The sequence below is a fragment of the Sphaerodactylus townsendi genome, linkage group LG06 (genome assembly GCF_021028975.2).
Source record: "Sphaerodactylus townsendi isolate TG3544 linkage group LG06, MPM_Stown_v2.3, whole genome shotgun sequence".
In the NCBI taxonomy this organism is placed as follows: Eukaryota; Metazoa; Chordata; class Lepidosauria; order Squamata; family Sphaerodactylidae; genus Sphaerodactylus; species Sphaerodactylus townsendi.
In genome coordinates, this window is record NC_059430.1 from 130,324,802 (window position 1) to 130,396,070 (window position 71,269).

The 71,269-nt window shown below is 47.7% G+C and overlaps 3 protein-coding genes across 3 annotated transcripts; 1 reads left to right on the top strand and 2 right to left on the bottom strand.

The window, feature by feature from the left end:
* The first annotated feature begins 11,709 nt into the window (after window positions 1–11,709).
* Window positions 11,710–12,756, top strand: LOC125435549 (adenosine receptor A1-like). The gene has a single exon (XM_048501744.1). It carries the CDS (start codon window positions 11,710–11,712, stop codon window positions 12,754–12,756), a length of 1,047 nt encoding a protein of 348 aa, XP_048357701.1.
* A 13,661-nt stretch (window positions 12,757–26,417) lies between these two features.
* On the bottom strand, window positions 26,418–29,619 carry SNRPD2 (small nuclear ribonucleoprotein D2 polypeptide). The gene is made up of 3 exons (XM_048499169.1): window positions 29,493–29,619; window positions 28,255–28,434; window positions 26,418–26,846 (listed from the first exon to the last, which is right to left on the bottom strand). Coding segments are annotated over exons 1-3 (357 nt in total). The 5' UTR covers window positions 29,495–29,619; the 3' UTR covers window positions 26,418–26,671.
* Window positions 29,620–41,426: 11,807 nt separating this feature from the next.
* On the bottom strand, window positions 41,427–42,401 carry LOC125435550 (forkhead box protein G1-like). The gene has a single exon (XM_048501745.1). It carries the CDS (start codon window positions 42,399–42,401, stop codon window positions 41,427–41,429), a length of 975 nt encoding a protein of 324 aa, XP_048357702.1.
* Between the last annotated feature and the right edge of the window lie 28,868 nt (window positions 42,402–71,269).

Consider the following 71,269-nt stretch of genomic DNA (forward strand, 5'->3'; position numbering starts at 1 on the left):
AAGAATCAACATATGCCATAAAAGTTGGAGTGGCTTCCTTTCTATTCTTGCCAATATATTCTTTTTTTATTTATTTATTTTTGCCTGGCAGAGATCTTCTGCTTCTAATCCCTTCATAACAAGCAAGGAAAGAAGTCAGAAGGTAAATCTTTACCTAGTGCTGTACCTGATTTATTTATTTCCTTCCTTTACTGTCTGCTTTTCCCCTCACCATAGGGGCTTACATCATTCTCCTCTCGGTCTCCATCTTATCCTCACAACTAGGCAGTGGTGGGATCCAAAATTTTTAGTAACAGGTTCTCATGGTGGTGGGATTCAAACAGTGGCATAGTGCCAATGGGGCTGGGCGGGGCACGATGGGGGCGTGGCCGGGCATTCTGGGGGTGGGGCATTGCTGGGCGGGGCTGTGGCAAGGAAACGAATGCACGCAGGCGCAGGCTGCCACGCACGCCGGTTGCACCTCCTGCTAGACTGCTTCAAGTTCTGCGCGCTACTGCTGAGAGGAGGGGCGTAACTAAGGCAAGCATCACGTGGCAAAATCACCCATTAGTAACCCCCTCTCGGCACACACAAATAATTAGTAACCTACTCTCGGGAACCTGCGAGAACCTGCTGGATCCCACCTCTGCAACTAGGGCTGCCAGTCTCCGGATGGTAGCAGGAGATCTTCTGGTGGTGAACCTTTGGCACTCCAGATGTTATGGACTACAATTCCCAATTGGCCATGCTGGCAGGGGCTGATGGGAATTGTAGTCCATGACATCTGGAGTGCCAAAGGTTCGCCACCACTGATAAGGAACAGAGACCAGTTCTTGGGACCATCAGGCAGCAGAGACCAGTTCACCTGGAGAAAGTGGGTGATTGGGAAGGTGGAGCGTATGGCATTGTTCCCCACTGAAGCTCCTCTCCTTCCTTCTTTATGCGAAACAGTATAGCAACCCTACTTATAGCAACTCTCTGAAATAGGCTAGGCTGAGAGGGTGTGACAGGCCTAAGGTCATCCACTGAGTATCCACCGAACAGAGTGGGGATCCAAACATGGCCCTGGTCCAACATCCAGCTGCCAGCTGCCTAGCAACGGGCTAGGAGCAGAGGTGGGATCCAGCAGGTTCTCACAGGTTCCCGAGAGTAGGTTACTAATTATTTGTGTGTGCCGAGAGGGGGTTACTAATTGGTGATTTTGCCACGTGATTTTTGCCTTCGTTATGCCCCTCCTCTCAGCAGTAGCGCGCAGAACTTGAAGCAGTCTAGCAGGAGGTGCACCGGTGTGCGTGGCAGCCTGTGCCTGCGTGCATTCGTTTCCCGCCCAAGGCTGCGTCCTTTCCACAGCCCCACCCAGGAATGCCCCACCCCCGGAATGCCCGGCCACGCCCCCATCGTGCCCCGCCACGCCCCATTGGCGCTATGCCACAGTTTGAATCCCACCACCATGGGAACCTGTTACTAACGTTTTGGATCCCACCACTGGCTAGGAGCCGCTGCTGTAAGCCAGCTGCCCACACCACAGACAGGGCAAACATAAGAGGTGGCAAGAACCTGCTTTTCTTATTCCTCCCCTCCTTCGGAGGGTGGTCAGGCCCCTTGCAACTGCTCCTGTGGCCCTTTGGTTAAGATTGCTCCTGGCCTGCGGAAGTGATAACAGCACAGGGATCGCCAGCTATTTTGAGCCCGGGGGCACTTTTGGAATTCTAGCACAAAATGGCCACCATGAGATTTAGAGCTGACAACAAAATGGCTGCCATGAACGGAGGAACCGTACACAAAAAGAAACCCAAGTGCAGGGCCCAGTAATGTTTAAAAATGCGCTGGGAGTGAGGATTGAGAGAATACAACCAACACTGTAGAATCGCTGCCACCAAAACAACATCATTTTCATTTGCGCAGCCCATCGGGTCTCCAGTGACCAATCAAAAGCTCTGATGGGCAGGAGCCCTATTTGGCCCCACCCAGTGGTGGGATCCAAAAAATTTTAGTAACAGGTTCCCATGGTGGTGGGATTCAAACTGTGGCATAGCGCCAATGGGGCTGGGCGGGGCATGGTGGGGGCATGGCCGGGCATTCCTGGGTGGGGCTGTGGCAAGGACGCAGCCGCTGCGCCGGTCCTTGGGCGGGAAACGAATGCACGCAGGCGCAGGCTGCCACGCACGCCGGTGCACCTCCTGCTAGACTGCTTCAAGTTCTGCACACTACTGCTGAGAGGAGGGGCGTAACTAAGGCAAAAATCACGTGGCAAAATCACCCATTAGTAACCCCCTCTCGGCACACACAAATAATTAGTAACCTACTCTTGGGAACCTGTGAGAACCTGCTGGATCCCACCTCTGGCCCCACCTGCTTTCCAACTTTGCGGCCACCACATTAGAGATCCCTGGGCTAGAATATCTTGCAGCTGACTTACGGCGACCCCAGCAAGTGGCTTTCAAGACGAGTGAGAAGCAGAAATGGTTTGCCGTTGCCTTCCTGTCTTCCTTGGTGGTGTCCCTTCCAAGCATTGACCCTGCTTAGCTCCCGAGATCTGACAAGGCTGGGCTATGCTGCGCCACCTTCGCTCCCTGACTTTGTACTACCACTTCGCAAAACATCTCTTGACTTGAAAGATTGTGAGCTGCATTTAAAACCGGCCTCCTCTAGAACGATTTTGTTCCAACCATCCTCCAAGGAGTACACAGCAGTATGTCTGGTTTTTCTTGTGTCCCGTTTTATCCCCACAGCAACCCTGCAGTGTAGGCTAGGATGATGATTGGCTTAAGATGTGCTAGTGAGCTTCGTGGCGTAGTAAAGATTTGAGCCCATTTCTCTGAGATCCTGGTCTTGTAGGCGCAGAAGAAAAAGAAAGTCAGAGCAAGTAGTAGAAAGTCAGAGCAAGTGGAAGAAAGTCAGAGAGAGACAGAGAAAAGGGTTTTGGATTTAACAAAAAGACTATTTCTTCTTTCCCTCCATTATTTTTCCTATAATGGAGAGATGGCAACCATAATGCAGCTGACTTAATCATGCAGGCCTTAAACCTATTCTTTTCTATTGCTAACTTAGCTTAATAGCTCCAAAAATGTCCCATTGTTCACAATTATACAAAATGTGCAAACTAAACTGTTTTTGAGATCCTGCTGTACCCAAAAGATACCTTAAAAGTTGCCCTCTTCCTGAGAACAATAGGAAAAGCCTATGAGAAAGTTCAGGCTCCTTGTCTGAGAAATAGGGCAACTTGAAACATACATGATAAGAGGAACAAGGGTTTTTGGTTCATGTAACGTCAAAGAGTGAAATAATGACATCTTCCAATAAGGATCTTGGACAACCCCAAAGGGCTGTGGGAACAGGGAAAATCTCCACCTTTTGTGTGATTGATTGATGATGTTGGCATTTTGGGGTGTATTCTTTGCTGCCATTTTGATATTGCTTGTCATTAATACTATAAAAGTGAGAACACACCGCCATTTTAAGTGTGGCTCCCCTGATTCTTGTCTTTGCCCGCAGTTGGCCGAATAAAAATCTCTGATTTTATTCTGTATCGGCTTGAGCTTCTTTGAGCTTATTGATTTTAATTCGTTACTCCGTTGTAACAGTCTGACGTTCAAATTGCTCCCCCACCTCAGTACCACCCAGCTCACTCCCCCTTGTTTAGCTTGACGTATCCTGAATTATATATGCTGGTTGCTTCTGCCGTCCCTCTCCTTTCCAACGCAGACAAACATGTTCTGCCCAACCCTCTTGCTTTCATTGTCCTCATCCACAGGGGCACTTTTTATACGCTGCTTATCAGATCTAATTTTTGCAAACCTTAGAAGGAAGGAGCGAGTCACACAGAGACCGGTTGGCTTCGGTTGCACACTGGGGGGTGGGGGGTGGGGGGGTAATACAAGCTTGATTTGAGGCCCCTCCAGAAACCTTTTTGTGCCAGGAGATAGCAAGCTATGGGCACAACAAGAAAGATCTGCAGGTGAGTCATATGTACTTTTAATATGTACTCTTTGACAGACCTCCCCAGTTTCTCTGCAAGGGGAAACAAACACTTTCCCAAAACATACAAGCAGACTGTCGTTGCTACCCGAATCTGTGCTGAATGTTCAAGGCTTGAGTGGCAAACCTGTAAATAACTGAAAATGTGTAGTTTAAGTAAGTTTTGGAAGGACATACTTTAAATCTTTGTTCTATAGGGTCTTTTGATGTATTTTGGCTGTATGCGTACATATGGTTTATTTGGTATTTGTAACAATAATGACTGTAATAATTGATTTGATTTGATACGCAGAGAGGCAAGCAGTAGTGTAGGAGGTTAAGAGCTCGTGTGTCTAATCTGGAGGAACCGGGTTTGATTCCCAGCTCTGCCGCTTGAGTTGTGGAGGCTTATCTGGGGAATTCAGATTAGCCTGTACACTCCCACACGCGCCAGCTGGGTGACCTTGGGCTAGTCACAGCTTCTCGGAGCTCTCTCAGCCCCACCTCCCTCACAGGGTGTTTGTTGTGAGGGGGGAAGGGCAAGGAGATTGTCAGCCCCTTTGAGTCTCCTGCAGGAGAGAAAGGGGGGATATAAATCCAAACTCTTCTTCTTCTTTAAACAATGTATCGTAGTAGTGATTTTATTGTCAGCCATAGGCTATCACAGTTTCAAAAATACATCATAAAATCCTATAAATACACTAAGATAATAACTATACCAAATTTAACAATACAAAACCATAAAATTCACACACTACAGTTTCTCTTTTACATTCTGATCTGTGACTACTTTCCGCCTTAAAATAGCAGCTAAAAGCATAAAAGCAGCTGCTTTAGCATTGACCACAGGGAAAACATCTGCCGAGAGACAACATAACTTGTCCTCCAAGCCACTAATTTCAGATAAAATATCATTCAGGTATTTACCTTGGATGCTGTCATAAAAGGGCAACGTAGGATATGATGGGCTGGGTCTTCTGATCTCTTGGCAGCTTTTGGTACCTACCCATAAGGTATTTGGTAGGAAACGACTGAAAGCAAAGGCTGGTGAATGCCTTTCTTTAAAAAAGATTGGAGAGATCAGTTAGGTAACGGGAATAGATTTTGCTTTTCTTGACGTTAGGATACCAATTTGAAAATTCCATACTAGATTCTCGATGCCACGAATGGAATCCCTGTTGAACAGCTGTTCTTGAATGCTACTAGTAACCTATGATTTGTTTATCTCAATTGATGGTAGTGAGTATAATCTTAAAACGGGAGCTAATACATTCAGCCATTTGTTATCCTTCTCCCAGGACTGTTACCCAAAATGGTGGGACACAACGACCTTCTTTGGTTGGGGAAATTAGCTATAGAGCACAACGTCGCTTAGCGTCGCTTGAGGAGTGTTGGGTAACTTGATAGGTAGATAGGTAGGGAGATAGGTAGGGAGAGAGAGAGAGAGAGGTGGACGGACGGACGGACGGACGGACGGACGGACGGACAGACAGACTATGTATATGGTCTTCAGCTCACCATAAGAAACCAGCAGAGAAAACAGATTTCTTTTTCAGTGGTTTTTATTGGGAAAATAACAAATGGAATAAAATAAGTCTCACAATCATTCAGTTACTGGGGTAAAAACACATGCATGCAAGGGTTCCTAGGATATAATTTAGAGGTGAAAGACAGGTTTGGGATATGGAGAAAGAAGGGATGGGATATCAAAGATTATATTACCATTCTTGTAGTGGATGTCCAGGAAACAGACCTAATGGCTAGGCTCTGGATGATCTGCGCGGATGGAACAATATTACTGACCACAGTTTGAATCCCACCACCATGGGAACCTGTTACTAACATTTTTGGATCCCACCACTGGGAAGCTCTATCCTTAAATTGGTGGGAAAATCCATAACATCTCTGTTTATAAGGCTTCAGGTAAGCTTGTGCTTCAGGGGACTTTGTGTAAATATTTACATCACAGTAGGCACGGACGTACACTATGGGAAGCCTGATGAACATATACTGAGGAACAGTAGCATTAAAAAAATATGGAGGAGAGCTGTCTGCCACCCTCCTAATTAAATATTCCTTGTTGACAAGGTCTATTGGCTTGGCTTACACAGAATAATAATTTTCAAACTGTGTACCAGGGAAGTCTGTCAGAGGCCCCTTCTGCACATGCAAAATAATGCGTTTCAAACCACTTTCACAACTGTTTGCAAGTGGATTTTGCTATTCCACACAGCTTCAAAGAGCACTGAAAGCAGTTTGAAAGTGCATTATTCTGCTGTATTTTGAGAACAGTGGATTCCATAGAAGTATTTCATTAACTAGTGGGACCCCAGCCATGCAGACAATGTACAATGTGACCAGCTACGGCTATAACTTAATGTTCTGCAATTCCAGGAGAACCTACAAATTTGCAGAAAGATCAGATTTGTAAAATATATTACCAATATTATTCTTAGCAAAGCTAAATACTGTGTCAATACTGATGCATGAAGACATTTACTAGGCAGACTATGTGTACAGGATAGTTTGCCATTGCCTTCTACACTTTACCCCCAGCAAGTTCAGTACCCATTTTACCAACCGTGGAAGGATGGAAGGCTGAGGAAACCTTGAGTTGGCTACCTGAAACTGACTTCTGTCGGTATCGGGCTGCCTTTTGAATCTGCGGCCATTTCCACACGGCCACGCCAACACCCCCCGCCCCGGGACCGTTCACACAAATGGTCCCGGTTGCGGTGGGGAAGACGGCGCAGCCTCCACGCAGGCTGAGCCGTCCCCCAAACGCCTTACTGTGTCCTCTGGCCTCCGGCGCATCACACAGGCCAGGGGACACACCCTCCCTGCCCTGCGCGACAGCTCGGAAGTCGCAGGGCAGGGGGGGCGTGTCCCCTGGCCTGTGCGATGCGCCGGAGGACACAGTAAGGCATTTGGGAAAGGGGGGGAATGGCGCCTTCCAGCCGCTGCCGTCCACACAGCAGCAGTTGAAAGCTGCTGTTTCCCAAAAACCTCGCTCAGGGATCGAGGTTGGGAAACAGCGGCTTCGCGCCGCTGGAGGGGGGCGCGGCTGCGATGCAGCTGCACCCCCCATGCAAAGAGCTTCCTAGGGACGGCGTTTTTGCCTCCCTAGGGCGCTGTTATTGGCCCGTGCGGAAAGAGCCTCACAGATGCTAATTTTGTTGAGTTGAAGGTGTTTCAAGTTGCAGCCACAGTGTTTTCAGAATGGCACCCAGCGTGCCAATTGCCCTGGGATGACCTCATCTGGTTGGGGTCATAGTTACTGACTCATGTTCTTTTTCATCAACCCTGCTGTCACCAGGTATTGATATGTCAATGATGGTCACTTTCTTATCCTCAATCACTGTGATGGCTGGTGTATCATGTGCTAACACTTTGTCTGTTTGTATTCAAAAGTCCCACAAAATCTTGACCTTCTCGTTTTACAAGACTTTTCTGGACGATGTTCCCACCAGTTTTTAGCCATCCTGATGTTGTAATTCTTGCATAAATTCTAGTGGATCATCTTGGCCACTGAGTTGTGCCTCTGTTTGCACTCAGTCCAGGCAATCTTTTTGCAGCAGTTGAGTACATGATTTACCTAGGTATTTATAGGCTTCCTCTTGGTTGCATTTAATTAGTTGGCTATCCGATATTTCTATGCCATCACTCTCAGTGATCTTGCCCCTCTTTAGCACCACACGTTTCCAAACTCCATTGAAATGTCTGTGCTGAATATTCGATGTTCACTAGTGACTAGACTTCTGTGTTTGATTTCCTGTAGAGCTTCAAATCATCCATGTACAGCAAATGTGAGATTTTTTTCTGAGTCTTTGGCCATTTGATATCCCAACTTTATTTTCTTTAAAATCATTGTTAGTGGAACCATGCTGATGGTATACAGTAAGGGTGATAGTGCATCACTTTGAAAAAACCCTTGCTTGACATTGTTCCGAAGTTTTCATTTCCAACTGTCAGTTCAGTTTTCCACTGTCTCATCGCTTTTTTAGTGAATACTCGGATGTTTTCACTGACGCCAATTGTCTCCAAACATTTCATGATCCAACTATGGGGCAGTGAGTCGAATACCTTCTTGTAATCGATCCAGACCATATGCAAATTTGTTCTTCGATTCTTGCAGTTCTCCATTATCATTTTGTCTATCAGGAGTTGATCTTTTGTACCCCTGCTCCTTTTTTTGTTCCTTTTTTGCTCCACTGGCAGGATGTTATTGGCTTCCAAGCAGTCCATTATGTTATCCGCAATTATGCTGGCGCAGTTTGAACATTGTGGGCAAACATGTTATTGGACTGTAGTTCACTTTTGGCCGCAACTTTCTTAATCCGGTATGTCTTCGCAGTTATTAGTTATTCATTGGTTTCACCATTTTGCAGGGTTTCACTGAACTGCTTGAGCCAGGTAAACTGGTCAGGTTTTTGAGCCGGAAGCCATGCAGTTGATTGTGTCCAGGTAATGTCCAGGTTTTCATTTTATTGACTCGATTTTTTATCATATCGGTTGTTATTTCCAGTTCTCGCATTTGTTTTTTTGCCAACATCTTTCTCACAATCTTTTATTCACTGTGCCTTCTTGTTGTAATCCTTCTGGTTTTCCCACAGATCTTTCCAAAACTTCAGTTTTGCATTTTTCTCTGGTATTTTGCTTTCGATATTGTTATTTGTGTTCAGGTTTTGGTAGAAATGCTTTTGGTCTGATCAAAATTGCTGATTTTGCCTATACTGAATTATTCTTGCTTCACATCTTTCAATTTTTCCTCACTGTGGGTGTTATTTATTGTTTGGTGATCTCCAGTGCGTCTTCAATTTTTCTAGTGTCTAGCCAGTACCTTCTAATTAGTTCTTTCATGATCTTGCCATTCTTTAATCTTTGTTCCTTCATATTTTTCAGCAGCTGATCTTCGTTTTTTGATCTTCTGTTCCAGTCAGATTTTCTACTTTGGTTTTGATGTTTGATTTACCTTGGGTTTAGGTGTTTCTAAGCCCAGTTCTCATGTGACCACTACAGCCCTACAGTCAGGGGCAGAGCAAAGGGGAACTCCGCCCAGGGTACACGTGCGTCCTGTGCCCCTGCCATGCCCCATCTGCCCATACCCCCCCCCCACGTCCCCGCAGGAGCACGCACCCAGTCCATCATGCACCCACCTGCCCCTTGGCACTACTCCACTGCCTAAAGTACATCAGCTGATTGGTTTGTTTGATGGAGCTTATTTCAATTGTCATCAATGCTTTGTTCCCTTATTATGGGTGTTAGGTCTTTTCTGGGCACAGTTTTCAATGCTGGCAGCCGTTGTCTTTCCTCATTTGATTGTGCATACTTGATTATCTTTTCCTTCAGTTCTTTTTGCCTTTCAGTCAGTTCATCAGTTGTTTCCATGGTGACTTGCTCTGGTGGTTGCACTATTATTCCCTCTCCTGTATTGGCATTTTCATCTGGCAGTTCCACTATTATATCTCCTGATGTTTCTGGAGTATGTACTGTTCTATTTTCTGGTGTTACAGTTAATCTCTTTTTGCAATTTTTGTGGATTTCTTCCAATTCTACCTCTGTAAACACTTTATTTTGTATGAAGAACCATCTTTGATCTGTCAGTCTTTGCTCAGTGATATTCAAATCTGGATATTGTTGTTTCCACAGTTGGTACATTCTCTTCAAGTACAAGGTGACCAGACGTCCCACTTTTGGCGGGACAGTCCCACCTTAAACCAATTTGTCCCACGTCCCGCGGGGTTTTTTAACTATCCCAATTTTTGGAAGGCTGCCGCACTGCCTTCTGGGGCACTACCATTTCCTGCCCTGTCACAGGGCGGGAAACCGGGGAGCACCCCAAAAGGCAGTGCGCTCCTGTGGCCGCGTGTGCGCTCGCGGGTCCCGGTTTAAAAAGGTGAAAATCTGGTCACCTTATTCAAGTGTGCTCTTTTTTCTGGCTCTGACCTGTAGTAACAGGCCATGGTGGCATGATTTTCTTGCTCACTATACTTCTGTCTTTTTGATGGTTGGTCTGCTTGTAGCCCACTTGTTGATGCACGTCGAAGGACCTCAGCATGCAACATAGCCTTTGTTAACCCACGTGACGATCAATGTGGTACAGAATTCTTCTGTATGTGTTTCACCATGTTGTATGGATTGGTGGACATTCGTCTGGCTCGGTTGAGGCCTACCTGGTAGAATATGCTACCTCCAGCACAGCTCTCAATGTCATCGAAGCATGCAGGCCCCTTCCCCATGGCAAGGGGGTGTCCACAAGGGGTACCAGAGGAGCTGGGGAGAAAGAGGAACCAGTAGGAGGGAGAGAAGGAAGGAGAGAAATCAGAGCTGAAGGAAAGCACAATCTGGGGTGTGGGGGAATGTGATTTGAAGATGTTTCAAGTGTATTATTATGTTTTAATCTCTTCAACCAGAAAAAAATTGCCTCCAGAATTTGGGCAACATTTTAAGACATCATGGCAGCCTATAACTGTTCTTGACGTGGTAGCAAAAGACAGGAGCAGGTGCCAGAGGAGAGGAACAAGCAGGAGGGAGAGAAGAGATAAATCAGAGCTGAGGGGAAGCACAGTCTGGGGTGTGGGGGAATGTGATTTCTTTCCTCCTGTGTTCTCAGTTGTCTGTCTCTTTAGCTCCTGGTTCCCTGTGGACTCCTTGAGGCCGATCCCTTCACCTGGTATCCCAAATCTCTTGGTTTTTCCATACCAGGGGAAAGCTCCTCCCCCCTTATTTTTTTTCTCTTGGATTTTTATTAATTTGGTGAAGTTGATCTTCATCTGGTTTTAAACCTCTTCACCAGGGTTTAAGGAGTTGGGAATCAAGCCGAGTTCTCCAAAGTAGAGTCTGGGGTCCTTTCCGCACGGGCCAAATACAGCGCCCTGGGGTTGGCAAGAACGCCGTCCCCAGGGAGCTGTTCGCATGGGGGGCGCAGCTGCTTCACAGCCGCGCCGCCCTCGCTCCTCCCCAGTGGCGCGAAGCCGCCATTTCCCCACCTCGTTCCCTGAACGAGCTTTTTGGGAAACGGCAGCTTCCAGCCACTGCCGTGCGAATGGCAGCGACTGGAAGGCGCCATCCCTCCCCCCTTTGCCCGATTGACCTACCTTCTCTGCAACCGTCCGGCGCATCGCCGAGGCCTGGGGACACGCCCCCCTCTTCTGCGACTCCGGAGCGGTCGCACAGGGCAGGGGGATGTGTCCCCTGGCCTCTGCGACGCGCCGGACAGTCGTAGAGAAGGTAGGTCAATCGGACGACGGCGTTCCGCAGCGCCGTCTTCCTGTTCGTTACCGGGACCGTTCGTGCAAACATGACGCCGTTCGTTACCGACGAACATGACGTTCCTGTTCGTTACCGGGACCGTTCGTACATGACGCCGACCCAACCCCCAGTGTGGTCGTGCAGAAATGGCCTGGGTGACCTTAGGCCAGTCACAGTTCTCTCAGAACTCTCTCCGATCCACCTATCTCACAGAATGCCTTATGTGGGATGGGCAGCAGGGGTGGGGGAGGGATGTGATTGTAAGCCACTTTCAGATACCTTCAGGTAGAGGAAAAACAGGGTATGAAAACATTATTTTCTTCTCTAGACTCATTTAGCTATCAGTTTTGGGTTGTTGTTTTTTAATGCTGACCCATTTAGGCGATTTTGTGCTGCCCTTTTGTTTCACAGCTTTGTGGGAGTTCCCGGATGATTGGAATGATGGACCTGCAACGCACAGAGGCAGGAGAGCCTTAAGAGAAGATTTCTGCTAGCAAAACCGACATGGGCTGATGTCCTCTAATGGACACACTTGACAATGCTTCCTCTACGCCAGGGTGCTCCCGAGCATCGAACACGACGTCTCCAGTTCGGAACATCCCCTACTTTCTGAGTGAGAGTGCCATAGCACTGTTTTCCATCATGGGCAACCTCTTCATCTGCGCGGTTTTCTTGCGGAACAGGAAACTGCGGGCCATCATCACCAACTACTTCCTGGTCTCACTGGCTGTGGCAGACATCTTGGTAGGGGCAGTGGCAATCCCATGTGCCCAATTTACCGATATGGGATTGCCCCGGTACAGGCCACAGCTTTGCCTGTTGATGCTTTGTTCACTGCTCGTGCTCACCCAAGCCTCGGTGTTCGGGCTGTTAGCCATCGCGGTGGAGAGATACATCTCCATTTTGAAGCCTTTCCAGTACAAATCTTGGATGAGTCCCCGCAACTCGCTCTTGGTGATCCTAGCCTGCTGGGCACTGGCTGTTCTCATTGGTCTCTTCCCTATGATGGGCTGGCACAACCCTTTACCAGCCAATGGGCAATGCTTGTTCAACAGCATCATTGAAGACACCTACATGGTCTACTTCAATTTCATGACGTGCATGTTGGTGCCGTTGTCCATCATGATGGTGCTGTACGGCCGCATCTTCCTGGAAGTTCGGCGTCAGATCCGCAAGGTAGCCCAGGGGGAGGTCGATATCAGTGCTCAGCAGCGGCGGCGGATCGTTGTCCGCAAGGAAATGCAGACAGCCACCTCTCTCTTTATCATACTCTTCTGCTTCACCATTTGTTGGCTCCCAGTCCATATTCTCAACACCGTCATGCTTCTCTGCCCAACCTGCTACATCCCCAGTCAGCTCATCATGACGGCTATCATCCTGTCTCATGCCAATTCCGCCATCAACCCGGTCATCTACGTTTTCCGTGTGAGGTCCTTCCGGAAGGCCTTCGAGAAAGCCTTGTCCTCCGTCTGGTACTCCAAGGCCGTGGGCGTCTTCTCTACGTCTGGGATGATACCATCCACTGTGTCAGAAATGCCACTCCGAAATATCTCTCTGCCAGGGACGTGAACGCTATGACTTCCTCAAAACGAAACCGAACGTCTCTTGCCAAGTGAGGAGCTGACGTTTCAGACCTGGTGAATTTGCTGAAGGCTGTGTGCACGCCGTGGATGCAAAATTCTGCACGTGAGGAAATGTGCACATATTTGCAACCATTTATTTTGTGTGACTTAACACAGGAAGCGACCTTATACAGAATGGTTTTTTTTTTAATTTTGTAAACTTTATTGAAATATAATACACACAATGCTTTAAAGTTCTGGACAATGTTGGCTGTTATATGGATTCTATGCCTAATAAAGGTTTATCTATCTATCTATCTAGCTTTAAAGTTCATATTAAAAAAATACAGTAATTAAAGTCATACAAATATTTCACTTCCTGCTAATCATATTAGCTTTCTATCACTTTTACCAACTTATATTACAAATTCACATTTAAGTTTAATTCATACCATATTCATACCAAATTAATGCATTCCCATTTACTACTCCCTAGATGTTTTGCATTATATATATATACACACACACATATACATACATACACACATACACACGCACACACAAACATACACACAAACACACACACACACACACATATTCCTCATCTTAATGCTGAAGATACTTTGAGAGGTATATGAGTTCTTTTCTGTCTTTGGTATATTTCACCAGGTGATTCCATTCTTTAACACAGTTCTCCAAACATTTATTCATTACTAATGTTGATAGTTTATCTGTGGCCGCAAATTTCAATAATTTATTCATCCAATGTTCTGTCTTTGGCATGTCTTCCAATTTCCAATATCTGGCTATCAAAAATTTTGCCGCTGAGATAATATATAATGTCAATTTTTTGTTGTCTGAAAATCATAACCCAAAATATTTTCATGTTTAACATAAACATTCTAAAACTTTTAAAAATCTTTTTACAACTCCACCATATATGATCTAAGTGTAAGGCTGAACACATTCAGACAAAGCTAACTTTTAAAAAGGAACTTTATTGAATTATGTCGCCCTAACTACAGGGTGCTGGAACTGAGGATTCTTGTCCTCAGTTCCAGAATTTATTCTATTTACAAAAACAGGCAGCAACCAATCAGCTTTTCCCCTCCCCCCCCCTCCCCCCAAGCTCCTGGCCTCTCATTGGTTCTGACGCTCCGGTGGGATGTAGCTTCCCAGTTTGTTTTCCCACTCTTTGTAGGAAAAGGTGGGAGCCGGTGCATGCTGGGAGTTGCAGTCCTGACACAAAGGAACCTTTGTTTTGTTTACATCTTTAGCACATATTGGAAACTTCTGTATTGCTTACTCCCTGACCCTTTTAACTGGTGCGTTGAACCTGGGACCTTCAACATGACAAGCAAATGTTTTACCATTGAGCCATAGGTCTTGCCTTAAAACATGGGTGTAATGGGTTGGATTCCAATGTGCCCTTTCACACAATCATAGGCTGATTGAAGAGATAGAAAAAGTGCAGAGAAGGGCAACGAGGATGATTGAGGGACTGGAGCACCTTCCCTATGAAGAGAGGCTGCAGCGTTTGGGACTCTTTAGTTTGGAGAGGAGACATCTGAGGGGGGATATGATGGAAGTCTATACAATTGTGCATGGGGTAGAAAATGTTGACAGAGAGAAATTTTTCTCTCTTTCTCACAATACTAGAACCAGGGGGCATTCATTGAAAATGCTGGGGGAAGAATGAGGACTAATAAAAGGAAACACTTCTTCACACAATGTGCGATTGGTGTTTGGAATATGCTGCCACAGGAGGTGGTGATGGTCACTAACCTGGATAGCTTTAAAAGGGGCTTGGACAGATTTATGGAGGAGAAGTCGCTCTATGGCTCCCAATCTTGATCCTCCTTGATCTGAAGTTGCAAAGGCCTTAGCAGACCAGGTGCTCGGGAGCAGCAGCCGCAGAAGGCCATTGCTTTCACATCCTGCACGTGAGCTCCCCAAGGCACCTGGTGGGCCACTGCGAGTAGCAGAGAGCTGGACTAGATGGACTCTGGTCTGATCCAGCAGGCTCGTTCTTGTGTTCTTATGATTACCCACCATTATAGTGGCACATGGTGGGACAGGAAGCGTGTCAGGGCAAGAAATCTTGACCTAATGCGCTTCCTGTTTCCAGCGTGCCAAGAGAGGAGGCGCATCAGGGCAAGATTTCTTGTCCCAACATGTTTCTTGCTCTGTCCATGCTTCTCGTTTTCTCTGGGGAAATTTATTTATTTATTTATTTATTTTATTATATTTATATACCGCCCTCCCAAAAGGCTCAGGGTGGTGTCCATCAATAATAAAACAATTTGAAACATCATAGTATGTAATTTACATAAAATAATACATAAAATACCAAGACTACAGATGGCTTCAACCCCTCCCTCCCCCCTTTATATACCCACGGGAGGCCAGATGTTCTTATGGCAGAGTTGACATCATCCCAGCTTGCCAAACGCCTGGCGGAACAGGTCTGTTTTACAGGCCCTGCGGAAACTTTGTAAGTCCCGCAGGGCCCTGATCTCACCTGGAAGCCTGTTCCACCAGGTAGGGGCCAGAGCCGTAAAGGCCCTGGCCCTTGTAGAGGCCAGCTGGATCGCCTTGGGGCCAGGGATCACCAGTAGGTCCGCCTCCGATGAACGGAGGGGACTAGAAGGGTGATATAGGGCATTGAGAGCATTTCTGGCACGACTTTTCACACCAGAGCATGGCAAGGCTGGGGGACGCTGGCAGCGGGTAATCGGCCACGGACTTAGGATAGAAAGACTTCTTTGAGCAGAAAAGCACTGTTAGGTTCAGCCCAATGTATTCTGGTTTTGCTGCTCAGGGGTAAAGAAAATTGCTGCCCGTCAGAGCACAGTACTGAGCTAGACGAGCCCTCTGATGATGTCTGTAAGTTACTTGTGCCTGTATTGTCGAAGGCTTTCACGGCCGGAATCACTGGGGTGCTGTGTGGTTTCCGGGCTGTATGGCCGTGTTCTAGCAGCATTCTCTCCTGACGTTTCGCCTGCATCTGTGGCTGGCATCTTCCGAGGATCTGTGGCTGGCATCTTCCGAGGATCCTCTGAAGACGCCAGCCACAGATGCAGGCGAAACGTCAGGAGAGAATGCTGCTAGAACACGGCCATACAGCCCGGAAACCACACAGTACTTGTGCCTGGTTGGAAGAACTACTGTGATCTCTCCAGAGACTATAGCTGGTCATTTTAATGCAGGGATTCCATCACGCCAAGGAATGCAGAAACATTTCTCTTCCTTGTGCTTACGGCGTTCCTCATTTTCCCTAGTGCGGATGCACCAGAGCCAAATATGCTCCACAAGAGGGTGCTATAAGATCTCGTATACTTTTAAGGGTTTCATTTGGTCCATCCTGAAACAGAGAGTGGAGGGAGGGACATCGACACCCCACGTTGCTTCCTGTTAAGTCGTGCTTTGACTCACAAGAGACATTGGCCCCTTCCGCACATGCAGAATAATGCACTTTCAATCCGCTTTCACAATTGTTTACAAGTGAATTTTGCTATTCCACATGGCTGCAAAGTGCACTGAAAGTGGATTGAAAGTGCATTATTTTGCCTGTGTGGAAGGGGCCATTTTCCCAGGGAAAAAGTGGTTCTCCAACTTCCCGGGAAACTTCCCGGTGGACTCTTGCCTTCGGCAGCTGCTGGCCAGGTGCTTGTCCCCGGTCGTATTTGTGAAGTGAATGTGTGATGATTCTTTCTTCCAAACAGATGTACCAGTATGCACGGACAGGCAGGATGCGGGTGTTTGCTGTAATTTGTGAATAGAGCCAGAACGTTCCTACTGAGGAGGATCGGAGGGTGTCTGACAGCCCTGACATCTCTCTCACTAGGAAGGAAACTAAAGTCCAAGAACCAAAAGGAGCAGCAGTGGCGTAGGAGGTTAAGAGCTCGTGTATCTAATCTGGAGGAACCGGGTTTGATTCCCAGCTCTGCTGCCTGAGCTGTGGAGGCTTATCTGGGGAATTCAGATTAGCCTGTACACTCCCACACTCGCCAGCTGGGTGACCATGAGCTAGTCACAGCTTCTAGGAGCTCTCTCAGCCCCACCCACCTCACAGGGTGTTTGTTGTGAGGGGGGAAGGGCAAGGAGACTGTCAGCCCCTTTGAGTCTCCTGCAGGAGAGAAAGAGGGGATATAAATCCACACTCTTCTCCTTCTCCTTCTCCTTCTCCTTCTCCTTCTCCTTCTCCTTCTCCTTCTTCAAAACACCAAGGACAGAGGGGCAGAATTTGCTGACTGCAGTCCAAAAGATCCTCCCAGGCTGGGGCTGTCACTCATGCAGGGCAACTCCAATGTTCATACCCTGTTCAAAACAGCCAGTCGCTTGACCAGAGACCCTTCAACCGGCCTCCTTCTGGATGCAGCCACAGGACAGGGAAGTGAAAGGCAGCTCGTGGCCCCTATCACATCTCACTCACCTGCCCTGGTGAATGAGCTGCGGCCTCCACCTGTGGGTGGGCCCCTCTTTATGTGCGGTGGCAGCAACACTTACGGTCATTTGGGTGAAGAAGAGGAAGAGTTTGGATTTATATCCCCCCCTTTCTCTCCTGCAGGAGACTCAAAGGGGCTGACAATCTCCTTGCCCTTCCCCCCTCACAACAAACACCCTGTGAGGTAGGTGGGGCTGGGAGAGCTCCTAGAAGCTGTGACTAGCCCAAGGTCGCCCAGCTGGCGTGCGTGGGAGTGCCCAGGCTCATCTGAATTCCCCAGATCAGCTTCCACAGCTCAGGCGGCAGAGCGGGGAATCAAACCCGGTTCCTCCAGATTAGATGCATGAGCTCTTAACCTCCTACGCCACTGGTGGCGAATGAATTGTGACTGTTGCAGCCTGGGAGTGGGGGACGTTGACAACTTTGGGCTTTGACAACCTGGGAGTGGGGGACGTTGCCGCCACCTATGGAGGGCTGAGTAGACAGGCCCCGCCCTTCCAGTGGCAGCATCCTTGGTGGGGGCAGGCTGAAATGGCTTCTGCGGAATCCGAATAGACCCGTGGTGGCGAACGCCATCTGTTTTTTAAATGATTATGATCTGTAGCGCTGCATTTTAATTGATAATAATTTTTAGTATTTTTATCTTATGTATCCACTTGTTTGTATTTATGTTGTGAACCGCCCTGAGCCCTCCGGGGGAGGGCGGTATAAAAGTGGAACCAATAAATAAATAAATAAAATAAATAAATAAACCTTTGGCACTCCAGATATTATGAACTACAATTCCCATTAGCCCCTGCCAGCATGGCCAATTGGCCATGCTGGCACGGGCTGATGGGAATTGTAGTCCATAACATCTGGAGTGCCAAAGGTTCACCACCACTGGAATAGGCCTTTCCAAGGCCTCAGAGCCTCAGCAGCTGCCCAAGAGTGCCATGTTAGTTTGCTCTAGACGTGACTGCAACTCATCATAGGGCGCATGAGCAATTGTTGGTGTCTCGTGCTTGGGGTGGTGCTGGTACCGTGTTTCCCCGAATATAAGACAGTGTCTTATATTAATTTTTGCTCCCCAAGATGCGCTATGTCTTATTTTCAGGGGATGTCTTCTTTTTCTGTGTTCTGTTCGTCGGGCATGCTTCCAAACAAAAACTTTGCGACGTCTTACTTTCGGGGGATGCTTTTTATTTAGCACTTCATCAAAACCTCTACTACGTCTTCTTTTCAGGGGATATATTCGGGGAAACAGGGTATCATGTCTGCTCAAACAAAGAAACAGAGCTAACTTTATAACTTCAGATGTGCTCGCGCCCGAACGTGTAAGCAACGGCTATCTCACTGACCAATAGCTAATCAATAGGTCAGGTCGTAAACAGTGTCTTCAGCAATTTGTTTGCATACCAACAGTTAACTCTTGCAAAAATCCCAACAGAATGCACGGCCAGAGCTCACCACTGCTTCCCCAAGACTGAGGGGAGGGGAGGCTTGCCCAGTTGTGCCCAGGAAAAAAAAATGTCACATCCCCTCTTCTGCCACACTGGGGTGTGAGGACGAGGGGCAACAACTCACTTCCCACCCCAGCTAGTTCAGGTCTGGTTCTGTGTTGCTGCCCCCTGAGCTCCCGCGTGAACCGGTTCTGAGGCAGGAGTAGGAACGGACACAGCATAGCCAGTGGTGGGATCCACAAATTTTAGTAACAGGTTCCCATGGTGGTGGGATTCAAACTGTGGTGTAGTGCCAATGGGGCTGGGCAGGGCACGATGGGGGCGTGGCCGGGCATTCCTGGGGCGGGGCATTCCTGGGCAGGGCTGTGGCAAGGACACAGCCACTGTGCTGGTCCTTGGGCGGGAAACAAATGCACGCAGGTGCAGGCTGCCACGCTCACCGGTGCACCTCCTGCTAGACTGCTTCCAGTTTTGCGCGCTACTGCTGAGAGGAGGGGCGTCACTAAGGCAAAAATCACATGGCAAAATCACCCATTAGAAAGCCCCTCTCGGCACACACAAATAATTAGGAACCTACTCTCGGGAACCTGTGAGAACCTGCTGGATCCCACCTCTGAGCATAGCCCAGCTTCACGAGAGAAGCAAAAAGGGACAATCCCTGCCCCAAAGCACTTGGCCACGAAGGAGAACTGTCAGACTGGCCAACGATGAACTCCAGTTTGTTCCCTACAGGCCTGCACCCCAAGCTAGGTCTTGCTCGCCCCTGCAGAGCAGGCAACAGGCTCTGAGACAGTGCTATAGCCAAGTGCCCACGGGTCTAGGATCTGGCCTTATCGCGCTTCCCACTGTCAGCCAGAGCTGCCCTCTTCTGTTCTTCCTGAATTAATCATCAGGGCCCTGCCGTCGCCCCCGTTTCCTGCCTAGAAGTTGCCACCGCTGCAAAAACCTCTGACTTGCGGAAATCTGAGCTGCAGTCTGCACTGAACCTGAGCTGCAGTATTGAGCGGGATCTTCTCGCCTAGATGTGTGTCAGGAGAGGGTGGGGGGCACTCTAGGGACAGAAGAAGAGCCAAGTCCTCCGATGCCTTCACCTTTCACACGCACCCCTGTTCCACAGCAAGATTTGAAATGCTGGAAAAGCCTCGTTGTTGTTTGCAGTCAAGTTGCAGCCAATGTTACCGCGGGGTAACGAGTTAAGAAATTTTAAGCCCAAAAAGCTCAAGCCGACAAAGAATAAAACCAAAGAAATATTTTATTCAGGCCAACAACGGGCAAGTAAGCATCAGAGGAGCCACACTAAAATGGCTGTGGTTTCTTACTTTTATAGGATAAAGACAGGTTACATCAAAATGGCAGAAAAGAATACGCCCCAAAATGCCCTCATCATCAATCAATCATGTAGAAAGGAGGAGATTTTCCCTTTCCCCAAAACATTTGGGGCAGGCTAAAGCCCTTATTGCAAACCTGGGCATTATACGGCCCGCGGGCCACATCTGGCCCGCCGGATGACCCTGACTGGCCCCCCTGCCTTTTGGCCCGACCCTCCACAATATTTTCTGTTTCTTATGCGGCCCCATGGAAAAAATAATTGCCCACCCCTGTCTTATTGGAAGATGTCAGTATTTCATCCTTTGACGTTTGGTGAACTAAGGCCCTGTCTCACCTTATCAGTATTGTTCTTTGTTGCCCTATTTTCCAGACAAAGAGCCTAAACATTTAGCCGTGTTCCTTACTCTGTATCAGAAAAGGGCAACCTCAAGGTACCGTTAGAGACATTGAGACCTCAAAAACAACTTAGTTCACATATTTTGTGGAGTTGAGAACAAGGGGCATTCTTAGGCTGACCAGACGTCCTGCTTTTGTCGGGACCGTCCCGCCTTTAAACAATTTGTCCCGCGTCCCACGGGTTCCTCAAATTGTCCCGATTTTTGGGAGGCTGCCGCACTGCCTTCTGGGGCACAAGGCAGTGCAGCAGCCTCCTGCGCGCCCGGCCGCAGGAGCGCACTGCCTTCTGGGGCTTGCCGTTTGCAGGTTGTTATCAACACATGCGTGGAAGACATTGCGGAAGAGCTCGCGGTGCAAATGGAAAAGTGCTGGGCTCATGAGGAAACAGCTGGGGCATAACATGCCTGCCTTGAATCCCGGGAAGAACAGGGGAGCTGTGGGGAGTCAGAAGCAGGGCAAAAATCGCAGTGGCAGGTAAGCTCCCGGATCTACCACGGGGCATTTTGACCATGAAAAATCAGCCAGAAAACACTGGGGAAAAGCTCCATCTAGCCCAACCCACTAGTTATAAACATTTGGCAAGTGCCAGGAGAGGTGTGCACAGGCCCCAAGGTCCCCCACCCTGGCATAAAGTTAGTTTAAAAAACAAGGAAAAAAAGAACACACAAAGGCTACTGCAACAAAAAAACTTGTAATAAAGAAAGAAGTCAAGGGAACACAAAAGAACATAAGAACGAGCCTGCTGGATCAGACCAGAGTCCATCTAGTCCAGCAATCTGCTACTCGCAGTAGCCCACCAGGTGCCTTTGGGAGCTCACGCGCAGGATGTGAAAGCAATGGCCTTCTGCGGCTGCTGCTCCTGAGCACCTGGTCTGCTAAGGCATTTGCAATCTGAAATCAAGGAGGATCAAGATTTATTTATTTATTTCTTAGGCTTTTATACCGCCCTATCCCCGAAGGGCTCCGGGCGGTGTACAACATGTAGAAATAACAATATAGGATAGCTAAAACATTTAAAAGCAGCGATAAAAACCATAAGAACTAATTCTAATAATTAGAATGGCATCCAGCATTCTATTTTTTAAAATTCCCTCCCCCCAAAAGGGAGGAATGGCGAGTCTCATTGGATGATAGATGGCCCAGATGTCAGGGGCCAAAGGAGGCCAAAGATTGGTAGCCATAGATCAACTTCTCCTCCATAAATCTGTCCAAGCCCCTTTTAAAGCTATCCAGGTTAGTGGCCATCACCACCTCCTGCGGCAGCATATTCCAAACACCAATCACAGGTTGTGTGAAGAAGTGTTTCCTTTTATTAGTCCTAATTCTTCCCCCCAGCATTTTCAATTCCCCCCCAGCATATTCAATGAATGCCCCCTGGTTCTAGTATTGTGAGAAAGAGAGAAAAATGTCTCTCTGTCCACATTTTCTACCCCATGCATAATTTTATAGACTTCAATCCTATCCCCCCTCAGACGTCTCCTCTCCAAACTAAAGAGTCCCAAACGCTGCAGCCTCTCCTCATAAGGAAGGTGCCAAATAGGAATTCAATGTGTTATTTTGTGAGCTTTGGTGCATTGTAGTTTAAATCCCATTAGGCAAACTATGGTTGATATCTGCTCTAAAGCCCAACGTTAAAGGGAAGATAAAATGCTGTATCACATGAACTGTCAATCTAGTTCTGTTTTTAGAAGGGAAGGAATATGTAAGCTGCTTTGAGATTCCTTGTGACTGAGAAAAGCAGGGTATACATCCAAACCAGCAGGCAACACCCTTTCCCAGATGGATGCTCCTAGCATCGAACAATCAGGTCTGAATCCAGAGGTTCTATTTAGCAACCCTGGCTAATAGCTAGCGATTGATTTCTCTTCTATCTGTCCACCCCACCCCCCTTTTAAAATCCACTTGAGCCAGTAATCATCACCCCACCTTGTGAAAAAGGCAAACTCTATGCTGGGGATCATTAGGAAAGGAATTGATAATAAAACTGCAAAGATTGTCATGCCCTTATATAAAGCCGTGGTGCGACCGCACTTGGAGTCCTGTGTTCAGTTCTGGTCGCCACATCTCAAAAAAGGATATCGAAGAGATAGAAAAATTGCAGAGAAGGGCAACGAGGATGATTGAGGGACTGGAGCACCTTCCTTATGAGGAGAGGCTGCAGCGTTTGGGACTCTTTAGTTTGGAGAGGAGACGTCTGAGGGGGGATATGATTGAAGTCTATAAAATTATGCATGGGATAAAAAATGTTGACATAGAGAAATTTTTCTCTCTTTCTCACAATAGTAGAACCAGGGGGCATCCATTGAAAATGCTGGGGGGAAGAACTAGAACTAATAAAAGGAAACATTTTTTCACGCAACATGTGATGGGTGTTTGGAATATGCTGCCACAGGAGGTGGTGATGGCTACTAACCTGGATAGCTTTCAAAGGGGCTTGGACAGATTTATGGAGAAGTCAATTCATCCTCTTTGATCTCAGATTGCAAATGCCTTAGCAGACCAGGTGCTCAGGAGCAGCAGCCGCAGAAGGCCGTTGCTTTCACACCCTGCATGTGAGCTCCCAAAGGCACCTGGTGGGCCACTGCGAGTAGCAGAGAGCTGGACTAGATGGACTCTGGTCTGATCCAGATGGCTTGTTCTTATGTTCTTATGGTAGTGAATTCCAGCTTGCTTAGACTGAAACCAAGTTCTACTTTCACGCCAGGAAAGTTTTTACTCACTTTCTTTATGCCAAACCTAATTTCACAGATGATAAAGAGATCTGTGATGTCAACGATTACTTTTTTCCTGAGTCTAAAAAGACTAAAATTCTCCTGAGCCAGGAAAACTTGCTGGGTTACCTTGGGCCAATCACATGCCTACCTCACAAGCTTGTTGTGAGGATAAAATGGAAGAGAGAATGATGTAAGCCACTTCTGGTTCCTCCCTCCCACCTCCCCGGGGAGAAAGGCCAGCTATACATCAAGTAAATGAATATTTGTCCAAGTCAATGTTTAGTGGCATTTGCTTGAAATCTGAAGCTGGAACCTAGAATATAAAGTGACATATTCATATTTATCCTTTAGAATCTGAAAATACTTTATTTACCCACTCCCCAGCTTACTCTGTCCTCATAAAGATGGCTTTTTAGCGTACCTCAAGAAGTCAGGACTGCTTCTCTGCTAGTAATCTTCTGACAAGCCATCCATCTGTCACCATATAAGATTTCTCCCATTGTGACAGTGGGTTTTGCTGCACCCGGTCAAATGATTGGCCCCTTGAGGGTAATTGATACTTTTAAGTAAATTTGTTTTTAAGTGATGCTGCAGCCCCGCAAGACACGACTGTTAGGATGCACGAGGCGGTAAAAGGTTTGTCTTGTATCAAAGCAACACAAAGTCACTTTCAGAGGCTAGGGACGGTTTGAGTTTCAACTGGGGGTGGAGGGGGAGAAAGACAGCTGGGTCTAAAGAATGAGCTCATGCTGACATAGGGACAGAGGCAGCTGATGGGAGTGTGGGATAGGGAAGCATACAGATACCGAGCGCTGTAGATAGCACTTGAAAAATGGAAGAGCAAAGATTATGGCAGACAGAAGCTGGCCTGGGGGAGATACTAGAAGGCGTTGTTTCAGCTTCCAAAAAAATTAATATTTTATGTTCTATTGTATAGAAGTCAACAAGTGCTAAAAGAAAAGATGAATTCTGGCTTGGGAGAGAGTGGGATTTTAATTCATATCTGTTTGCAGATGTGTACATTATTGTAATTAACAACATTACCAGATGCCATTGTATTTAAAGGTCTTGGAGAAACATGGGGTTAAAGTATTGTCGGAGGCTTTCACGGCCGGAATCACTGGGGTGCTGTGTGGTTTCCGGGCTGTATGGCCATGTTCTAGCAGCATTCTCTCCTGACATTTCGCCTGCATCTGTGGCTGGCATCTTCAGAGGATCTGATAGTAGGAATGGAAAGCAAGTGGAGTATATATACTGTGAGGTCAAAAGGTGAGGCCCTCTGAATAGAGTAGCCTGGTATGTGAGTCACAAAGAAGTCTGTAGCCTCCTTAAAGCAGTCTTGGTTCAGATTTTTATTTTGGCAATTTTGTGCTTCATTAACACTAAAAAAAACTCCCAGGATTACAAGCTGAAACCCTTGTGCTCCCAGTAAAGACCCATGATTGGTCTCATTCGAGACAACGATGAAACCGCATACAGACGGGAGGTTGAACAACTAGCCTCGTGGTGCCACTGGAACAATCTAGAACTGAACACACTTAAAACCGTAGAAATGGTGGTAGATTTCAGGAGAAACCCTCCCATCCTACCTCCTCTCACAATACTAGACAACACAGTATCAACAGTAGAGACCTTTAAATTTCTAGGCTCCATCATATCTCATGACCTAAAATGGACACCTAATATCAAAAATGTCATTAAAAAAGCACAACAAAGAATGTTCTTTCTGCGCCAACTCAGGAAGCTCAAACTGCCCAAGGAGTTGCTGATACAGTTCTACAGAGGAATCATTGAGTCTGTCATCTGCACCTCTATAACTGTGTGGTTTGGTTCTGCAACCCAACAAGATCGACACAGACTTCAGAGAACAATCAGAACTGCAGAAAAAACAATTGCTGCTAACCTGCCTTCCATTGAGGACCTGTATACTGCACGGGTCAAAAAAAGGGCTGTGAAAATATTTACTGACCCCTCGCATCCTGGACATAAACTGTTTCAACTCTTACCCTCTAAACGTCGCTACAGAGTACTGCACACCAAGACAACTAGACATAAGAACAGTTTTTTCCCGAATGCCATCACTCTGCTAAACAAATAATTCCCTCGATAATGTCAAACTATTTATTATATATTTATTATATAATTACTGCACTACTTTTTTCATCATTCCTATTACCCATCTCCTCCCACTTATGACTGTATGACTATAGCCTGTGCTGACATTTTATTTTATTTTAAGATTTTACATTTTATGTTTTCATTACTATTGATTGTTTCCTGATTGCTTACTAGACCTATATGACAATCATTAAGTGCTGTACCTTATGATTCTTGACAAATGTATTTTTCTTTTATGTACATTGAGAGCATATGCACCGGAGACAAATTCCTTGTGTGTCCGATCACACTTGGCCAATAAAGATTCTATTCTATTCTATTCTATTTGCTTGTTTTAGTGTATATACAGCCTCAGGAGCAGCAGTGGCGTAGGAGGCTAAGAGCTCGTGTATCTAATCTGGAGGAACCGGGTTTGATTCCCAGCTCTGCCGCTTGAGTTGTGGAGGCTTATCTGGGGAATTCAGATTAGCCTGTACACTCCTACACACGCCAGCTGGGTGACCTTGGGCTAGTCACAGCTTCTCGGAGCTCTCTCAGCCCCACCCACCTCACAGGGTGTTTGTTGTGAGGGGGGAAGGGCAAGGAGATTGTAAGCCCCTTTGAGTCTCCTACAGAAGAGAAAGGGGGGATATAAATCCAAACTCTTCTTCTTCTTGTTCAGAATTTCTGTTCCAGGAAGGAGAATTTTTTTTAAAATGAACTTCTTCTGCTCTTGAAGTAAATGTGAATAGGGCCGTGGTGGCGAACCTTTGGCACTCCAGATGTTGGCCATGCTGGCAGGGGCTGATGGGAATTGTAGTCCATAACATCTGGAGTGCCAAAGGTTCGCCACCACTGGTATAGGGCACCCATCATTCCCAAGATTCAGACTTGTGATGGGAACTAAGCCAGCCAGCTGAAAACACCTGGTACCAAAGCATAGCTTTGGCCCAGATATGCGTAGACTTTTTGATGAAACCAAGGAAGAAAAATGCCATACTGTGGGGCAACGAAAGGGCATGATCACCAAGAAGAGGACAGCCAGGCCACAATTTCAGTGGGAAACAGAAGACCACAAAGCTAAGACGTGTGTTCCCCTCATATACAGAACTGCTTGCACAGAGAACAGGTTCTAAAGAGTTGGAGGGCACTCAGCCATATTCCAAAAACCATCACCCTGCATGGGCCACCAAGGGCCTCTTCTAGCAGAACAGTCTACACCAGAAAGGATCAAACCAAGAAATTTAACAAAATGTTTATTGCAAAATAAAATGAAATGCACTGAGCCAGTTCTCTGAGGAACAAGAGCGATTCAGTGACCTCACTTCCTCAGGAAACAAAAATGTGAGGGACAAGGACCAGTGACAGAAGGAGCAGCTGACAGGATGATCCAAGGGATAATTTCAACCAGCTATCTGGTTGGTGGTCCCAAAGACAGCATCAATGTGACCATACAGAGGAACCTCCATGCCTTTGTCTGGAATCTCTGACAGCTCATTATTTGCCAGCAATAAGAGGATTCCTCAGCACCACAATGACTGAATCTCCACGCAGGAACATCTTGGAGATGTAGCGATCCTTGTTGACGGGCTTCGATTTCTTCTTGCCTTTCCCGCTCTTCGGCACCTCCGTCCACATCTCCTTGACATTCTCCAACACCATGTTGCAGTGCCTGAAGGGAAGAAATTATTATGTGAAGACGAGATAGCACCCCACTGTTTTTTATTTTCTTTTTTTGCCATTAAGTCACAGCTGATTCACGGTGACCCTGTAGGGTTTTCCAGACAAGAAATGCAGTTCAGCAGTGGTTTGCCATTGTCTGCCTCTGCATCACAACCCTGGTATTGCTTGGTCTCCCATCCAAATACTTGCCAGGGTTGAGGCTGAAAGTGTGACTAGCTCAGCACGTTTTCATGGTAGAGTGGGGATTTGAACCGGCGTTGCCAAGATTCTAGTACGAGACCTTAACCACTACATCACCCTGACTCTCCCATCCCAATATATTCTTCTGCCAAACAATATCCCCATCCACTATGGTAGTGATGGCGAACCTTTTTGAGACCGAGTGCCCAAATGGCAACCCCAAACCCACTTATTTATCGCAAAGTGCCAACACGGCAATTTAACCCAAATACTGAGGTTTCAGTTTAGAAAAAACGGTTGGCTCCGAGGCATGTGTTACTCGGGAGTAAGCTTGGTGGTAGTTGTTGGCTTTGCTTTGAAGCAACCGTGCAACTCTTCCAACGGGTGAATCACGACCCTAGGAGGGTTTACTCAGAAGCAAGCCCCATTGCCAGCAACCAAGCTTACTCCCAGGTAAAGGATTGCGCTTTAGTTCTTTGCATGAAAATCAGTGGGGTTTAACAGCACTTAACAGGGTTACCTACACTGCTTCCCCAAAACTAGGTCTTCGGTTTAATGCTAATAATCGAGCCCAGCGGCCCAGGCCAGCCTAGATGTCGGGGGGGGGGGGCGCAATCCCCCCCCCACATGATGAATTCTGTTTGTGCATGCCCACAGAGAGGGCTCTGAGTGCCACCTCTGGCACCCGTGCCATAGGTTCGCCATCACTGCATTATGGAGAGTCCTTCAACAGATACGGCATGTCCAGAGACAGTACAGCTCTGAATACAAGTGGTAGAAGGCAACATCTGAGGAAGGCCCCAGCCTCTATGTCCAGTCTGTTGGCTCTCCAGAGTAACTGACTGGCTGCTCTGCAAAACAGCATCTGGATGAGATGGACCATAGGTCTGATCCAGCAGGGCACTTATGTTCTTAGGAGAGTAGGAGCTGTGGCTCAGTCGAACATCTTTTTTGCATGCAGAAGGTCCCAAGTTCAATTCCCAGCAGCTCCAGTCAAAAGAAGCAGGCAGCAAATGACCTGAAGGGCCACCACCCTGGGGAGCTGCTGTCAGTCTGTGTAGAAAAATACTGACTTTGTGATGGATGAATATTCTGATTCAGTATGAGGCAGCTTCATGTCTGTGCATGCACATAGGAGTCCACAAGTATTTCAGGTGGCTGGAGTCAATCTTTCGCACTACTGGGCCATGCCAGTGAAAACCACAGGAGACACCTACCTGTCAAAGGCCTTCACACGACCCAGAAGTTTCTTGTTGTTGCGACAGTTGATCAGCACTTGGGTGTTGTTTTTGACAGACTGTGTGAGGACAGAAAGGGGCCCCGTGTTGAACTCTTCCTCTTCCCTCTTCTGCAACTCCTCCGGAGTCATCTCACTCTTGGGCTTATTTAAGAGGCTCCTAAGAGAGGTAAGTGAAACAGCAGCTGTTGAGCATTCTCCTTGCTATGCTTCAGAAATACTGCCAAAGTAGCAAGTGGAAGTTAGCCTACACCAGTGGTGGCGAACCTTTGGCACTCCAGATGTTATGGACTACAATTGACCATGCTGGCAGGGGCTGATGGGAATTGTAGTCCATAACATCTGGAGTGCCAAAGGTTTACCACCATGGGCCTACACTAACTAGAAAACACACCAAAACAAGCTGGCTGCTATTGGGTGTGGATGAGGGTGGGGGTTACACTAAAGGCAACCTCTTCTACCCAAACATGAATTTTCTTAGTACTGTTGAACGCTTCAATGGCCAGAACCAACCAGCTGTGGTGGGCTTTCTGGACTGCGTGGCCATGGTCTGGTAGTTTCTGCTCCTAACATTTTGCCCAAATCTATGGCTGGCATCTTCAGAGGCATGTCACGGTAAGTGGTGTCTCTCTCCTTGGCACTATGCAAATGGAACTCCATCTGGACACATGCAAATGTGTCTCATCTGCGAGGTGGACAAAACATATACCCCACCACAAAATCGCTCCACACTGTGCCACACAGAAAAGCATCTCTTACTGTGACATGCCTCTGAAGATGCCAACCATAGATGCAGGTGAAACGTTAGGAGCGAAAACTACCAGACTATGAACCCACAATAGCCCGTGAAGTCTGGCCACCTTTGACAAGACAATGTTGGTGTTTTTTTCAATATTTCAGCAATGATTGCAGATATCTTAAAAGTAAATCAAATACAAAAAAAAGCAACTATAATTAATGAGGGGGAGGGAACTTGAAGACGTCCACGAAGAGGTCAATAAGGACCAACGAGGGTGAGCAACCCATCACACACAAGGATAATAACAACACCCACCCACAAATTACCCAGGCAGAAGCGGCGTTCACAAAACTACAACCAACAACGCCGTTCTGCAATGTTTGGGCGCGACTACATTAATAGTTACGGTACAACCGGGGTGTCCCTCACTCCCTCCCCATTTAATCCCCCCTCCCTATTTAATTCCCCCCCCTGCTCACATGATGCCGCCCTAAAGCCAAATCGCCAACACGCGTGTACGATTATTTCGTTCACTACGAGCCGCGGTTCCCCTTCACTTCCGCTTCCGGATCATTCGACGAGCGCGTGCGCAGTGCATGCGCTTATCAGGGGCCTCGACCTCCGCTGGGAGTGTTGCCATGGCTACAATTACGGCAGGCGGGAGGAGGCAAAAGACCTTCGAGGGCGTATTCGGCCCTCGCACGCTGTGCGGGGATTGGTTTTGTTGGTATTTAGGTTGATGCCGGTTTAAAAACTTACTGGGGAAGCGGGAGAGAGAAATGCCTGAGCATTTATTACTATTTATTACTACTATTTATTACTATTCCACTTTACAGTGTAACAAAATATTTTTTCTCCACCTTTAAGAAAAAAAACAAAACCCTGGCGAAGTGTTACACATATTGGGAGTGGCAAGAGGACGCATGAAGCCACTTTTAAAAAATCCTAGATCTGACAGTGCATGAAAGAGACAGTAACCATGGTTTCATTTCATTGCACATTTATTTGTAATATGCCACCTTCCTGCCTCTTACCAGAGGGCTTTCCAAACAGTCTTTCAAAACAGCAACAACCAAAGATGAAAATTCAACAATTTGCAAAGTCCTGTCAAAATAGACTCCAGCTGCCATTAGCTGAAAGCTCTCAAAACTAACGTGCTGCAGGATTTGCTAAAAAGCACACGGGGAAAAAATATGCCTCACTTAAAAGTCAGTGTAGCAAAAAAGATGTCCAAGAATGGGCAGCAGCTATTCACTCCCCTGACACAACTGGAAAATGCAGGGAGGCGAATGATAGCGGAGCCAGAAGTGATTTTATTCCATTTCTGGTCTTGTTTTGAATAAAGATGGAACAATGTTTTATTCCTGTATAAATTAGGTAGGAGCAAACTGTATTAGATAGAAAGTAGGAATTATAGCTAACTTTTGTATTTGCGTATGCATGGAACCTCCTTGGCTCAAGGCAGGAATCCACCCCTGCTCCACCTAGGTCCTTTCATTTGTAAAAACCCTGAATGGACGTTGACAAAAGGGACCCCAGAAGAAGCGCCTCAATCTGCCTAATCCCACCAGCAGGCAGATAAGGGTGCCGTCGTCGTTAAGTTTCGTTTCCTGACCCCAAGCACCCAAAGGACTCTTTTGTGTTCTTCCCACCAGTGCCTGGGTCATCGCCTCGCCCTGCCTCTGCCGCGAAATTCAAGAAGGGACTGCCCGCTGGACTCTAATTGGTTCCCATGTACTTGTAGATGTATGATTGGTTGTCATGTATTTTGTGAATGAATGGTTGTAGGCTGTCCTGTATTCTCCCGGATTCCCGGCAGGAGTAAGTGTATTTAAGATGCTGTAAAGCTGCTAGGCAGCGCAGTTGCCGTGGTGCGGAGGTGCTGACACGTAGGTCAGCATCTCAATAAAACCTTTTATTATTTCACTATACTCGCTGTGTTGGGTCCCGTTTCTGTTCCCCTGCGCTGCTGAGAGCTGGTTGGTCTGGAGCTATTAAAAGTTACCAGGCAGCGCGGTAACACTATGTGGAACTTCCATGCTCCGAGGCAGTATACCTCTCTGCCTGCTGCTGCTGCGAGTTAAACCTCAGAAAATGGCTAGTCTTCTATTGAACCACCAGTTAGCAAAAGAGCTACCTTCCTCCTGGGAATTTCTACCAGCAGAAATGGTGTCAGATTTCGGAGGCTTCCTCTCAGGTAAATACACACAGCTTTGTAGCTATGTAGACTACCAATGCTATTAATTGATGACATCTGCCTCTTGCCCTTCTTCCAAAGGCCTAAAGCTAAACTGGGGAATTCATAGACTTTTCACAACAATCCTGTATGGCAGTTTATGCTGAGAAAGAAAGAGTACTACAGGGCTTAGCAGAGGATTCTTTGGAAGTGCTGGGACAGCACTCTGGCTACTGCACCACATCGGCCTCCCCAAACAGGCTGATGCAACTCTGTCATTTTGGCCTGCTGCTGTTTGAGTTGAATTGGAAAATTCAGGAGATTTAAGGGAAAACCTCACTGGCATATAATAGTACTGAGTCCATCATCCAAGTGATAACAGAGTCAGAAGTGATTTTATTCAATTTCTGATCTGGTTTGTAAATGAAGATGGAACTGTGTTTTATTTCTGTATAAGTTAAGTAGGAACAAACTGTATTAGGCCGTTTCCGCACAGAGGTGGAAGCGGCTGGGTCGGTGCATTTCGCGCCGACCTGATGACGCTGGGACCGTTTGCATGAACGGTCCCAGAAAGAGCCGGGATGACGGCACCGCGGAGCGCCATCGCCCGGCCGACCCGGCGCGTCCCCAGCCCTCCGGCACGTTGCTGAGGCCTGGAGACACCCCCCCCCCCGGCCCTGCGCAACTGCTCCAGCATCGCCAGGCATGGTGTCCCCAGACGCCTCGGGCGACTGGCGCCTGGAGGGCCGGATAGGACAAGGTAGGTGGAGGGGGGGCGTGGGGGGCGGAAGCGCCTGGAAGCTGCTGGCGTCCGCACGGCAGCGGCTTCGAGCCGGCATTTCCACAACAAGTGCGCTTCCAAGCGCACTGTGGAAACGCCGGCTTCGGGCCAGGCAGCCGGCGCGAGGGCGGCGCGGCTGCAAAGCAGCTGCGCCCCCTGTGCGAATGGCGGCCTGGGGACGGCGTTTTTGCCGTCCCCAGGCTGCCATTAAACGCCCGTGCGGAAACAGCCTTAGATAGAAAGTAGGAATTATAGCTATCTTTTGTATTTGCGTCTGCATGGAACCTCCTTGGCTCAAGGCAGGAATCCACCCCTGCTCCACCTGGGCACGTCCCTTTCATTTGTAAAAACCCTGAATGGACGTTGACAAAAGGGACCTCGGAAGAAGCGCCTCAATCTGCCTTATTTCACTATACTCGCTGTGTTGGGTCCCGTTTCTGTTCCCCTGCGCTGCCGAGAGCTGGTTGGTCTGGAACTATTAAAAGTTACCAGGCAGCTCGATAACACAAGGACACCCATTTTCTGCTTGGGAACCGATATCTGTGGTCTAGAGATCAGTTCAGGAGATCTCCATGCTTCACCTGGACGTTGGTAATCCTAAAAACCAATAAGGTTCACAGATCATATTGTGGATCATATTTAATGAACATATTTAAGGCTTTAGCTTCTGTAGCTTTTGCTTGCTAAGGAAAGTGCTAAGCAGAACAGTGCAGACACGTGCAGTAAAAGACTGCAAAACTTGCAAGAACTGGACATGTCCAGTACAACTGGAATGTGTATGAACAAATGGATTTAGAATATGTGACCCGATCTGGAATAGCCTGCTTTTTGTTTGTTTCAGTGTATAAAAGACTTGCTTTTGGCAGAGTTCCGCAGAGAAATGCATAGTGGGCACGAGCCCTGTTTTTCTTGCTGGCAAACAGTAAAGTTTAGTTCTGGAACTTTTGATGGTTCATAATCTTAACTTTTTGCTTAACATCATCTTTCTTCCAGCCGTAAATTGTGTTGCTGACTTTTTATACAATTGTGCCCTACTTTTAATCACACAAGTTATATAAAAGTAATTCACAGGGCACCAAGCACTTCAGAAACTTACTTTAGTTCAGGGGTGTAACAAGGCAAACTGGAGCCCTGGGCAAAACCTGAGTTGGATGCCCCCCCTTGGGCGGCCACCCAACCACCACCGGAAAAAATTTTTTGCACCAAACTTGGGGGGTAGCATAAGGACAGTCTCCTGATGATACACTGAAATTTTGGTGCTGCTAGCCTAAAAACTGCACCCCCTGCAGGCCAAAAACTGAAAAGCATTTTTGGTGCCCCCCACAAGGTGATGCCCTGGGCAGCTGCCCACCTTGCCCAATGGGCATTACGCCCCTGCTTTAGTTAGAGAAACGAAAGTGAAGAGGCCATCATCCTGCTTTGCTGAATAAACTTTGGTCTTTTCCGCACAGCCGATTCTCGTATTGTGTGTCTGGGTCTTCCAAGATAGCTCATCAAAAATTAGAAATTAACAAACTGGAAAACCATATTGCTGCTGGAATTGGCAGGAGCTGAAAAGAAGCCCAGGTACGTTGCATCCTGAGCGAACATGACCTAAGGCAAGTTCTGAAAATGGCCGCTGCTATGGAGGTTTTAAGTGGGAGAAAATGGCAGGCACCGGCAAAAATAAAAGTGAGAGCTTCATTGGGTGGGAGTAAACCTTTCATGCTGTTTGTTCGCATAGGGCAAGCAGGAGACGTCTTCAACCCATCTTGGGGGGGGGAAAGATCACTAATTTGGCGTTTTCTGAAAACCTTGGGTTGAGCTGAAATAAAACATCCTAAGGATGTTGAGGGGAAAAACCTGTATGGAGTTGCTCCCCAAAACGCTTTTTTCCTGTCTTCAAGATGATAAGCACGGAGCAAAACTCTTCTGTAGCAAGCAGACAAGGAGGTTCAAAGCGCTGTTGTCTGTGTAACATATTTTATACCTTTGCAGATTTTCCTAGCTCATTGGCTGGGTCAAGAGGACGTACAGGCTGGTCATCTCATACCCTCCACCCTATACCCACCTTACATCTCAATAGCTAAGTCCAAAATACCTTACAATGGTTGCTATAACAACTAAATTCTATTCCGTTTTTATCGGTGTTTTCTGTGCGCTTCTGCCTCCTTATCTCCTTTGCCCTACCCAAGTTTCAGCCTTTTCTGAAAAGTTCAGTATCCCTTTGAGGTGGGCCTCTTCAGTTTTGTTTCTCTATCTAAAGTAAGTTTCTGAAGTGCTTGGTGCCCTGTGAATTACTTTGACATAACTTGTGTGATTAAATATACATTTCCCTTATGGCTTAAAGACATCTATAAGCTAACATCCCTATCAAAGATGTTTTATTTATTCTCTGCAGTAAGGGCCACAGTTTGCATTCTGAGTTCTACTTGTCAAGAGTAAATGATGACTGCTAATGAAAGGTAAAAGGTGACTCGAGGCTTTGAGGGAGGATTTGACCTCCAAAATTTCCTATCCTTAACAACCTCGCTCAGGTCTTGCAAACTGAGGGCTGTAGCTTCAGTCAATCTATCTCATATTGTTAGCACGGGGTAACGTGTTTAATAAGAGTAAGCTAATAAGCTTGAGCCGACAAGGAATAATTAAATAAATAATTTTTATTCCAAACCCACAGAGGGTCTCTTTTAGAATCAGAGGAGTCGCGCTGATTTTACAAAAGTCACAGTTCTTATAGGATAAAGACAGCTGATGCATCATAAATGTTGCAAAGCCAAACCCTGTCAATTCATGACGTTTCAGTATTCTCATCATTGTTAATCATGGCGATACATTGATAAATAGCATTCTTAAGAATATAGTTTCTCACATGGCTTGACTCACTCTTTGCTTTAATTCTGCTGATCAGTTATTTTTCTTTACACACACTTTCTCAGCTCGTTGCTAAGTGAAAGTATCTTTTCTTTGGAATGTGGGAAGAAACAATAGGGGCTGTTTTAGAAAGCAAAGGGCCTTTGCTATCTCTGAGCAATAATTCTTAATACTAAAATGTCTTCAAGAAAACTTGCTTAAGTTACATATAAGTGTACTTCAGTTGAAATGTTGAAATGCTTTATTTCTATTTTCTAATTTCTGGGTCTGTGCTTTAGATGTGTTTTAGTTAAAGACATTATTTTCATGAGCTTTGTCTTTGCACACAAGCATAAGAAGTATCTTTTTCTGGAATGAAGGAACATTGAATGCTTTTTCTTAACAAAGACACTTTTTTAATGATTCTGTGAAATGACTTTAAGCTGTATTTCTGCCAGAATCTTTTTTCTCTCCATTATTTTTCTTGAGAATGTATATCATCAAACCTCCCCCTTACATTGGGAGGTAGACCTCAGGTCCACAAACATACTGGGTAAAGATACTCTCCTAAAAACTCCAAAGAAATCTTGGTTCGAGGAGCTGAAAGAGCTGAGGATGACCCCACTTCAATCAACGGAAGCCCACCCGAACATCAGCATCCCTCTATCAAATGGAAGCCCACCCGAACATCAGCATCCCACTTTCTATTTCTTTCTATCATTCTTTCTTTCTTCTGTGCTTACAATATTGGGTCTTTCCCTTTCCCTGCTGCAGTCCACTTTTCCTAGTATGATTGTCTTTTCTAGTTATTCTTGTCTTCTCGTAATGTGACCAAAGTACCATAGAATCTGAGAAGCATGGAAGACACAACTGGGTTGTGTATATGTTGAAGACCATAAAAGTCAACAGACGCCTGCCAGTGAGAGAGGCACACCAGTCTTGTGTTTAATCAACAGATGCTCTGGTTACCGGCAGCTGCTCACCCATCTCACATGTCCGCCTGCCCAGACGACATCCTTGAAGGATAGGCGCCCGCATCGCTGTGTCTTGTGTGGAACAGAGGTGAGGGACACTTCGTGGTTTGGTGGAAATCCAAGAAAGCTGACATTACATTCACTTGCCGCCCTGACTCCCTGGCCTAGTGGTGTAGTCCTCATGGTGGGTTTACATTAAAAGCACTCTTTTTAAAATAATTACCGTGGGGCCCACAACAGTGTGGATCTGAGAGCAAGTATTTTTTAAAAGGTGTTCTTTAAACAAAAATTGCAGTGTGTTTTGTGATAACAGCCGACAGTTTTCACTGGAGAGAAAGGCAGAGTATAAGAGAAGTAAACAAATAATGCCCACTTTCTTTCCACCCCTTCTGGCAAGGGGGTCAGGTCAGCCAACTGTTATTCCTCTGGATTCCTCTGGCCAACTCTTCTTCTGTTTCTCCTGTCCTCTGCTCTTTATTTATTATTTATTTATGATTGGGTTTTGTATACCGCCCTACCCCCGAAGGGCTCTGGGCGGTGAACAACATAAACCACATATATACAATAACCCTTAAATACATTAAAACAATTTAAAACGCAGCGCTCAGTAACAAACAATGTCCGCAATAACCCTCATTAAAACCCTCCCAAACAATGTCCGCAATCTATCGAATGTATCTAATCTGGAGGAACCGGGTTTGATTCCCAGCTCTGCCGCCTGAGCTGTGGAGGCTTCTCTGGGGAATTCAGATTAGCCTGTGCACTCCCACACACGCCAGCTGGGTGACCTTGGGCTAGTCACAGCTTCTCGGAGCTCTCTCAGCCCCGCCCACCTCACAGGGTGTTTGTTGCGAGGGGGGAAGGGCAACGAGATTGTAAGCCCCTTTGAGTCTCCTGCAGGAGAGAAAGGGGGGATATAAATCCAAACTCTTCTTCTTCTTCTTCTTCTTGCATCTATCGTAGTAATATCAAGTCTTAGATAAAACACAAGCACGACTGCTTGGGGAGCACATTAGAAATATCTTTATTGAGTTCTGGGAGTTTCATTTACACAAGTCAAAGTAACTCATGGCTTGGATTGGAACATTGGAATTTAAGGTACATTTCCACATGCCGGCAGAATTGATTCAAATTCAGCTGTGTTGGCAGAGACTATTGGTCGTACAGTTCCTGGGCGCTGTAGGATTGTGTTTACGGGCTCAGGGTGGCATGCTAGGTGGATAATACTCCTTAAAAATATCACACTAGCAGTTTGGAAATAATATGTTTAAACAACCCCACCCCCCCAATCGGCATGACCTTCCCCATTCAAAATGATCAAGGTGATTGTGAAGATAACATTGTAAAAACTTAAGCAGCATTCTGTCTTAAGAGCATACTTTCCAAACACCCTATCTTGGCTCCCGGCCAACTTTTAAATAAAAAATGCATGCTGGAGTACAAATCAGGATTTTTTAAAGCAATATAACAGGTGCTGCCTTTTCTTGAAGGGGTGACAGAGACAAGCTTATGTCTGGGCTTCAAGTTGAGGAACTTGCTTTTCTCTGAATGAAGGAAAATAAAAAAATTGCAACAAGTACAAATTCATAATAATTATAACAACAAAACCCCCCACACTATGGCAAAAGCACTGCAAAAATTAGATGTTAAAACAGTAGGCTGTTATTAAATGGCTCTCCAGCACCTTGATTCTGACATCAACGGCTTGTTTGATTCGGTGAGGTTGCATGATATCATATGTTCCTGGCCCCTTCCGCACACGCAAAATAATGCGTTTTCAAACCACTTTCACAATGGTTTGTAAGTGAATTTTGCTATTCCGCACAGCTTCAAAGAGCACTGAGAGCAGTTTGAAAGTGCATTATTCTGCATGTGCGGAATGAGCCTCTGAGTGGGGTTTGGCGGTGCTATTCAAGACGTACATGCTCTGAATCAAAATCAACAGAAATCAGTGGGTGCCAACTCTTCATTCATGGTCCAGTTAAGCCAGAGCACTTGGGTTTAAACTAACTTGCCGAAGCACATTTACTTGGAGAAATGCCGCTGGAGGGGCAAAGGATTTTGCAGTCAGATCCTAATGTAGAGATTGGGTGTGCTGATTCCAGAATGTGAATGACAACGGTGAAAAATACAGCTGACGTAACGGAGATTACTTAGGCAAGAGACAATAGCTGAGGTAGTTTGTCATTTGTCTGCCTGTGTCTAGCAATGCTGGACTTCCTTGGTAGTCTCCCATCCAAGGGCTAAAGGGGGCTGTTTCTTTTGAGACCCGATGAAATCACGCTAACCTAGACCAGTGATGGTGAACCTTTTCGAGACCGAGTGCCCAAACAGCAACCCAAAACCCACTTATTTATCGCAAAGTGCCAACACGGCAATTTAACCCGAATCCTGAGGTTTTAGTTTAGAAAGAACGGTTGGCTCCGAGGCGTGTGTTACTCAAGAGTAAGCTTGGTGGTAGTCGGTGGCTTTGCTTTGACGCAACCATGCAACTCTTCGAACGGGTGAATCACGACCCTAGGAGGGTTTACTCCGAAGCAAGCCACATTGCCAGCAACCGAGCTTACTCCCAGGTAAAGGATCACACTTTAGTTCTTTGCATGAAAATCAGTGGGGTTTAGCAGTGCTTAACAGGGTTACCTACACTGCTTCCCCAAAACTACGTCCTAGGTTTAATGCTAATAATCGAGCCCAGTGGCCCAGGCCAGCCTAGATGTGTGTGGGGGGGGGGCAATTCCCCCCCCACGATGAACTCTGTTTGTGTGTGCCCACAGAGAGGGCTCTGAGTGCCACCTCTGGCACCCGTGCCATAGGTTCGCCATCACTGACCTAGACCATCCAGGTCACCCAGCAATTATTTGCTTCCAAAATGCTCGAACTCCAAGGTGTCTGATACAATTGATTGACAAGTTCAGGACACATGAAAGGATAGACACAGCAGAATTGACTGTGTGCAGCTCACTCGGGGAATTATCTTCTGAAAGTTTCTTTGGTGGCTGCTGTAGCTTCACCTTTTTTTTGGTCTGGTTTGGTTTAAAGTTCACCGAAATCTGCTTTATTAATGACTACAATTATTTTAAAAAAATTAAACCTCCATGTTCAGAAGCAGCATACCTTTGATTGCAGGTGTTGTATCCATCCCCTTGCTAGCGAGCTTTCTTGATGGCCCCCACTGAAGGCAGGATCCTTGAGTGGATGGGCCTGAATCAGCAAGGTAATTTGCATATTGTTCTGAAATATCCAGTCCAAAGATGTGCAGTTCCGTGTTCTGAAATGCTCTCTGGACCAGTCCAGCGCGAAAAAGCCACAGTGCTGCGTTCTCACGCCAACCCGGGAGAAAATATGCAATGCTCTTCCTTTGGGGTGCTTTTGGCATTCCTGAGCTTGCAGCATAGCTCCAGGTAACAATGGGCCAGTGATGGCGAACCTTTTCGAGACCGGGTGCCCAAATTGCAACCCAAAACCCACTTATGTATCGCAAAGTGCCAACACAGCAATTTAACCTGAATACTGAGGTTTTAGTTTAGAAAAAAAACGGTTGGCTCTGAGGCATGCGTTACTCGGGAGTAAGCTTGGTGGTAGTCGGTGGCTTTGCTTTGAAGCAACCGTGCAACTCTTCCAACGGGTGAATCATGACCCTAGGAGGGTTTACTCAGAAGCAAGCCCCATTGCCAGCAACCGAGCTTACTCCCAGGTAAAGGATCGTGCTGTAGTTCTTCACATGAAAATCAGTGGGGTTTAACAGCGCTTAACAGGGTTACCTACATTGCTTCCCCAAAACTAGGTCTTAGGTTTAATGCTAATAAACAACCCCAGTGGCCCAGGCCAGCCTAGATGTGGGGGGGTGGGGGCGACTCTGCATGTGCCCACAGAGAGGGCTCTGAGTGCCACCTCTGGCACCTGTGCCATAGGTTCGCCACCACTGCAATAGGCTAAAAAGGAACTCTGAGCTAAGCTGAAATGATCCATGAGTATTCTGAGCCCAGCAACCTGAACTGAAGAAACCGCTCAGCAACGGGCTCGCTCACCTTTATTATCGGCTGAGCAGCCGATCCCCTGTTGAAATGAATACCGGCGTTTTGGCTTGTAAGCATCAATAATGCGAACAAATTAACACCCGCAAAATAACTTTGGAAGCTATGTTCTCAAATTGTCTCAGCCCTATCATGTTTGGCTCCCCCGTCCCAAATGTATTTATGTTTGGCTCCTCCGTCCTAAATATATTTATTTGAAAAACGTAGGATCTCAGCCTTACAGTGCCGACCTTAAAGGAGTCCAGTGGTGGGATCCAAAAATTTTAGTAACAGGTTCCCTCGCCAGCCGCCCCCCTCAGCAAAGGGGGCAGAGGCGTACCTAGGCAAACCTGAGCCCTGGGCAAAACCTGAGTTGGATGCCCCCCCCCCATGGGCAGCCACCCCACCACAACCCCCCCCCCATTTTTTTTGCACCAGGTCATTTCTAAATCATCATCACATTATAGAAAATGCCCCAACTCACAAATCTGAACACAGCAATGGTGAAACACACAGGTTCTTTGATAGAGACTGGTGAGATAAAAGGTACGAAAGGCTGAGAATCAATGAATTGCAGTACCTGAAAGGGATTAACCCAGTTCAGGGAGTGACATTATTAGTCGCAATTGCTATATGGAACCTTAACGTTCAAAGGCAGGATGCCTCTCGGGGAGGCGAGGGTGTGGAGATGGAAAAGCGGACCCAATTAGTAACCCTTTCTCGGCACACACAAATCATTAGTAACCCACTCTCGGGAACTGGTGAGAACCTGCTGGATCCCACCTCTGAAGGAGTCCCATCCCTCTAAGCCTGTCAAAGTCAAAAAGTTAGAAAGGTGTATCTCTGCTTAGCTCTGAACGCTGCATTTAACGAATGAACTGGAGCCTGACCAAAGTTGAACTTTGCCGTTCAGGTGCACAGCGTCTCTTTGGCTCATTTACAACATGAGAAAATGACTTGGATTCCCAATTGAAGACAAAGCAGCAAGTACCGGGCGGTATCCGTGTTCATATGGGCCTTTCCAGGGGTTGCATCTTTGTTTCAAAATGTTAGTAAAAATGCCTTCTCAACGTTCTCAATTTATGGTAGTCCTTCTGGCTAGCATCCTCCGCAGCAGTCCTGTTGCGTCTCATTGAGCCGCAGAGTTCCAGCCATCAGTTGCACAAAGAAGAATTTGGACTGACGTTGGGAAAATAGAAGACTCACATCAGTCTCTTCCAGTTCAATATATTCATAAGACGCATGAGAAGACGGAGGCTCCTGCTGACGCTCCCTGATGGATCCTGAGGTTGGTTATGCCAGAAATTACAGTGGGGAAAAGCCACATGAATTACAGCGGAGGAAACTGTCCACCTCTCTCCTTGAGTTTTTCACAAGAGGCCCCTTCCGCACACGCAAAATAATGCGTTTTCAAACCACTTTCACAACTGTTTGCAAGTGGATCTTGCTATTCCGCACAGCTTCAAAGAGCACTGAAAGCGGTTTGAAAGTGCATCATTCTGCATGTGCGGAAGGAGCCAGAGTCTGTGGGAAGCAATACCGTGCTGACCACAACGCACCCTGTTTGATGCATTGAGGGTTTGAGACTATTCAGAGTTGAAGAGCAACAAACAAGATACTTCTTTCAGTGGAGAGTATCGTCAAGGCAGGGTCGGATTCTGAAAAGCGAAGAAGCGTGGGAACTCTGGAGAGAGCTGTCCGGAGAAAGCCGGGGCCGTGTCTCCGGCGCATTTGGCAGGGAAGCCAGCGAGAGGACTCACGGGCAAGGTGTGATGGTGTCTCTGAGAGAAGATGTAGGTTGCCTGACCAGTCAGGAAGTTGAAAGAGCAGGAGTTGAGGCGCTCGGGCATGGACAAGCTGTAGGGCAAGGCCAACGCCAGATTGGCCGCAGCAGCGCACGGGTTACAAGGGTCATCACTTTCCATCGGCATGTGTGTTCCTGAAGGAGTTACAGCCTGATTGGAGAAAACAGAGGAGAAAGCGCTGGGGTGCGGGCCCAGGTAGGCCGAGGCGGCCCCGTAAAGAGGGCAGAAAGGCCAGTAGAAGGATCCAGCAAGGGTCATCCCAGCCGAAGCGAGTCTGGCTTCCCTCCTGAAGGCCAGCTTGGCCCGGGAAGCCGGCGACCGCCTCCTCAGCTTGCCAGTGGCGCCTCCGATGAACACATCCTCGCTGGAAGGGTCCAGCATCCAGTAGTTGCCTTTGCCGGGGTCGTCGTAGTTCCGGGGCACCTTGACGAAGCATTTGTTGAGGCTCAGGTTGTGGCGGATGGAATTCTGCCACCCTTGCTTGTTCTCCTTGTAATAGGGGAAGTTCCCCACGATGAATTCGTAGATGCCGCTGAGCGTGAGCCGCTTCTCCGGACTCTGCCGGATGGCCATCATAATCAGAGCGTTGTAGCTGAACGGCGGCTTCTCATGTTTCTCTCTCCTTTCCCCGGACAGATCCTCTTTTCTCGGCCTCTGGAGTTTGTCGCCGGCTGCCACGATGCTCCCGTCTTCCCTTGGTGGTGATGACAGAGGTCCCTCAGGAGTTTCGTTTGAGGCCACATCTTGAAGGAGGTTGTTGATGCTGAAGGGAGATTTCAGGACCCAGCTGTTTGTGTTTAACCCTTCCATGGCTGACCAGAGAGGATGGACTCCAGCAGGGTCTTCTTGGATCTACACAACAGGCAACAGTCTTGGACAACCTGTCCAGCAAACCAGCTGGAGGTTTTGCTTAACATTCGGCCAAATTAGCCACTCCCATATCAACTGCCACCATTTCCAACACCGAATTCCCCACATTTTGCCCAATCAAGGTGTCTAGCCCCCTCGGTCTTTAGCCAATCCTGTCTTGACAGCGTTGCTGGCCACACCCTGAATTTCCTCAGTCCCTTTCCAGTAGCAGAATTGACTGGACTCCTCTTGCTTTGATCGCTGCTCACAAGTCTTGTTTGTGTCAGTGTTGGCGTATCCATGAGCCAAAACTGATCCGATAGAATTACATTCCATACACCTCCCCTGAAATCCCTACATCATTCTGATATTAGTTGCCATCTTAACCCAATATTGATTTCTTATGGTCGTTACGGGTTTCTTCTATATTCCCCGACTGTATATATTCTTTTTTTTTGCTCAATCTAAAATACAGTATTAATTTATTGCATTTTAAACAAGCCCTTTCTTCACTTTAACATCTCTTCCAGATTTGACATTTCTTATTTTATTTATTTATACATTCGATTTGTACCCCAACCTTCCCTGACTTTCCCTAACTGAGCTTTTTTAATGAGTAATTAATAGAGGAGTCAACGGAATGGTTTACATCATCAAGGGGGGGGTTATGATCTGGGTTATGATTTATCGATAAAAGAGACCTCAAAAATAAGTGCAACAGTTGTTGAATGGAGTTGAAAAAAATCTAATATTTTAACACAACATCAGTGTCGTTATTTTGGTTCCATCCGGAACACAGAGCTTGGAACAGAACCGAGAAATGGATTACATTTAACTTTTAGGGTCTGTTTTTTTAAAAGTCTGCAAACACAGCAATGGCTGAAAGCTCCAGTTTCCCAAATCCCTGGGGACAGATTGAATTAATTTTGCGAAATAACCCCTCTCTCCTTGCTTCAAAACATACTGAATAATTAATTGGGCGCAATCCGACCAATGTCGAAGTTTGACAGTTTCCCAAGAAATATGGACGTGTATGTTTTAAACGACAATCGTGCTGCTTTTGTTTAACTTCTCTCGACATTTTTATCCTGTCTTGGGGCCCAAACTGGGATTCCTCCCACCCATTCCCAGCCCCGGTAGTGAATAAAAAATTTAAATGTACATTTTAAACAACTAATTTAAAACAGTATCAAAAATGCATAACTGGCAATAACACCGCAGCATCTACAGAATTACTTTCTTTGGAAGTAGGGATAGTAAGTGGATTACTTAAATTCGTTTAAACAGTAAACCTGTCAGGATTCAACAGACTCTCTGATTCTTTTCTGCATCTCTTAAATAGTATTTATCATTTATCTGAGGCATTCAAAGTACTTCACATTGATTCACCCAATCCAATCACTTTCCTGCCAATGCCGATTGACATAGTAGTGGGAGAAAGCGTACATATGGGGAATTGCATCTGAACCTGGAAATGACAGGTGACACTCGAGGACCTCCACCAAATCTCTATGGTCTTTATCACAGAGATTCGGGGGGGGGGGGGGTTCCTAGACCATAGTCCAGAAGTTTATTTATGGTCTTTCAGGTATTCCTTTTATATAATTGCTGCTTTTTAAACATTGTAAGCTGGCTTGAGTTCCACCAACTAGAAAGGTAGCTAATAAATGTCTTAAACAAGTAAGTCACTTCCAAATTCAAAGGCAATTCCTCACCACCACCACTCATTTTCTCCGCTGCAACAATTTGCAGGTCGGACAATCTTATCTTATCTCTATGACAGAGGGCAGGCTGAAATGGCTATCTAATAAATTCACAGCAAAACTGTTCCGTGCTTTTTTGACCCTTTTGTGGATCTCAGAGAGAGGCATTTCTTGGGTTATGTTTTGCTTTGCAGTTTATATTTATTTATCTGTTGTTGGACTCTGACAAAGTTTGTATCAAATAAAAGCTGTGTTTGTGTTGCTGGGCAGTCAGTTCTCCGGTTATCCACAATGAGATGCTAAATTGCAGAAGGGGTGAGTTGATAATTTTTTACAATTATAATGATTTTACATTGCAAGGCAGTACTGCTATGTACAATAAACCTCTTGTGAGATATGCAATAAATATGTACAGTAAATCAATCATGATGTTTGTGGCAGAGACGATATTCGCTCTGGAGACGTCCTTATTCGTGGATCTGTCTCTGTGTGTCACCATCCCTCTTAACTTCAGCATTTGTGTTTTGATAGCTCATGTGAGATATTTCTACATAATTTCAGATTTTAAATCATAGACACACTGTATTTAATATGTTTAATTATTTTTTTATTATTAATTATTTTTTTGCAGGTGAATTTTTACTCACTTTTCTGTTCAGATTTTACATCTAGGTTTAAACCAGAATGGTTAAATAAAAAGTATTAATTTAATTCACTGCTTGGTTTATAGTCAGATTACAGGATATAAAACAGTGCAATCAGACAATTTAAGGCAACCAGTGAACAACGCAACTGGATTAGGATTACACAATTAGACAGCAATATGAACAACAAAGTATTGGCAGGTATGTTATACACAATACAGATGATAAGTCATAGAACAATGTAGTAAAAGCCCTGATATCCAAAATAATAATAGCATTAATCATTCTTTCATAGTATTTATTATTTACAATTGTTACCCTCTGGAATTTAATCATCTACAAAATGTTTGGAATAGGAACATTCTTTTTATGTGTTTCAATACAAACCACTTGAAATCCCTCAGAGTAGATAATTAACTGGAATTCAGTTTCCTAAAACTTGCCCAGAGGAAGCAGTATTTCATTTCTTTTGAAAATACATGTTTTGTTTTAAAAAAATCTTGATTGTTGCTTATCAGAATTCAAAGTCCTTTTACCGCTGTGCTATAGAGAGTGTCTTAACCTACTGCATCTGTGTATGGTTCTCCAGTTGCACAGTGGCAGATAGGAAGGCGCTCCAAAAGGTGATCACTCCTGCACAAAGGATTATCGGCTGCCCTCTCCCCTCCTTGGAAGAACTCTATAATTCCCGAAGCCTAAAGAAAGCCCAAAATATTCTGAGGGACCCGTCTCATCCAGCACACTCTCTTTTTGAACTGTTACCATCCGGCAGACGATACAGGTCTATCAAAACTAGGACAAAGAGGCTTAGAGACAGCTTCTACTCTAGAGCTGTGGCTATGCTGAACTCCGCGGCTTCGTGTTGATGTGTTTGGGGCTGTGTAGGGATGGGTGGAGGAAGGGGAAAGTGAGGATGGGGTATGAGTCTGGAATTGTGTGCATCGAGGAATGCTGCTGTAAATTTCGTTGTGCGTGCACAATGACAATAAATGCTTATGCTTAAGAAGTACCCCTTTTTTTCAAATAGCTTTTAGACTTTCTTCCCCAATCAGTGGAAGTCGATGCTGTTTTCAGATTGTCTGTTGTGCCTCATGCTATCCTATCTACTACTTTAATTTCACAACCTTAATACCATTCTGTTGACAGTGACAGCCAGACAAATAGGACACATTTTTCAACTGCGGAATCTTGTGATGACTGGAAATTGTCGCTGTAATAACCACTTGGCACTCTCTTCTGTCTCTCGGTAACTCTGTCCTTCAGCAGAGAAAATATCCAAACAGTATCCAGTTAGGGTATCCCTTTAATTAAATACATTTCCAAATTTCTTTAATTGGGCAGATAAGACCAGGATCAAAAGAAATCTGCAACTACTTCTGCAGTCTGAACAACAAGAAATAATCTGTCTGTTGTAATCCTCCTAAGTTACTTCCATGTCTGCCTTTTAAAAAATAAGAAATTGTTTGTTATTAGTAAAAGATGCAATTAAAATTAAATTGGTGAGTCTTGTTCCCAGGAACATCTAGTATTTGAAAGGGAAAAACAGAATTGTAGCTATTCAGCTACAGTTCCAAGGCAGAACAAGTCAATAAGTACTTATACATGAGAAGACAATCGAAAGGGAACAGTTACAGAGAGAGAGAAACATGAAATTTTGTATTACTGTAGCTTCTGATCAGTTCTGAAACTGCCTTTAGCATTTCAGTGTTCACAAGAATTTACATTTTACTCACGTTTTAGAGCTTTGAGATTTCTGCTGCAATTGCAACTTGAATGATCTCGAGAAAAAAATATTTTTCCATGAAGATTGTCCCTCTGGCTATTTTTGCACGGCACAAGTATACCAAGTTACAATCAGTATCTTACAATCCGTGCCTATTTTATCTCAGTTTCTCCCTTTGCATGGCTGCCTGTTTCTGTGAAGAAATCAAGTGAAGACAGGGAGGAAATACTCCAGTTTGTTTTGCACGAGCCCGGGTCTTTTGTATTTACACCATAAGCGTATCCGTGCATGCGCAAACATCCCCGGTGTCCTGCATTCTATTGACTGTTGTTTTTGGGCGGCAGCTTGAATGAACATCTCCACCCTGCCTTTTTAATTTGAATTGCTGGTGCCAGAGCCAGGATTGATCTGTGTTTGGCGGTTCAGCTGTGGGGCATTTTGCGTGGAATCTGGATGTTTCGGGTGACTATCCTGGGATTAATCGCCAGTGAGGATGTTGCCTTTGTTACCTGCCAAATGGATTCACCTGGAGCAGGGGTCTGCAACCTGCGGCTCTCCAGATGTTCATGGACTACAAATCCCATCAGCCCCTGCCAGCATGGCCAATTGGGAATTGTAGTCCATGAACATCTGGAGAGCCGCAGGTTGCAGATCCCTGATGGAGGATCTGCAGCTCTAGTGTTTGAGATTGCCTCCTCTGCAGCCTCATTGATCCCAACATGATATTTTACTGTGGTTTTTATTAGGGGCTACAGGTTTCCCTGTGTTTTCCTGCAGTTTCATTGCTGCTTTTCTGATGTTGTGATTTGCTGCTGTTTTCTTTCTTTTTCCCCGTTTAGAACTTTCACTTTCTAATGGTGAGAATTACACCTTGAACAAATGAAGCCCCCTGACACTGAATCAGACCGTGGATCCATTCAGGTCCGCATTATCTTTTCAGGTCTTTCACGTCACCTACTGCCTGGTCCTTTGAACTGTAGATGCTGGGGGTTGAACCTGTGTTAGCCTGCCCTTCATCCCCTGCCTTATGGAGGATGATTTTTCATACAAAACTGTACTGGCAAATGCCAATTCTCATATCTCTCTGTGTGTGTAGCAGAGTGTCCACCTAAAAACAGGCCAAAGGCAAAACCCCACCAAAGCTGCTGTAACACAATGAATCCTGGAGAACTCCCTGATACCAGACTTTACATTTCCTCTTCCTTTTAGAAACCATTTCCTCAACAATTGCATTTCCTCTACCTTTAGATACAATCTCCTTAACAAACAATCCCTTCCTGATTCACTCAAAGCCTCCGCCAAATTTGAATACCTGGGCAGAGTCTTTTAAGATACTCTGCATAAAGCCATTCAGAGCTTCCTTGATATAATCAAGAAACAATTGACTCTATTATCCCAACACTTAGAAACAGTAGATGAGCCTTTGATTAGCTCAAGCCAGGAATCCCAGCAAGGGAAATCCCAACAGGTTCAGGAAAATGAAACTGAAACTTACTAGCTCCCACCCCCACCTGCGCATAAGGGTATAAAAGTACTGGGCACCCTAGCCTCAGCGCTCTTTACTGGCTAAACTTCTCTTGGTATAGTTGGCTTGAGACACAATATATCGTCCATCACCTGGATTTCTGGAATAGGAATCCTTGCCTTCTTCAAGAACTTCTCTGCAGAATTTAGGTAACATAGGTAATTTAGGTAATTAACCTGTTGTGAACCGCCCTGAGCTCTCAGGGGGAGGGCAGTATATAAAACTAATAATAAATAAATAAATAAAAAATATAAGTCCCCTGCTCCCCCTCCTACTCTATCATCCAAACCTATCTTTTCCTTCCCGCTTATATCCATTAGGAACTGTGTGTATGCTTCTTAAGGTCTCACTGTATGATTGTTTGCAACCAAAATTTATATAAAAATATTTAAACTACAATTTGGTCTCTTTTGCATTCTCTGTGGAACGTTTCAAAAGCCAATTCTGGTATAGTTGTCTAAAAGATCCCACCTAGCCTGCCTCTAGCACTGCCAAGCTGAGTTATTTCCCCATTGCTATTTTAAAAATATATTCATACTGTTAAGCTAGGTAACACCTGGGACCTTTTGCGCATCAAGCAGATACTCTACCACTTAGCCACGGGGCTCTCCTCCATCTTGCTTAAAAATATGCTATAAATTGCCTGGAATTATATTTCAATAGTAAGTATTAATGCAATGGAAGCCAATAATAGTGTTGTCAATATCCTTTCACATCCACTTTGTCAAATGCCTAATTGCCCCCTTCTGTCCTCCGCTTGAGTCTTTCAGCTCCCGCCCTTCGGTCTGTTTCCTGCCAGCCCTTTCCTATCTCTCCACACATGACTGCCTCCTCTCTGCCTCCATCTCCGCGTCTCTCAGCATCTGGGCAGCTGTGACAGCTAGTCCTGATTCCCCTTTGGCCTGGATTCATTTCCTTTCCATTGGCTTGGGCCTCCCTTCCCGAGCTGACAGCTCTGCTTCACGCCATCCCAGTACTAAAGACACCCTAATGATGCTTTATCTGTGTTGGTAGAGGAGGGAAGGAGACGGAGTGGTCATGCCAACTGCTCTTGTGTGAGATCTGAGTAATGGCATTATAGAACAGGGGGTCTCCAACTTTTTTGAGCCTGCTGGCACCTTTGAAATTATGGCGCAAGGTGGTGGGTGCCCCCACAAAATGGCTGCTGTGGGATTTTTGGATCCCACCACTGCATGAACAGCTGGAGCATCATAGGTTGGCCACCCCTGGACTAGGATCTGGGAATCCCCCCTCTGCCACCAGAAAAGGGTGTCGTGCAAGGACCAGACTGGGGTTTCTCTCTCCGGTCTCTCTGTATCAGGGGCTTGAAGAAAACACCAAAAAAAAAAATTAAAGACTGGTGACTAAGCAGCCTCACATGCTGAGGATTCCCAGTGGAAACGAGCCACCTTCTTCCCCTTGTAGTTTTTTTCTCTAGACCAAGGCCTCAAGGTGAAAAGCGGCACCACTTGGCTTTTCTCGGAGGCCGGATGGCTTAAAGAGCACGGCTCACATGTGCCATATGCAAGAGGTGATCAGATTCAAGAGCAAGGGCAACCGTCCTGGAGACTCTTGGGAGCTGCAGCTGGCCAGGACTGCGATGTTGGCACAAGAGACACTTCATGTCGCTTGAGAAGCGGTAGCTTAAGGGCAGTCCCCAGGTTTGGTTGCAAAAGATCAAGGCCCAACACAGTGAAGAAATGGGTAGCCTTCTCAGGAAGTAGTAATTGTGATCCTCTCATGTGAACATCAAAACAGCAGTCTTCTGAAGAGGCAATATGAAACAAGGACCAACACCGCAGGACCCTGTCAGATAGTTACTTATAATTTAAACACACAGGAACTGTGAACTTCTTAAGCAAACAAGATATGTGAATAACAGAAAATATATTAGCAGGGTTGTGTTAAAGAGAGGTTTTTGTAAATTTGGTTTTTCATGACACAACACCAGTGGTGGGATCCAAAAATTTTAGTAACAGGTTCCCATGGTGGGTGGGATTCAAACTGTGATGGGAGTGGCAATAGCGCCAATGGGGCTGAAGTGAGGCGGGGACACATGGCAGGGGGCGTGGCCGAGGCATTCCGTGGGCGAAAAAGGGCATTCCCTGCGTGGGGCGGGGCTGTGGCAAGGACACAGCAGCTCGCCGTGTGATCCTTAGTGAGGAAGAGCTTGAGATGCTTGCGCAGAAGCGCGGAAGGCCTGCCGCCGCACGCCGGTGCACCTCCTGCTAGACTGCTTCAAGTTCTGTGCGCTACTGCTGAGAGGAGGGGCGTAAAACTAAGGCAAAAATCACATGGCAAAATCACCCATTAGTAACCCCCTCTCGGCACACACAAAGAATTAGTAACCTACACTCGGGAACCTGTGAGAACCTGCTGGATCCCACCTCTGCTTACCTCATTGCCTCTTCCTTTGGGTCCCATCTCCGATTTGCACCTCACCCCCCCCCCACCCCCCCGGCCCAGGCTTGGCAACAGTACATCTTGCGGGCACAATCCTTTGTCCTTCTGTACTCTTAGGCAAAGAATGTCCTGACATGCTCAGCCTCCTTGGGGGGCGGGGGGTGGGGGCAGGGGAGGTTTGCCGTCTGCCCTGCAGGCTACGGAAAGGTATATTTTTCTCACCACAGCAATGCCCTCTCCTTCTGTTACACCCCAAGGAACCATCACTCATCTCAGCTACTTCGGCTGCATCTGGTTGCTTTTTCTGCTGAAAGGGTTTTCTTTCAACAGTCTCTTTAGCGAAGTAAGAACTGAAGCAGCGGAGCCAATCTGCGGGCTCACTGCCCTCTGGTGAAAATGGATGGGATTTATCCATCAGCCGGTGATTCCATAAATTAGCCAGTTGAGTTATAGCAAATTATGGAATTATGCTGGGAGAAAGGCCCACGACATGGGGCCCTACAAAGGTCCCAGATTTATGGTCCTGTGGCGTTCATTGGTTTTCTGGTCTGGAGTTTTGCCTTTTCCTAGACCGGCTAACATCTAGGTCATTTTAGTACAGTAGACAAGGGCAGTGGTGGGATCCAAAAATTTTAGTAACAGGTTCCCATGGTGGTGGGATTCAAACAGTGGCGTAGCGCCAATGGGGCTGGGCGGGGCACGATGGGGGCGTGGCTGGGCATTCCGGGGGCGGGGCATTCCAGGGCGGGGCTGTGGCAAGCACACAGCCGCTGCGCCGGTCCTTGGGTGGGAAACGAATGCACGCAGGCGCAGGCTGCCACGCACGCTGGTGCACCTCCTGCTAGACTGCTTCAAGTTCTGCGCGCTACTGCTGAGAGGAGGGGCGTCACTAAGGCAAAAATCATGTGGCAAAATCACCAATTAGTGACCCCCTCTCGGCACACACAAATAATGAGTAACCTACTCTCGGGAACCTGTGGGAACTTGCTGGATCCCACCTCTGGACAAGGGGCATATGATCTATAGCAGTGATGGCGAACCTTTTCGAGACCGAGTGCCCAAACTACAACCCCAAACCCACTTATTTATCGCAAAGTGCCAACACGGCAATTTAACCTGAATGCTGAGGTTTTACTTTAGAAAAAACGGTTGACTCTGAGGCATGTGTTACTCGGGAGTAAGCTTGGTGGTAGTCGGTGGCTCTGCTTTGAAGCAACCGTGCAACTCTTCCAACGGGTGAATCATGACCCTAGGAGGGTTTACTCAGAAGCAAGCCCCATTGCTAGCAACCGAGCTTAATCCCAGGTAAAGGATCGCGCTTTAGTACTTCGCATGAAAATCAGTGGGGTTTAACAGCGCTTAATAGGGTTACCTACACTGCTTCCCCAAAACTAGATCTGAAGTTTAATGCTAATAATCTCCCTGAAATAATTACACTAATTACACTGAGGGCCTGGCGGGGGAAGGGGGAGAGGTGTGGGGGAAGAGGGATGCTCCTCTCCCTTTCCTGTCAGTTGGTCGGGGGAAGGGGAAGGGGGAGATGATGGCACGCGTGCCCACAGAGAGGGCTCTGAGTGCCGCCTCTGGCACCCGTGCCATAGGTTCGCCATCACGGATCTAGGTCATTGTAGTACAGTAGACAAGGGGCATATGATCTATAGCTAGCACTCTGTTTCAAAGGGATTACTTGTTTCATACTCTCAGAGAAAGGCAGAATTGCTAAAATATGTCAAATATTTAAAGTTAAAGAAAGAATTCTATTAAGCAGCGGAGGAAACCATACAAAATGGAGATCCTGTTTAGGCAGCTTTACTTTGTAAAGTTCAAACTATGGGCAGTTTGTTTCTTTGAAACACTGAATAACAGCCTTTCTTCCTTAGGGAGCTCGACATAGATAAAACACATCAAATACGTTTATTTATTTATTATTTATTTATTTCTTCAATTTATATACCACCCGATCCCCGAAGAAAGATAAAACCCACAATTTGAAAATCACAGTATTCAGGGCTACTAATAAACCTAACCAAATGCAGTCCTAAATAAAACCATCTTCAATTGCCTCCCAAAGACTGACAGTGGTCGTTTCCCCACTTACTATCTGCTGCGTGCTACTCTCCCCAAGTAGCGCGGGGTCCCGCGGCACTCCCCACTACAGGCGCAGCGACAACGCAGCCGCCCCAACGCTTGTCATTCCTGGCGCTCCTCAAAACGGTGCCTTTTGATGACCGCGCAAAGCGCGAGGTCGTGGGGAAGCCCGGGAGCATGCCAGAAATGACGCGCGCTGAGAGTAGCGCGCAGCAAAGGGTGGTTGAGGTAAGTGGGGAAACGACCAATGATGGGACCAGAGGCACGTTCCTTGGGAGACTGTTCCATAATTGTGGGGCAGCCACTAAAAAGGCCCTAACTTGTGGATCCAGCAAACTAGCTTCTTTGATCAATGAAACAGTCAGGAGGGCCTTTCCTGTGATCTTGAAACCCAGGCAGGGGCTTATGGGAAAAGATGTACCCAGGTCCCAAGCCATATAAGGTCTCCTAAGTTTTTTTTTTTTAAAAATAGCAATAGACCTGCTAGGCCAAAGTCTGACCTTTCCTAAATTAGAACATATTGGAGATTTTTCTGGGACACAATCAGAAGGGTATCAGGTAATTAAGGTCACCAGGTCCACCCTGGCCACCAGTGTGTGTGTGGGGTAGTGTTGCTGGGTCCAGATCGGGAGCAGAGATTTGGGAGCAGAGCCTGGGGAGACCTCAGTGGGGCACAACACCACAAAAAATGCTCCTTCCAAAGCACCCCTTTTCTCCAGGGAGCTGGTCTCAGTCATTTGGAGAGGAGCTTTACTTCTAGGAGATCCCCTGCCCTGCCCCACTCCCTCCCAGGCATCCCTACAGGTACTCAGCGAAAGGAAGCAATATTAACATAACTGTTGGAAGGAGATTTTTCACATTTGCTCACGCTTGAAAAATGTGAATTACCAGAATGCATAAGAAAGCAACGTGCTTGCTTATTACCATCTGGTTTTCAAAAATCCATCATCTGACCACGACGGAGAAGTTTAGTTTTGTTGAATTACATTCAGAGATAATGTTGCTTGGGTATTTATCAGAATGTAGCAGCAGCCTTTGATTCCGTTCCATAAAACTCACAGGCAACAATATGGTTTTTATCAGTGGTGGGATCCAAAAATTTTAGTAACAGGTTCCCATGGTGGTGGGATTCAAACAGTGGCGTATGGCGTAGCCAATGGGAGCTGGAAGCGAAGAGAGCACGACGCTTGACAGGCGTGTGCCAGCGGCGAGCATTCGAAGCGAGGGCATTAATAATTTCTCTGTTACTGTAAAAAACTCTTACTGTAAAAAAAAAGTTCCTAATTTCCAGCTAATATCTTTCTGTCCATAATTTAAACTCATGATAGCAAGTCCTATTGTCTACTGCCAACAGAAACAACGACTTCTCCTCTCATTGACTGCCTGTCAAATTCTTAATACTTTCAAATACTTCATTTTGTTTCTAGAAATCAAAAGAAGGAGACTTTCCTTAAACAAGGAACTTTACCATATTTCTAAAACATGTTTTTAAAACAGCCCAAGAGGGAGAATTATCCCGTTTTCTGCCTTCGCTGACCAGCCACATAGGAAACAACAGGACTTTATGATTTTTGGACCTAATGGAATTTGTAACGGAAAAGCAGACCCAATTAGTAACCCCCTCTCGGCACACACCAATAATTAGTGACCCACTCTCGGGAACTGGTGAGAACCTGCTGGATCCCACCTCTGGCTTTTATAAATAATAACCACCTTCCATCGGGCAGAAGGGGTGAGTTGATTTGATTTGACAAAGATTAATATTTTACTAGGTGAACTTTTTCTGAAAAAGAAGTACATAGCTTAGGGATGTTGGGCTAGACAGGGGTTGGCCATGCTGGCAGGGGTGATGAGAATTGTAGTCCATGAACAGCTGGATAACCATAGGTTGGCCACCCCTGGACTAGGATCTGGGGAACCCAGATTCAAATCCCCCCTCTGCCAAGGGAGCTTGTTGGGTGACCTTGGGCCAGTCACGCACTCTCTCTCATGACGTTTTTTTGGATGGGAGACTCCCAAGGTATACCAGGGTTGTGATGCGGAGGCAGGCAATGGCAAACCACCTCCAAATGTCTCCTGCCTTGAGAACCCTGTGGGTTTGCCAAAAATCAGCTGTGACTTAATGACAAAAAAAGTATACAGTACACAGTAGATTAAAAATACACAAAACCCCAACACCAAAAACAGTACGCCTTTATCCCTGTCACTTCACACCAGCGCGCAGAACTTGAAGCAGTCTAGCAGGAGGTGCACCGGCGTGCGTGGCAGCCTGCGCCTGCGTGCATTTGTTTCCCGCCCAAGGACCAGCGCAGCAGCTGCGTCCTTGCCACAGCCCCACCCAGGAATGCCCCGCCCCCGGAATGCCCGGCCACGCCCCCATCGTGCCCCGCCCAGCCCCATTAGTGCTCCGCCACAGTTTGAATCCCACCACCATGGGAACCTGTTACTAAAATTTTTGGATCCCACCACTGGCTTTTGTACAATGTTGGACTCTGGTTTATATGGGCTCCAGCCCTTCAGGAGTGGAAGGACGCTCTCAGACCTTCAAGTTCAGCCTTCTCCGTTCAGACTGGCAACTGCTGTCCGCCATCTTTCACAACATCTGCTACCTGACTCTTCTTCCTGGAAATGCCGGGGACTGAACCTGGCATCTTCTGTGTGCCGAGCAAACGTTCCACCATTGAGCCGCAATGGCCCTGCCCTGGAGGACCAATCCAAGCTCAGCGGTCCCTATAGCACCAGGACGACTCCGCTCAGGCCCAGATAGTCAGAGGTGGGATCCAGCCGGTTCTCACAGGTTCCCGAGAGTAGGTTACTAATTATTTGTGTGTGCCGAGAGGGGGTGACTAATTGGTGATTTTGCCACATGATCTTTGGCTTAGTTACGCCCCTCCTCTCAGCAGTAGCATGCAGAACTTGAAGCAGTCTAGCAGGAGGTGCACGGCGTGTGTGGCAGCCTGGGCCTGCGTGCATTTGTTTCCCGCCCAAGGACCGGCGCAGCGGCTGCGTCCTTGCCACAGCCCTGCCCAGGAATGCCCCGCCCCCAGAATGCCTGGCCACGCCCCCGTCGTGCCCCACCCAGCCCCATTGGCGCTACGCCACAGTTTGAATCCCACCACCATGGGAACCTGTTACTAAAATTTTTGGATCCCACCACTGCCCCCACCCCCCCAACTCAGCTTATTCCAGGCTGCTCCTCCAGAGACCTCGGCAGACAGTCGACAACGTCTGCATTTCACAAGCCAAGTGCCTGCGATGGTTCTGATAAAGCTCCTGATCAAAGGAAGGAATTGCCGGAGCAGGGAGATGGAGCCGCTTCTAGCCACGGCCCGCAGCAGCACTCCTGGGCTGGTTGCAAAATGCGTCAGGGACTCAAAGCTTATTGGAAAACACGCCCTTTCCAAAGAAACACTATATAGAAGAAGAAGAAGAAGAAGAAGAAGAAGAAGAAGAAGAAGAAGAAGAAGAAGAAGAAGAAGAAGAAGAAGAAGAAGAAGAAGAAGAAGAAGAAGAAGAAGAAGAAGAAGAGGAGGAGGAGGAGGAGGAGGAGGAGGAGGAGGAGTTTGGATTTGGATTTCTATCCCCCCTTTCTCTCCTGCAGGAGACTCAAAGGGGCTGACAATCTCCTTGCCCTTCCCCCCTCACAACAAACACCCTGTGAGGTAGGTGGGGCTGAGAGAGCTCCGAGAAGCTGTGACTAGCCCAAGGTCACCCAGCTGGCGTGTGTGGGAGTGCGCAGGCTAATCTGAATTCCCCAGATAAGCCTCCACAGCTCAGGCGGCAGAGCGGGGAATCAAACCCGGTTCCTCCAGATTAGAGACACGAGCTCTTAACCTCCTACGCCACTGCTGCTCCAATTGGCCATGCTGGCAGGGGCTGATGGGAATTGTAGTCCATAACATCTGGAGTGCCAAAAGATCGCCAGCACGGCTATATAGGGAGGGACGAAACTTCTGGGGTTCTGGGGCTGTGAAACAGACAGTCGCTGGTGTTTCCACACAAGTCTCATAAGTATCCAAGGTAAGTACAGTGGCTGAATTTGAGAAGAGCCCCCAGGGAGAGCTGATGCTTCAATCCAGTTTTGATCTCACAGAAAATTCTGGGTATAACTGGGTTACTGATTATGCCGTGTGATCTACCTGCATCCTGATCTCCATTTTCAGAAAGCCGCAGACTGCGTACTTGGCTTTTAGCCTCATGCCGTGAAATGCCTACGCTTCTCCACGCCATCAGAAAAGAATACCATGCTAGGAAATTGGAAAGGCAGCAGGAAAAGAGGAAGGATCAACATAAGGTGGATGGAACTCACAACAGCCCTCAGTTTGTGAGACCCGTGGGAGGCTGTTCAGCGATAAAAAGTTTTGGAGGTCATCGAGTCAAAGGGTTAACTTAAGCTGGAAGCAACGTGAGGGCACGTAACACAAACACATGCATCAAATCCAGCCGGAACTTTCCTCGGAAGCTAAAATGACCAAACTGAGGCTATCAGACTTTGATCACAGTCTAAGAAGACTCACCGGAAAAGACAATAACACTAGGAAAAGTGGAAGGATATGAGGAAGACCCAACATGAGATGGGCTGACCCCATAATGGAAGCCGTGGGGGCCCTCAGATTGGAAGACCTGAGCAAGGCTGTTTATGATAGGACAGTGATGGCGAACCTTTTCGAGACCGAGTGCCCAAATTGCAACACAAAACCCGCTTATTTATCACAAAGTCCCAACACGGCAATTTAACCTGAATACTGAGGTTTTACTTTAGAAAAAACGGTTGACCAAGGCGTGCGTTACTCGGGAGTAAGCTTGGTGGTAGATGGTGGCTTTGCTTTGAAGCAACCGTGCAACTCTTCCAATGGGTGAATCACGACCCTAGGAGGGTTTACTCAGAAGCAAGCCCCATTGCCAGCAACCGAGCTTACTCCCAGGTAAAGGATCGCACTTTAGTTCTTCACATGAAAATCAGTGGGGTTTAACAGCGCTTAACAGGGTTACCTACACTGCTTCCCCAAAACTAGGTCTTAGGTTTAATGCTAATAATCGAGCCCAGTGGCCCAGGCCAGCCTAGATGTGGGGGGGGGGGGCACTCTGTTTGTGCATGCCCACAGAGAGGGCTCTGACACACACACACACACACACACACACACGTTTTGTAGCTAGCATTCTGTGGAACATTTTGTTTATTTATTTAAAGCGTTTATTAGCCGCCTTTCTTCCTTACAGAGCTCGAGGCAGCTTATAACGCAGAGTGCTGGCATTCCCAATGTTGTCATAGCTTGATTGTAGAGGCAGTGTGGTCTAGTGGTTAGATTGTTGGACTAGGATCTGAGAGAGAGGTTCAAATCAACACTCTAGCATGGGCCCTTGTTGGGTGACCTTGGGTTAGTCAAACGCTCTCAGGACGATCTACCTCACAGGGTTGCTGTGTGGATAAAAATGGAGAAGAGGAGGAGGTTGTCAGTGGTTTTGGGTCCCTTTCAGAGAGAAAAGTGGGGTATCGATGAAGCAAATAAACACAACAGTCCTAATAGGATCGAGATCATATCCAGCCTGTGTTGCACCAGCTGCACTGGTTCCCGGTTGAATTCCGAATCATGTTCAAGGTGTGGGTTTTGACCTTCAAGGCCTTATGCGGATTGGGACTCTCGTACCTTCGGGACCGCATTACCCCTTATGTCCCTACTTGGCCTCTGCGTTCGGCAGAGGCCAATTTGTTGGTGATCCCCGGCCCCTCAATGTTGTGGCTGACCTCCACACAGGCCAGGGCCTTTACGGCTCTGGCCCCGGCCTGGTGGAACACTCTTCCTCCAGCTGTCCGGGTCCTGTGGGATCTTGGAGAATTCCACAGGGCCTGTAAGACGGAGTTGTTCTGCCGGGCCTTTGAAGGATCCAGCCGCTGAGTGGTGCCCCCTCCTCTCTACTCTGTTTCTACATCAGGGTACCATATCATTGGGTCCCGCCATCCTCCCTCTTTTTTCTGTTCTGAGGGGAGGGTCTGATATTAGGTTTAGTGGGCGCCTTTTATTGTATTTTATTGTTTGACCGTTGTTTTAAATGGGATTTTATTCTTTATTTTAGTAATCTAAATTGTTGGAGCCATGTAAACTGTTCTTATTGTTTGCTCTCTCATTAAATAGCGCGCTGGATTTTATGTTGTAAACCGCCCAGAGCCCCTTGGGGATGGGGTGGTATAAAAAAACTAAGAAATAAATAAAATAAAATAAATAAAAATTATAGGAGCCCAATGGCACAGAATGGTCAACTGCAGATTTGCAGTCTAAACCCTGCTCAAAACCTGAGTTCGGTCCAGCTGGAAGTTGGTTTCAAGTAGTTGGCAGGGGCTGATGGGAATCGTAGTCCATGAACACCTGGAGGGCCAGAGTTGGACACCCTGGTGAAGACTGGGGAAGGCAATGGCAAAAAAACCCTATAAACATAATCATAAACATAATAAACATAAACATTGTGATGTTATGTCACCTTGTGGGTCAGTAATGACTGATAGCTTGCGCATGGGATTGCTTTTACCTCTAATGAAGTTATTGCATAACTAACTGCTTGTAATTTTGCTTAGAAGAAGAAGAAGAGGAGTTTGGATTTATATCCCCCCTTTCTCCCCTGCAGGAGACTCAAAGGGGCTGACAATCTCCTTGCCCTTCCCCCCTCACAACAAACACCCTGTGAGGTGGGTGGGGCTGAGAGAGCTCCGAGAAGCTGTGACTAGCCCAAGGTCACCCAGCTGGCGTGTGTGGGAGTGCACAGGCTAATCTGAATTCCCCAGATAAGCCTCCACAGCTCAGGCGGCAGAGCGGGGAATCAAACCCGGTTCCTCCAGATTAGATATACGAGCTCTTAACCTCCTACGCCACTGCTGCTTGCATGGGCTTATAGAGTTACCTGCAATATTTTGACAGGGGTGCGCAGGTGCTCATTTTGATCCAAAAAAGAACGCGAGGTGGAAGTTGATGGCTCACCCATCTTTCCCCCTTTCTCCTTCCAGGAAAATTAGGAACTTCCCATTTTTAATGGATTAGCAATCCTATGAAATGCTCCGCTTTCATCAGCTGTTGAATTTTTTTTTCAAAACCTACAATAAGTTATACCTTTTTCTTGCCACAGGAGGGCACAATGACATTATCAATTCATGCATAGGGATTTGTGTGGTGATCCTAAATTAGCAGAGATCCTAAATTGTACTTTTCTGAAATCCTTCACGGGGGAAAAACCCTGAAGAGGGAGGAAATTTACGCTGCAGGGAAACTGCTATCCCTTTCCAGCCCTGAATACCAAGAGGAGAATAAAAGAGGAGTAGCAGTCGGGGTTTTGGCCCTGGAAAGAGGAAATCCGAATCTAGTTTCTGGCTGAGAAACCGGCCTCACGCCCTTTCTTTTCCTACGGTTTGATTTTCCACTTTTCTCTTCTTTCTTTTTTTTTTAGCGAGCGGAGTTATTTCGGGATCCCGTCACGGGGATTAAGGTGGCTGCGATTCTGAGCCCTTTTAAGCAAGGATCGTGTGGCGGATCTGGAGTCAACTTCTCCTGCCTCGGGGAACTCCTGAAAAGGACTGATCTCAAACCAAGGATTTACTGTCAAGGAAATGCATGTTGGGCAATGGCCACCTTTGCTGGTTAAATGGGCTGCTGCTGACCCACCCCCCGGGGATGCTGCTGACCCAACCCCCGGGGAAAAGCAGACTCCGGATTTGCCTCCTTACCACGTTTGCCCCCCCCCGCCCCCCTTACCTCATTTACGACGAAGAAGAAGAAGAAGAAGAAGAAGAAGAAGAAGAAGAAGAAGAAGAAGAAGAAGAAGAAGAAGAAGAGGAGGAGGAGGAGTTTGGATTTATATTCCCCCTTTCTCTCCTGCAGGAGACTCAAAGGGGCTGACAATCTCCTTGCCCTTCCCCCCACACAACAAACACCCTGTGTGGGTGGGGCTGAGAGAGCTCCGAGAAGCTGTGACTAGCCCAAGGTCACCCAGCTGGCGTGTGTGGGAGTGCCCAGGCTAATCTGAATTCCCCAGAGAAGCCTCCACAGCTCAGGCGGCAGAGCGGGGAATCAAACCCGGTTCCTCCAGATCAGAATGCACCTGCTCTTAACCGCTACGCCACTGCTGCTCCCCTAAAGTGGCAATCCTGCGCGCCTTTACTGGGCAAACGTGAGACTCCTCTTAGCATCTGGATTCATTGCAGAAGGAGGAGGCAGCCTCCGCTTCTGAATCCGGATCCACTTCGCTGCCGGAACCCGTGCGAAACCGGATCACTCTGGGCGTGCCGGTCCCGGGCGCGGCGTGCACCTAGCAACGGGATGCCCCGCCGCCGGGCTCCGCATCGACCCGCCCGCGCCGCCGCCTTCGCTTCTGTTCACCTTAAACCTTCTGAATGCGAATCCGAATCCGGTCCGCCGAAGAAGCCGGGCGGCTCCCGATTAACCCTCGAGCGCTGCCCGGGCCCAGAAACCGGAATCGGAGGCGTCCCCCTTTCCCCTGGTCCGAACTGCGACCCCCCCCCCCCCACTGCAAATTTGGCGTGAATCTGGAATTCACTTCGGGCGTGACTCCGGATTAACCCACCCTAAGGGCGCGAGCGCAGCAGCCTGCAGGAACCCATCTCCCTTTCCCCCTGGCACGAACTGCACCCCCCCCCCCCCAATTGCAAGCTTGGTGTCTAAATCCGGATCCACTCCGGGTGTGACTCCGGATTAACCCTCCCGAGGCCAGCCACCTGCGCGGGCATCTGGACGCATCTCGTCCCCTCCCCGTTGCCCCCCCCCCCCGGCCCCGAGAGCTCCTTCCCGCAGCCGCAGCGGGGCACCCTGGTCCGGCCTTCTGCCAACGGGTGGGCGGAGGGGGGGGGGGCTCCCGAGGTCCCGAACTGACACCCCCGGCGCCCAATCAGCGCGCCCCTGTGCGGCGGGAGGCGTGCCAGCGAGGCTTCCATCTGCAGGGCTGCGGGGAGGGGGGGGGAGCCAATGGCAGGGATGGGGGAGGGGCGGTGGGAGTAGCCCGGAGGGGAGTGGGCTTCGGGGGCGGGGGCGGGGGAGCAGCCGGAGCGGCGGGCGGGCGCCGAGCAGCTGCAGGAGGAGGCAGGAGGGCCGGAGGGCGCCGGACGGACAGCCATGGAGAATGGCTTGCAAGGGCCCAGGTAAGCCGCAGCAGATGCGAGGGAGGGGCCCGCTGCGCATCCCCCCCCCATTTAATTTAAATAACATTTTTTTTTGCATTGCGATGCGCCCTTTGGAGAGGGACCCTTGCAAACTCCGGGGGGCTGAGTTTGGAGGGGGGGGGTCGTTTTGCAGAGGAATGCGTCCTCTTTCTTTTCCTGCAGTGGCCTTTGAACCCCCCCCCTCCCCCACATCCACGCGGGGGTGCTTTTGGGGAAGGGGGGGGGTCACTTGCAGAGTCAGCCGAGTGCGCCCTCTCCGAGCGCGAGGAAGACGAGGGAGCCCCGTGTTGTGTTTCCGGGGCGTCCGTGGAAGACCCCCCCCCCTTAGATACGATGGATTCCCCCCCCCCAATTTGCGCGGAGAAAATGCATTGCAAAAACTAATCGGCGTCTTCCTTTCAGTTTCTTGCAATGTGAAAATTGGGGGGGGGGGGTTGTTTGCATTATTGTGGGCAACTTTACTGGATGTGCGCTTAAGGGGGGGCGGGTTGGACAGGGATGCGCGACCGCCTTTGGGGGTTTGGGGGGGGGGAAACAAATCAAAGCCCGAGACCCCCCCCCCCCGCCAGTTTGAGATGTCCCGGTGACAGGCATCCTGGCCAAGGGACTGGTGCATCAGGGCTGGCTGGCAGGAAGGAAGGGAAGGAATGTGGGGGGGGGGGGGAGAAATGTCCTCTTGCCAGCCTTGAGAATCCAGTGGATCCCAGCAGAGAGAGCCTGTGCCAAAGTGTCACCCAGCCGTGGCCAAGGGGCCGTGCCAGCCCTGCTGCTCTGTGCCCAAGGAACGTGCCCAGGGCTGGGTGCCAGAAGTCTGCACAAGCGGAGCATGGAGGCGGGAGGGTTCTGTCGGGGTGGGGGGCGCATTCGGGGTCCGCTCAGGCAGCTTCGCCTCTCGGACACCTTTGTTATAAAGTCCTTTCAATCTTCTATCGGGACCTCTTTCCTTACTGCTTTGAGACCCCCCCTAGGTAATTTACAATGCCACCCGAAACCACCGGAGTGACTCTGTATAGGATTGCACTGTGTGAATTACCTAGCTTGGGGTGGGGGCGTGGGGGGGGGGAATGTCTCAAAACAATTGAATAAGTCAGGTTCGAGCAGCCCCTTCAAATGACAGTGTGTGTTTGGGGGGGGGGGATCTATTCTGCATTCCTTCAAGCTCAGCTCCAGTAGTCTTTTGATATCCACTGATTTTCTTTCTGTATTAAAAAAACATTGGGGGTGGGGTGCCGGTAAGGTGCCCATGGGGCCACTGTTTGCACATCTGTCTGTATAAACCAACTTTTCAGAAGAAGCAAATTGGGAGGAGGAAGTTTGACCGGGTTTAGGGGTGGGGGGGAAGGAAGGCTGTGCCGGAATATAGAGACCCACTGGGAAATGTGATAATAAAAAAACCTTCATAAACTGGGGCGGTGGGGCTGATTCTCTGGTACCGTCGCTCGGCTTTGGAAGCTGCAGGAGTGTTTTGGTACTGCAGGGAGACCGCCAACCCAAACAGGCGCTGGAATCGCTGGCGAAGCAGGAGGAAAGGAATGGGGTCTTTGGGTGAAACTTCTTGGCAGGCGCTTGGGTGGACTTTGAGTTTCCAGAGGCTTTTGAAAAGCGGGGCAGGGGTCTCCCCAAGTCGTGGGCGCTCGCCGCTGCCCGCAATCTGGAGCCAGAGGCGATCCGTTTCAGATGTAGGTCAAACCCGCGGAGATCGTCTCGGAATTAGGTCAGAGGCAAACGGGGGTGACGGCGTTCTGCCGACTTACGGTTTTATTTTTGGGCCCAGGTGGAGAGGACGGCTTGGTCGGGCGAGGTTTCACAGGTGGCCTCACAACTTGGCAGACAGTTTCAGGACTTGGTGGGCAGGGTGGGCCCTTGGGGGGTGGGGCTGGGTACCAGAGCCAGTTGTGAGCTCAGCCAGCCCTGGCAGTGCCAACGTGCCCAGGTGGGTATGTCATCGCTCATTGGATTTCCATGCCGCAGGACTTGTTGCGCCCGGCGTGCCTCCGAGGATCTTCTTGGTCTCTGTCGCCAGGCGGCGTGGACCTGGCACCGCTCCCCGTTCTGAGGGCATCGGGCCAACCTGCAACTAACTGTGTGAATTTGCCCTTTTCCTTGCTTTCGCAGGGTGCAGGTCTTTTGGGAGATGTTGCTATGCTGGAGAGTGAGAGCTTGCAGGGACGCAGGATGTGTCCTGAAATAAGGGACCCGTCTGCTGCAGGCAGGAACGACCCTTTGAAACGATCCACACCAAATCCTGCTTTCCTTGCCGTGATGACTACTCAGTGCTGCCCTCAAAGAGCCGATGGGGGAATCACTGGGGCTGTGGTTCCAGTCTCCGACCCTTTAATTTTGCCTGCTTCCCATAAATGGACAGTCTGTGTGCAGGATTAAATCCCATGCCCCTGTTTATCCACACACCCGGGAGGCAGCCTGTGCTGGACCCACAGTGCCCCCTTCTGGGTGGGGAAGGGAATGCCCTTGCTTTATTTTTCAAAACTCCCGTGTCTGTAGCCTGAAGACTCCTAAAGTCAATCCCGTAGCAACTTGGCTTTGGGCAAACGAAAGTTACCTGGGGCACCTTTGCCTGGCTCAGGAATTATCCTGTCACTGACTCAACCGAAAAACTTCTGCCAGTCCTGGTGCTCAGTGCCGATGCCCCAATCATGGGTCCTACATTTCGGAAGGCTGCCCAGGTTTGATTTTTCTAGCCCTGCCCACCCATTTCTAGCTGGCACCAAAGTTTCTGCTGACTGTCGGGACGGGACTCTGTTTCCTGGGCATCTTTGCAGAGCCGGGTGTTTCCTTGCCCTGGCACGGCCGGGCCCTCTGTCCCCTGCCAGCACCCCCTGGTGGCATTTGCAGAATTTGCTGATGGTTCCTTTTGCTCCGGCGTTTCTCTCCCCTTGCAGGCGTATGGACTGGCATCGGGCCCAACCCAGCCTCCTCGCGCATGTCCTTCCTTCCCCAGCGTTTGCTGTTGACTGTTTTCCTCCTGGCAGAGAAGCCGGTGGCCCTCGTGTGCCGGAGGACGGACACATGACGGGGCTTGTGTACATCACGTGTTCCCGGCCTCGTGCCAGGCCATGACGCGGTGGGCGGAGGTAGGGGGCAGTTCCTTTTCGGAGAGGAGCCCTCTCAGTTAGGGGGTTGGCAGCGAGTTGGTGGTCAGCAGACGGTGGAGATGAGCAGGCTGGCTCGACAGGAAGCAGGGCCCGTGGATACATCTCCGGTGGGGAGCTCGGTTGGCTGGTGAGTTTGGGCACTGCCAGGGGCAGAAGGCAGCTGGCACAGCTGTTCCCGTTGGCTTGGCTTCCTGCCCTGCTATCTGTTTTCCTCTCCTCCTCTTCTTTTTGCTTTCTCCTGCCTCGTGATTCACCCTGAGCTCCCCTTTTCTCTGCCTTCGGTCCTCTTCGCACAATCTTTTCTCTGTTCTAGACTTTTCTAAGCTTGCGTTCCTGAATCCCTTCCCTGTTTGTGCATTTTTCTCCTCTTCTTATCTCTGCACTCCCCCCTTTGGGGTCTGCTCTGGACCGTTCCTCCTCTGCCTCTTTTTGGCCCGTTCAGTGACTTTTCCTGAACAGGAACTGTGCTTCGCTCCAGCTTGTCTCTTTTGTTTTCTATTCCACGTTCTCTTCTTCTCATGTTCTTCCTCTCTCATCCCTTTCTCCCTGCCTTTTCTCCTGCTCCTTCATCTCCTCCAAATTCACGCTAGCAAGTCTGTTTCTTTCCACCCGGTGGCTCTTCCTTGTCGTCTGTGGTTTGAAGGCCTATCCGGCTTGTACTTTGCTGCTTTCGGCTTGTATGCGGATAGACAGCAGCAGGAGAAACTCAACCGCGTAGGGTCGGCGTCAACGGGAATTTGGCTTCAACTTTCAGAACTGAGTAGGGCTTCTCCGTGGACCTAGAACCAGCGGCAAATGGGTTTCCATGTTGTGTTTTGGTGGTGGTTGTTTTCCTTTTTTCGTCTGTGGGGACGGAGGAATCTACTTGCTTGGGACCCTTTTGCTTCTTGGCAAGAGAGGGATTTTAATGGGGGGAGACCCGAGTGCGAGAACAAGCTGTGTTCGTTCGCGGTTTCAGGGAAGGAAGCGGCTCTCGAAATTCTGCAGCTGGAGTTCCGTGGACTTGGAGTTTCTGGGTTTTTTTGGGCCCTGAAGGGGAAATAGTGTTAAGGGTTTGGATTGGGAACGTCGGGAAGACTTCACGTTTGCTTCCTTGGAAGAGAATATGTAGTTTCATGTTGCGACGGTCTTGCTGGGGCCGTGCCTCAGTTTCCCCCTTCTGTGAATTGGGGAACAGACACCAGTCATTGCTGGAAGGGTAGTCAGAGGTTCAAAAACCAGTGATCTTGCTTTGTGGTTGAGGGAGAACAATTGTTCTGCGTTTTGCTGACACAAACCACACCTCTCGAGTGGCAAGTCGCCCTTGGGTGTGAAGTGGCGACAGGTTCGGGAATTTTTGGCCTCCTAAGGGCTTGGAGGAGTTGAGATTGTCAGACATAGGATGGCTAATTTTGTAACACTCAGTGCCGTTGCTCGCATTTTCCAAGGCGAACGCTCTGATCTGCCAACTCTGATTCCAGGTTTGTGATGCCTTGCTGTAGGTATGCACCGCATAGAACAGAGATACTCTGTGCACGCCCAAAGGCATCCTCTTTTTGACTTTGGCTGGGCCCCAAAACCGGTGCCACAGCCCAATGCGGCGCACAAGGCGGCATGAAGGTAGAGTGCCAACATAGTATCTAGGGAAGGAATGTAGAAGTCTCGGATCCCAGGTATGCCCATTGTGTTTTTCCTGCACATAAGTTGTTGACATATATCCCCCAGCTCTTAAAATGGAGACACCGGCCTCTCTTACATGGTGGGTGTGACTATAAGACAAAAAGATCATTCTGAACACTGTCCATTTCAAGAAAGTAATGTTGTACGAGGTCTGCTTAAATCTCTGTATTGGCTGCCCCCATAAAGCCTTAACTCTGCCCCGAATGTTATTCGTTTTATGTCCCGTGACTCAATTGGAATTGTTCCAAGGAGCACAGGAAAACATACCTGGCAGGATACTTCCATTGTTATCCTCACAACAACCCTTCAGATTGGGTCGAGCAGATATTTGTTGGGCCCGGACCTGTCGAGGGACCTTCTGTGGGTTCCACCAGTCTTCCTAGTGCAGGCTTCCTTGTGTGGTTTTCCCATCTTTATAGATGGACGTGGATTTCAGAAATGTGAATCCCCCGCGAGCGCCTTCCCAGGATCTCAGACGTTTTGAGGCTAACGATGGGGGTGCCGTGGAACGGGAAAGCATTTGACATGTTCAGAAGGACTTTTCTCTGCAAAGGGGGCTTTGGACAACCTGTTGACAGCTAGATGGCCCATGGATGCCTGGAGCAACTCTTCTGTTCAGTGGTTCTTATTCTCTCTGGACAGCCCCATACATTCCATCTCTGCCACATACTTGGTTGAGTCGCTGTGAATATTTGGCCTTGCCCCCTTGGTTCTGCTAGGTGTGAACCACCCCGTAACTTTCCTTGCAGGGCGATTGTGGGAGCAAATGAGAGAACTTGTGGGTGTGTAGCGTTCTGCCTAGTTAAGTGTTGGAAGATGATTTGCCATAATAAAAATAACAATATGTGTTTAATGTGCACCGATTATGAGTGTGTGCTTTTGTGCAGCGTGGGGGATTCTAGTCCACATTGTCGTCTCTGACATGAACGTTTTTATCTGCAGCGGAACAGTTTGATTTGGGTCCCAGAGTCCCATAGAAGATTTTTAGGGTGTTACATTTTCAAGAGCCCCAACTTACTCCATATCCGATGAAGGGAATTTTGTCTCTTGAAAGTTTCTATCCCAGAAATCTTGTTGGGTCTCAGAGGCGCCGCTGGACTCAAATGTAGCTAGTTCGCATTATGACATCTTTCTTCCAGCTTGGTTAAAAACTCCCCTTGCGCCTTCTCTGTACTGAGCAAAGTTCAGTCATTTTTAGGAATGGAACCAGAGGGGGTGGTTTATTAATTAATTAATCTGGAGCAGTTTAGTGGTCTATTTGGTGCCTGTCCTCTCCGTGGATTCCAGCCTTGGTTTTCAGCCTGGAGTCCCTAATTTGGGAGCTGTTTCGTCCCCAGTGTTGGGAAATAAATTTTACGAAGCCCGGTTTGAAAATTGACCGCCTTTGCTTACAGTTCACTAAGATCTGCTTCCCTCCTTAATGGGGACCAGGCTGTTTGTTTTGGACAAGATGGCAAATGTTAGGCTCTGGTGAAGGGCATTTCAGTTATCCACCCAGGCCTTCATCACAATGTTAGGGACACTGGAAGGGACACTGGGAAACTCAGTGCCCCGATTTTGCTCTGAAAGATGGAATGCGTTAGGCAAAGGTAACAGCTTGACATTTTGCATGGTAGCGACAGCGGCCTCCCATTTGCTGCCTTTAGTGGGGCTGTAAACTGCTGTCAACTCCCAGCTAACACTTATGAAGACCCCTGTAGGATTGTCAAGGCACGAGTTTATCAGGTGGTTTGCCATTATCTGCTTCTGCGGCTGTTTGGACCCTTTATAAAAATTATATCTGCCGATCGCTTTTTTTTTAAAAGCACAGGATAGCTTTGGCTCGGTGGGTCTTCTTTTTGGCTACTGAGCCATGCTGGTTTGACCGCCATTTGCGCTCCCTCCTGGAGTTGAGAATGAAGCTACCCTGTTTCCCCGAATATAAGACATCCCCTAAAAATAAGACATAGTAGAGGTTTTGCTGAAGTGCGAAATATAAGGCATCCCCCGAAAGTAAGACATAGCAAAGTTTTTGTTTGGAAGTATGCCCGACGAACAGAACACAGAAAAATAAGACATCCCCTGAAAATAAGACATAGCACATCTTTGGGAGCAAAAATTAATATAAGACACTGTCTTATATTCGGGGAAACACGGTAGCAAAGGAAAGTTTTTCAGAGAGTTGAAAGTGGTTCCATCTTTGGCGCTTTGCTTTGTTTCTGCGGTGTAAACACGCTTTCTCTCTTGCCCTTTTGGCGTCTGTTTAAACTGATTGGTGAAACCGTACTGCAACCTGCTGAACCTGTTGTACCAGATGTTTAAAACCCTAGCAAACCGCACATAGCGGCCCCTCTTGGAAACCACTTCTGTTGCCTGAAATAACCCAGTTGTTTATGTGCAGTGCAAAGATCCTTTATCCTTGACTCTGCCAGGCCCTGGTGAACTTTGCCCAGGTGAGTGCAAGGTCTGGCAGGTTTTACCAACTTCAATGCTCACCTTTCTCTTCTGAGGCCCGTGCTGAGACGGTGAAGCTCGTGCTGACCAGCGAAGTCGGCCACTGGGTGCAGACAGCGCAACTGCTGCTAAGAGCAGGGGTTTTGGGTGGTTTCCACAAAGCGTTTGCTGTGTGCAAACCAGGCCGAGCATCCCTGCCCTTCTGATTTTGCATGGAAGGAAGTCCCTTTGAGCTGGGCAGATTTTTAATGGGGGCCTGAAGTGGGCCAAGTCCCTGAGTGGAATGCCCCCTGGATGGTCATGCCCATAGTATCTTAGGAGGTCTTTGCGGCTCTGGCCCCTGCCTGGTGGAATGCTCTACCTCCAGCTGTCCGGGCCCTGCGGGACCTTGGTGAGTTCCGCAGGGCCTGTAAGACGGATCTATTCCACCGGGCTTTTGAAGGGACCGGCCGCAGTTCCACCGCCCCCCATTAAAAATCAAAACTGCCAGCCTGGACCACCTGGTTGGGCCCAAAGTCCACCATGGGCCCTGCCTATCTCCTCCCCTCCCCTTCTTCTTCTTCTTCCTTTTCTTTCCTTGGCCTTAGATCGGGCGCCTGTGTATATATGTGTTTACACAATCTGGCTGTTTTTAATGTATTTATTGATTGCTTTAATGGTTTTAATGGTTTAACTTTTATGTTGTATTATTTGCTGTCGGGAACAGCCGTGTTGGGAGCCGCCTCGAGCCCTTCGGGGATGCGGCGGCCTACAAATTTAATAAATAATAATAATAATAATAATAATTTGGAATGGTTTGTACCTTTGAATGTCCTGTTCTGGGAAACCGAGAGGGGAGTGGTACTTGTGCCTTGTTCCCCCATAGGAGGGCACATCCCAATTTGTGGTTTGAACAGTACTGAATAAGTGGGTGGAGCCAAGAACCGATTTCAGCTTATTAGGGGATGGGTCCTAGCCAGTTGGAAGGTGAGGTTTGGAGAGAAAAAAATAACCCCCTCTTGGCTTGGAATACCTCATTTATCAAACCAAAATCCATGATACCCAACTTGAAATGAGAAGTGCCAAATGGGTGAGGAAATGTTGTGGCTCAGTGGGCGAACATCTTCGTGGTATGTTAGAAGGTCCCACGTTCAAGCCCGGGTATAAGAACATAAGAACATAAGAACAAGCCAGCTGGATCAGACCAAAGTCCATCTAGTCCAGCTCTCTGCTACTCGCAGTGGCCCACCAGGTGCCTTTGGGAGCTCACCTGCAGGAGGTGAAAGCAATGGGCTTCTGCGGCTGTTGCTCCCGAGCACCTGGTCTGCTAAGGCATTTGCAATCTCAGATCAAGGAGGATCAAGATTGGTAGTCATAAATCGACTTCATAAATCTATCCAAGCCCCTTTTAAAGCTATCCAGGTGAGTGGCCGTCACCACCTCCTGCGGCAGCATATTCCAAACACCAATCCCACGTTGCGTGAAGAAGTGTTTCCTTTTATTAGTCCTAATTCTTCCCCCCAGCATTTTCAATGGATGCCCCCTGGTTCTAGTATTGTGAGAAAGGGAGAAATCCCCCGTGGAAACGATCAAGGGGTGGGTGATGGAAAGAGCTCGGCCTGGTATCCTGGAAGGCCACTGCCTGTCAGAGTAGTCAGTACTGACTGCTTATCGTCAGGATAAGGAAGCTTCGTGTGTCAGACGGTGCACCCGACTATCGGCAAACCTGGGAGCATAATGTGCGAGATTAGATTAGTTCTCTTTTAATTCACTGTTACTCCCAAAGTGGTGGGAAGGTGCTCAGAGGCCAGGTAGTCTGTGCTGTAAGACTCCACAAATGCAGAGATCAAACATGAAATTTTGTGCATGTAGCGGAAGTGATCCGCAAAGTTTCCAAGGCAGGGGAGCAAAACGGATGGGGTTTCAGTCTCAATGACTCATGAGGCTCATTCCGCACATGCAGAATAATGCACTTTCAAACTGCTTTCAGTGCTCTTTGAAGCTGTGCGGAATAGCAAAATCCACTTGCAAACAGTTGTGAAAGTGGTTTGAAAACGCATTATTTTGCGTGTGCGGAAGGGGCCTCAGAGAGGAGGGGCTCTCTCGTGTGTGTATGTGTGTGTGTGTGTGTGTGGGGGGAATCTGAGATGATAATGCTTGGGCCGGATCCCTGTGGTGGATTACAGGTTTATGTGTTCTCTTCATCCTTCCAACAGCCCTGGGAGATAAATTCTAGTGGCTGAGAGGGCACATTTTAACTGGGCTTTCCCCAGCCCCATTCTCTGTCTATTGGTCTACGCTATTGTTCTCTAAACCCTTTATTTTAACACGAACACACTAGAGTTAAAACCAGCCTAAAAGATACAAGTGTTGATCTCGATAGCAGAATGGGTAATCAT

Coding starts and splice junctions, on each gene's coding strand:
- LOC125435550 (XM_048501745.1), bottom strand. CDS start 42,401: ATGGAAGGGTTAAACACAAACAGCTGGGTCCTGAAATCTCCCTTCAGC.
- SNRPD2 (XM_048499169.1), bottom strand. Junction 26,847..28,254: donor CGTGTGAAGGCCTTTGACAG/GTAGGTGTCTCC, acceptor TCTTCCCTTCAG/GCACTGCAACATGGTGTTGG.
- LOC125435549 (XM_048501744.1), top strand. CDS start 11,710: ATGGACACACTTGACAATGCTTCCTCTACGCCAGGGTGCTCCCGAGCA.